Source organism: Salvelinus sp. IW2-2015, linkage group LG30 (assembly GCF_002910315.2).
Source record: "Salvelinus sp. IW2-2015 linkage group LG30, ASM291031v2, whole genome shotgun sequence".
In the NCBI taxonomy this organism is placed as follows: Eukaryota; Metazoa; Chordata; class Actinopteri; order Salmoniformes; family Salmonidae; genus Salvelinus; species Salvelinus sp. IW2-2015.
This window is the reverse complement of record NC_036869.1, coordinates 20407884-20478801: the sequence shown is the minus strand read 5'-3', so window position 1 is coordinate 20478801 and position 70918 is coordinate 20407884. Positions and strand designations below refer to the sequence as shown.

At 43.9% G+C, this 70918-nt stretch overlaps 5 protein-coding genes across 11 annotated transcripts in view; 3 read left to right on the top strand and 2 right to left on the bottom strand.

The window, feature by feature from the left end:
* The window catches only part of LOC111955237 (claspin-like), a 20976-nt gene extending 6017 nt beyond the window's left edge, over positions 1-14959 (top strand). For 2 of the 3 annotated variants that reach the window (XM_070436068.1, XM_023975395.3), the window contains exons 9-23: positions 155-312; positions 544-728; positions 2606-2658; positions 2829-3019; positions 7177-7780; positions 7874-7934; positions 8108-8186; positions 8273-8370; positions 9410-9568; positions 9806-9927; positions 10425-10546; positions 10787-10904; positions 11009-11082; positions 11227-11388; positions 12796-14959. In XM_070436068.1, coding sequence (XP_070292169.1) covers positions 155-312; positions 544-728; positions 2606-2658; positions 2829-3019; positions 7177-7780; positions 7874-7934; positions 8108-8186; positions 8273-8370; positions 9410-9568; positions 9806-9927; positions 10425-10546; positions 10787-10904; positions 11009-11082; positions 11227-11388; positions 12796-12915 — 2306 coding nt within the window. In that variant the 3' untranslated portion in view covers positions 12916-14959. The remainder of the gene's footprint in view (positions 1-154; positions 313-543; positions 729-2605; positions 2659-2828; positions 3020-7176; positions 7781-7873; positions 7935-8107; positions 8187-8272; positions 8371-9409; positions 9569-9805; positions 9928-10424; positions 10547-10786; positions 10905-11008; positions 11083-11226; positions 11389-12795) is intronic. The other variant, XM_023975396.3, reaches the window with a different exon arrangement.
* An 8648-nt stretch (positions 14960-23607) lies between these two features.
* LOC111954746 (UPF0500 protein C1orf216 homolog) lies at positions 23608-29223 on the top strand. 2 transcript variants are annotated; one of them, XM_023974652.2, is made up of 2 exons: positions 23608-23828; positions 27732-29223. In XM_023974652.2, the coding sequence occupies exon 2, from the start codon at positions 27799-27801 to the stop codon at positions 28855-28857; it is 1059 nt and encodes a 352-aa protein (XP_023830420.1). In that variant the 5' UTR covers positions 23608-23828; positions 27732-27798; the 3' UTR covers positions 28858-29223. The 2 variants fall into 2 exon arrangements, with proteins under 2 accessions (XP_023830420.1, XP_023830419.1); XM_023974651.2 differs by lacking the exon at positions 23608-23828 and adding an exon at positions 24452-24849.
* An 8590-nt stretch (positions 29224-37813) lies between these two features.
* LOC111955330 (proteasome subunit beta type-2) lies at positions 37814-46415 on the top strand. The gene is made up of 6 exons (XM_023975535.2): positions 37814-38012; positions 38806-38928; positions 39103-39173; positions 45361-45523; positions 45798-45847; positions 46193-46415. Exons 1-6 carry the CDS (start codon positions 37922-37924, stop codon positions 46319-46321), a joined length of 627 nt encoding a protein of 208 aa, XP_023831303.1. The 5' UTR covers positions 37814-37921; the 3' UTR covers positions 46322-46415.
* Positions 46416-49255: 2840 nt separating this feature from the next.
* On the bottom strand, positions 49256-59461 carry LOC111955308 (transcription factor AP-2-epsilon). 4 transcript variants are annotated; one of them, XM_023975505.2, is made up of 7 exons: positions 59292-59461; positions 56602-57057; positions 54017-54071; positions 51773-52004; positions 51082-51200; positions 50599-50737; positions 49256-50301 (listed from the first exon to the last, which is right to left on the bottom strand). In XM_023975505.2, exons 1-7 carry the CDS (start codon positions 59331-59333, stop codon positions 50040-50042), a joined length of 1305 nt encoding a protein of 434 aa, XP_023831273.1. In that variant the 5' UTR covers positions 59334-59461; the 3' UTR covers positions 49256-50039. The 4 variants fall into 4 exon arrangements, with proteins under 4 accessions (XP_023831273.1, XP_023831274.1, XP_023831275.1 ...); XM_023975506.2 differs by having other exon boundaries at positions 56614-57057; positions 59292-59460; XM_023975507.2 differs by lacking the exon at positions 59292-59461 and adding an exon at positions 58334-58548.
* A 971-nt stretch (positions 59462-60432) lies between these two features.
* ncdn (neurochondrin) lies at positions 60433-69101 on the bottom strand. Its single transcript, XM_023975012.2, has 7 exons — positions 68996-69101; positions 66174-66378; positions 64802-66055; positions 62266-62510; positions 61742-61957; positions 61262-61404; positions 60433-61108 (listed from the first exon to the last, which is right to left on the bottom strand). Coding segments are annotated over exons 1-7 (2487 nt in total). The 5' UTR covers positions 68998-69101; the 3' UTR covers positions 60433-60686.
* Between the last annotated feature and the right edge of the window lie 1817 nt (positions 69102-70918).

Genomic DNA, 70918 nt, shown 5'->3' with positions numbered 1-70918 from the left:
AAACCTCCACACACACTCTAAAGAGGTAACTGCACTGCATCCCATATGATTCATAGTAAGCCAGGTTCCTGAAATATTTCCAACCGTCTTCGCTTCTCTGTCCTCTAGCTACATGAGTCTTTCCTAACCAGTCCTGTGTTCCCTCTGTCCTCAGGTGAGAAGCTGACCAACCTGAAGACCCGTCTGCAGCAAGCCATGGCCGTAAAGAGACAGGAGGATAGAGAACGGAAGGCCGCCCTCTATCGCCTAGACAACGAGGACTGTGGCGAGGAAGAGGAGGAAGAGGAAATGACGGATTCCGAGGGGGAAGAGGTAAGAGTGGATCGTCTGCGTTGACATTCTACAGTCAGTGTGCTTTCCGTAGACTTTTCATGGTGGTGCTCGAAGATGGGAACCGAAACATTCAAGACCAAAACCTTTAAATGTTTCGCTTAACTAGGGTTAATGGACCAGGAGAGGGGATTCATGTCCAATGAATTGTAAAGGAAACATGAAGTAGGTGTGGTTCAGAGTTTGTCAAAACCTCTTTTTGTCACTCCATAGGGTGTAGATGAGCTACTAGGGGGTGGCGAGGAAGAGGATCAGGATGAAGATGAGGGCAGTGTGGCCACGAGGAGTGTAAGGAGCRGCTCGCCGTCAAGGTTAAAGGGTCCCTCTCCCCCACCAGATCTGCTCAACACAGACGGAACCCTCATGCTGTTTGCCAACAGCTCCTGCTCGCGCACCGGGTATGTGTGTGCTGCTGATATTAGTGAGTCTGAACCATGTACATGGGCTGACAGTACGCGGCCTTCAGATTGCAGGCCTGCATAAGACAAAGGCAAAGTAGCTAGCGACGTACTGCTCTGTTTCAGCGGTCYTGGGGAGCCTTGCTGTGCAAGGTACCAGATATCGGAATCCTTCTCAAACGTGATTGGTGGATTCAAATAATGTAAATGTGTGTAAGCCCGTGTTAAATTTGTCAGCTAAAATGTGACACATTCGTCAAACGCCTATTTTTCTGTGGCAATTGACTAGATTTTTCATTTATTTTCACGAAAACGAGATAAAATTATCTCTGACATCTGCGTAGTAAATGGACTGGWTAAGAGTCTTTAGAGTTTGAGAGCTTTTCAGTGATGAACACAATATTAGCTGCACAGATGCGCAGTTCTGTTCAGCAGTGGGAAGGACGTGCCACACCTGGCACAAACAGCCTACATCAGCTGGTTGGCTGCAAACGATGCGCATGGGCAGACAGGCTCCACCTCCGATTATACACATCGTGCAGGCGACTTTCTTCTAGTTATCTACCCTTTGCCTGGTTAAGAAACACAAGCTGCTTTACGAAATTATTTACAATTTGCAGCGTAGAGTTTAACAGTAAAACAACATTCTAGCTATGCTTTTCTCTCCAAGGAGTGTCTGGGTTCATACTGTCCTGGAATTTTAAAATGGTATTTTCCAGGCCTGGGGGGGAAAAAATAGAAAAAGATACAATCCAAAACGTTTTAGAAAAGTCATGGAAATGTAATTACATTTCTGTTAATGTAATTTATTAAGGCACAGTTTTTAAAATAATTTATCAATAAAATAAAAATCAATGTATCATCACTGATCGGACTGCCTCTTGAGCACACAGGTGTCTAACTCTACGGKGGGCTCAATGTCTGCGGGTTTTCGCTCCTCCCTTGTACTTGATTGATGAAGTGGAACTCCCCTCACCTGGTAGTCTAGGACTCAATTGAAAGGAAAAACCTGGAGACACTTAGGCCSTCCATGGAATGAGTTTGACACCCCTGCTTTAGGGGCTGTCTGTCTGTGCGCATCACCTGCATGTGTGTGAGACGAGTGTGTCGTTCAAGGAGAGGGTCTGAGGCCTAGCCTATAATACGATAGAGAACAGGCTAATAACTCGGTAGCAAGTTCAAAATATATATTGTACCCTCTAGTTAACTGTTTAGCTATTATTAGTATGTATTCATGCAAGCATTTGGTGGCACAGAAAGAAAAAGGGATAGCAAARAATTTATTGATTAAATTCRTCTTGGRGCTACACTGACTGGGTAAAGAACTTTATTTTTAGTTAATGTGGACCCAGTGACTCCGACTTGAGCACTGGGACTCGAACTTCAGCCATAGAGACTTGTGACTCGATTCGGACTCAAGGTTTTGTTTCACTCGGCGAAACAATGTGTGGCTGTTAAACGTTAATAAAAATGGCAATGAGGCAACCGAGTGCTGCTCTTTCACTCTCTGCGCCTGATAATTATTACATGGCCAGATAATTATGATATATTCTTATGTTTGTCATATTTCTGCTGTTGGCAGAGAATAGGATGTTATGCAGGAAAATATTTTAGTAGGACAAGGCTATGTATGTTTACGCACATGTAATTCTGATTTTATGTTTACTGTAGGTTAATGAAACAATACTAGACTAATAACTACACAATCATTATTACAATTACAAATGTGAATAAGACTTATATTGTCGTCAAAATGACTGACTAGACTACATGTAGAAAAAGAGTGCAAAAAATGTACACTGGTGTAAATGTATGTGCTCAATAAGTTAGTATCGGTGTTATCTGTCCCAAGTTGTTGACGTTTTAGTCTCTCACAGAGATAGTGTGAAGAGGACAGAGCCTGGTGGTCAAGACAGTTACACAAAGATGGGTGAGTAGAGACTGAACATCTTTCAAGTGAATTGTCACAACTATACTACTTCAGAAAATACTCTCATCCTTGATGGAATCTGGTGTCTTTTTTTCCAGTGTAGGTTCAACAATTTTTTTCAACGACATAGTTCAATTTAATTGAGATTCTATGTGTCCGTCCTGCTACAGAGGAGGAAGATTCTCTGTCCCTGGCCAYGGACAACAGTCATAACAGTAGTTTTGAGCTGCAGGGTTCCATGCTGCCGTCCTACCAACCTGTCAACCGCAGCACCACAGGAGGCAGGGGTCTGTCAGCCAGCACCTTCCGCTCCCCCTCACGCTGCTTCTTCCGACCCAGCTTCCTGGGATCTGCCTCCAAGGTAAGACACTGACAGTTTAGAAGGGTTGATGACATGTATGACTAGGACCCAGTGTTTTCCGTACCACTGTATGACAGTATAAAAGTGTCAGGAGAGAGCCAGTCATAACCAAACAGACCCCAGTATGCGTGTCCCAGTAATGCATGCGTTACGTGACAATTCAAGTAGGGGTGACAGAGCGATTTTGACGGGTTGCGGGACCTCCTGTGCGAGTGCATTATATATATATTTTTTTTATGAGCATAATAGTATTGTCGTGTCATTTCACTGTAGAATTGTATTAACCTTTTAATGTGGCATGAACACAACCAGGCGTGCTGATGAACCATGTTTTTGTGAATAAAACCATACCGTATAGAGTTCATACGGTCATGAAAATCCTGGAGAAGTCATGGAATTTTGAAATGATGTTTTCCAGGCCTGGAAAAGTTTTGGGAAACTCCCAAAAGTTTTGTAGATTTAATTTCTGTTAATGTAGATTATTTAGGCACAGTTTAAATATTTTGTCAATCAAATAAAAATCTACATATCAGCCAGGATCAGCATGACACTTAAGCGCGTCTGTTTGCGGCCGTCACCTGCATGTGCAAGACAATTGGGACGTTGCTCAAGGAGAGAGCGACAGTCGGACGTTGCTACAGCAGCAGGTAGGCCTAGCCTATAAAATATGATGGAGGACAGACTAATAACTAGGTAGCCAATTCAAGAACCTCTTGTACCCTCTAGTTAACTGCTTAGCTATTTTTCGCATGTATTAATGTTTGAGTCATGTCCCCATAAACCTTCCACCAACACTTGTGATTAAGGCCATACAAAGTTGATTAGCTTCTTTTCTAACAATTTGCTTTTTTCCTCATTTAAACAATAATTTTTAACGAAACTAGCGATTCACTTCGCCATTGTATTAGTTGTGACTCGTCGTGTAGTAATTTGTGAATCACAAACAGTTTATTTTAGGAAACATATTTGATGTCAGCCTGCAAAGCAAACACTTCTGAGGTAACTAAGATAAATATGACTAAACTCGAAAAGGTACATTTCCTGAAGAAAAWAAAAATATGTGTGGGCTTGCTTCAGCAGATTAAAAACATTTCTAGCTTACCAGAGCCATTTGATCTTTGATATATTGAATGAGCAAATTATTTCAAAAGGCATTAAACGTGTTTGGTTGCCATGTTATACATCAAGGGTGGTCTACCATCCTCCAGGAGAGCTAATGTTTGTGCAGGCTTTTATTCCAGTCCCTCTCGCTAACAAACCACGTAAGAAATTGGCTGCTCAACTGGACCTTGATAAACTCTGTTTTGAGCAGGGCTTGATCAAAAGCCTGCACARCCAGTAGCTCTCCAGACTAAGGGTTGACCACATCTGTTTTAAACTCTTGCCTAACAGGTATTCTACTTTGGGTGGGTTAAGTGCCTTGTACAACGACAGGAGTTGGTACATGGGATCAGAAAGCAGCATCCCGGTGTCCATACCACATTACGTATACTTTTATGTACGTATACAAAGTAAGCGCCAATCGTTGTGGTCATGCCGCCAACCGTTGGTCATGAAAATTTGGTTAAAAGGCATGACAAAGTAATTAAATTCCATTTGTCAAAAATGTGTATGAACCCTGTGTATAAAAAAATCACAACAGCTGTGAATGAAACAGGATGTTTCGGTACGTATAAATGCCAACAGATAATTTGTTTGAGATGTTGGGAATTTTTGTGTCTGTAAAATGCGAGAAATGGAGATAGCAACGCCTTTATGCTCAAATATTGATATAATAACCATCATATCGACGTAAACTTGGGAGTCACACGATATGGTGTGTGTGTGTGGTCCTCCCACTTCAACTCAGGAAACCATGCAGTTTAAGCTACAGATTTAATGTTATGATGAACTTGGCAGAGTGGGGATGATGCACTATGAGCTTGATGCTGCTTTCCAATAAATATCGAGGGTCTTATTCTGGTGAAATGATCGATGCTTGACTGCTGTTTTGACAAATCAAAATCATTATCCATAATAGGCTAATCTCATGTAGACAAGCCTACCCGCACTGTATCTGGGAGAGGTTGGCTAGAGCACACGTGCCAAGACCAGAGTTAACACACCTAGCTATTTAACGCAACAGTTTTTTTGACAACTATCAGTCGAGTTGAAAATGCGCTGGAAACACTTTGAACTATAGATTTTTATTCGGTACATGAGAACTTAAAGCTGCAATATGTCACTTTTTGGGGGGGTGACCTGATCAAATTCACATAGAATTGAGTGACAGATCTGTAATTCTCATTGAAAGCAAGTCTAACTGGTAGATCTGTCCTACGTTTCCCATTCTCAAGTTTAGTTTAGTTTTTGTATCTTACTTTTGTACACCAGCTGAAAATACAATATTTTTGGTTATTAAGAAGATATTTATTAAGAAGATATTTCACAGCGATGATTCTCTACACTATACTTGCTTGTTTTGTCACACAAATTGAAATTAGGCAAACTATTTAGAATTTTAGCAACCAGGAAATGGCAGAGCGATTTCTGCATATAGCACCTTCAAGCAAAAAATAAATTGTGTGCGCTACATGACGCACAGGTTTTTATCTGCAACAAGTCCCTTTGGTGGAAACACCGCTGGTGAGAATGTTAGCATATTTTCTTTATATTATACAAATTGTAGAATATTTGCATGAGAATCTAACGCCAATTGGAATCAAACCTATCTACTGCCAAACAAACCACTTCAAAAAGTAGCCTACCTGCGCACGGTTGATCCACTCTACAATGATTCCAGCATCTAAAACGGTGCCCGGGCCACCATTTGAAGGCGAAGGCTATTAAAACTCCCAACTGTAATGTAGGGCTGGGCYGTATACCATATTTTACGATATACTGGTATTGACGCATGGACTGGTTTGGGTTTTTACTTTACCTTCTATAACGGTATTTGAATGTTTGGTTTGTTGAATGTGATATGCTGTGTGTAATGTCAATTTTTATAGTTTACTTTGCTACTTGAGTCATCACTCTCTCTCTCTCTCTCCATGCTGCTTTCCACACAGACCTAGCCCTGCCCCGCCACTCAAGGAGCTCATTTGTTGGTCTTTGACCACGAGACACTTGCGTTCAGTCTGCATGGTCAATGCAGCACGTCACAACAATGTTGATGACAATGATGCTGTTTTCAGTTTGCTGCTTAATATAAATCCACTAGCGTTCTATAATTACATTATTAGTTTGTTTCTTACATCTGCAAATGGCTAGTTTGTCTTTTCTTAGTAAGTTGGGCGCAAAACGTGTTAGCCGCTAATGCTAATTGTTAGTTAGTTGGCTGAGTCAGAGCAAACATAAATAGCTATACAGCTTGATAATACCAGTGACGGTGTAGACCTAAATCAGCATGTTTGTGCAACTGTCTTTTTAAATCATAGAGGAATACACGGCGCATGAATGTTAGCTACTAAGAGAACATTCAATGTAGCCAAAGATAATAGGATCCCTTTGGAATCACTTATCAACACTGGGTGGGAACCAATCACAACAACCCTTCCCTGGCATTTTCATTCGTTGTCATGTCAAACACTGTATTCAAAGTGGACGTGTAGGGACCGGAGCAAAAATGCAATATCCTAACTCTAAAACAGCAGATGTTTTATTTGCCCCCCCTGCAAAATGTCCAACTGACATCATTAGTTTATAGGAAGTGAAAACTATCCATCATGAATCTAAGATTTCAGTTTGTCTTCGATGCATATATTATGTGGTTGAAATAGCCTATTGTCAGCTGACAGACTGTACGTTTMCACAGTCCCTAACGTGCATACGCATTCTCAAGATGCTGAAATAAATAAATCAGATTTTTCCACTCCTATTCCCAGAGACAAAATTAACATGTGGTGTATCATTTTACAGCAAGAAATGCAATTATTAGGCTACCTGTGAGTTATAGGCCAACAGTCATTGTCTGTATTTCAGTTACTACATTAAGCTAAAACTTCTGTGTCAAAACATAGATTTTTGGTTTAGACTTCCGCAAGTCTCTGAATTCAAGTTGCACAGACATGCTTATCTCCAGTTAGAGTTGAACCCTTGATGAAGAGGAAGAAAGGATGACTCCTTTGCAGAGATTCATCCCCAGCYTCTCATCCGTCTCTCTCTCCATCCCACAGAGTTCAGGCAAACTCTCCGAACCCTCCCTCTCGCTGCCCGTGGAGGACTCCCAGGACCTGTACACTCCCCACTCCCCCGGCGAGTCTTCTGGACCCCTGGGGGCCCCGTCCCAGGGATGCTTCTCTGTGGAGGAGGACTCCCAGCTCCTGGATGCCGACGGCTTCCTCAATGTGGGGCCCCGCACCGGCCCCCCGCGCTCCCACAAGAGACAGCTCCTACTCGACAGCCTGGATGAGAACGCTATGGACGCTAACATGGGGGAGCTGTTAGGAATGTGCTCTGGGGGGTTCGGGACGGCCAGAGAGGGCAGCGTGGGGGGGCTTGGGGCCTCGCAGGAATTGTTAGGGCTATGTTCGGGAGTGTTCCCTACCACACAGAAGGGGGGAGCGAAGGAGAGGAAGCGAGAGGGAGGGCTAGGGGCAACACAAGAGGATGAGCTGCTGGGGCTCTGTTCGGGAGTGTTCCCTACCACACAGGCAGAAAGGGAGAAGGAAGGAGCGGAAGGGAGGAAGAGGGAGGAGGAGAAGATGGAGTTGGAAATGGACCGAGACAATGACATGGATCAGCTGCTCGGCCTCTGCTCTGGGAAGTTTACTACTCAAGGTAAGCGTGTGTGTCTGGGTGATTGGGTACATAAGGGGGTAGTATACAGGTGTGATGTTTTGGTTCCATTTCTTAATCTTTCTCTCCATATAGGTGTCTCCCCCTTGCGATCCAACTCGAGCGCCACCCCACACTCTTCAACCGCTGAAGACAGGTAAAAAGCGCAAGTCTAACATCTGATAAATAATTTCCCCTCTGCGTGTCAGTTTATTCAATTCAGTAACTGAGTACCATCTTACACTTCTACTAACCACTATGATATTCTCAGTCTGTAGATTCAAATATTGATCCCAGGAAAGGCTAAATGCAATTTATGTGGTGTTTCAGTAGTAAGAAGCGGGTGGAGGAGGACGAAGAGGATTGCGAGTTTCGACTTCTGTCAGACGTGGAGAGCCAGAGTGAGCAAGTAAGACACTTGAAGGTGTGCATTCACTTGCGTCAACGACATATAGCCRGAACAGGTGAACTAACTCCTCCTTCCTTTCCTTCCAGGAGGACGATGAGGGGGATGGAGGAGAGGATGGAGAGAACGAGGTAGAAGAGGAGGAGAGGGAGGCTGTGTTTGCACCCCGTCAAGGAAAGAAGAAAATGTAAGTAGAGGCAGAACTGTTCCTGAATCATGAACTTACCAACACAGCTGTTGGGTTTCTTTGATGATAGAGCCTATTAAAGGATGTGAGCTCAGTCAACAAAGGCAGCATTGCCCAGAGAAGGCATTAAAGCCCACGCTGCATACAACAGTCATTTAGGACTGTTTGCTTTGGTGATGAGGGTACGGCATTGATTCTCTTTTAAACGGAGAAGGCAGTAAACGCCAAGCTGCATACACCATCTGTCATTTTGTCTCTACATTCACCTATACCTTAGTCCATTCACCTATACCTTAGTCAGTCGGGGTCGACGAATAGCATTGGGGTCACCCCATTTTTTAGAGTAGAGAACACTTAATTTTTTTAAACAGAAATTAAGACTACAGATGGGGCAATATACAAACTGACAAATTACATTTTATTGGTTAAATGTATTGGTTTCTTTTCATTTTCGTAAGAAATTGAAATGTAATTGTGTTTTTGTTGATGTAAAAGTCGAAATTCACAGATAAAAAAAATAAAACAAGTTTACTATTCGATTCGGGGTGGGTGTTGCGAGAAATTCTGCCCACTGAAAAAGTTTCAGTACTCTACTGTCTTAGTCTGTCTATAGTTTTTAGGTCTTTGAGTAGGTGTCCATACCTTATCAGGGATGCACGCTCGTCACTATTAACCATTTTGAATTCAAAATGGGGCATCCACGTGAATCGTGTAGATCCCAAGGGAAAAGAGTTTGGGGTCGGGACYTATGTTTCTAATATGGAAATGATTGACTGATCCCAGAATGCATCCCTCGGCGTCCTACAATGAGAATATTAGAGTTCCGAGCGTGGTGTCATATCAGAATYACTGCTCCGTCCAATATCACGTGAGAACTGTTATCAGCCAGCCCGCATCCCCTAACCAGCCATTAGCTTTAGGCATACTTTTAGCCTACTGTCCGTCCACTCTCCATCAGTTTAAAATGTCATTTCCAGGAGGATAGTTTAAGCCGACTTTGGATTCATGGTCGGTTGTGTGTGTGTGTGTCCCTCTCCAGGCGCATGGCAGAGTTTGTAGACTCTGAGGCTGAGCTCTCGGGTAGTGACGTGGGCAGTGAGGATGAGGATGACGGTGAGAATGAATATGAGGAAGAGGAGCTGCTGGACGAACTGCCTTCTGATGAAGAGCTGCAGGACCAGGTCAACAAGATCCACATGTAAGTGCTAACAGAACATTCTAAATACCTCAACAAAACAATCAGTAACTTCTATAGTCACTACTATTACTGCTATTTGGTTAAGAAAAGCAATGCACAATGTGCGTTACCTTTTATAGGTAGTGTTTAGTAGTAAAGGGGTTTCATTTATTTTATTTTGGGGGGGGAGTAATCCAATCATAGGATATCTGTGTGAAATGTTTACCCTAAAGCTTGCTTGAATCCGCTCGTCTACAGGAAACAGGTCCTTGACGACGACAAGCGGCGACTGCGGCTGTACCAGGAGCGTTACCTCGCCGACGGGGACCTGCACTCAGACGGCCCGGGCCGAGCTCGCCGCTTCCGCTGGAAGAACATCGGTGAGTGAGTGTGTGCCAATAGCTGTTCTTCTAAGACTGATTAGAATACTTTTCTATTCCACAAGCTTTAATCAACGGTCGGGTTATAGCCCAGTGCAGACTTTGTCAACAAAGTCAGTTGGATGCGGTTCATCATCATTATTACAAGCGATAGGTTCAGTACTCTCAACTGCATTCTGTCAGAAATTAATCAAATGTATTTTTAAAGCAAATTTTACATCAGTTGATGTCACAAAATGCTGTACAGAAATCTAGCCTAAAACGGCAAGCAATGCAGAGGAGAAAGTAGGCTGGATCTCTTTGAAGTCTTGTAGATCGATGCATTGCACTGCTATTTTAAAAAACATTTTATAAAGCCCTCCTGCATGAACTTCCTCAGTACCTTACTTAAACGGGGCTCATCTGGAAACGAGACCTTGGTAACAACATTGACTCTGTCAAAATAAAGGTTAAGTACTTTTTTTTGAGATTGTGTGTGTGGTGCTTTTCTTCCGTAGACGATGGCTTTGACATGGAGGGCATGGGGGGGGAGGAAGAGGAGGAGGAGGAAGAGCTGGACCAGGCAGAGTTGCAGAGGAGGAAAGAGAGGCTGGAAAGGGAGCAGTGGCTACGAGAACAGGTATGTATAGCATATGGGAGTGTATCGAACACTTGGTGTGTGTCATTCTATTCTGTCAGGGGAAACGGGCGTATTCACTAGGAACCAAACGAGGAGGAACCTAGCTGAATTTGTCCAATAAACTGTCATATTCGTTGCAAAACTTTTTCAGTTTGCTAAGGTTTGTACTGACCCCTGGTCTGTCTTCTATGTAGTTTGTGTGGTGTATCATATGTGTCCAACTCCCCTCTTTCCTTCTAGTCCGACGCTAAGGCCAAGAAAGAGGAGGACGAGGAAGAGGGGGACCAAATTGGAGAGGAGGACAGCCAGTTCATGAAGCTCGCCAAGAAACTGACTGCCAAGAAACTACAGAAGAAAGGTGAGCTGATATGGAATGAGAGAATGATGGCAAATTTCTCCATTTTGAAGTACTCCTCTTTTTAACATTTCTTCATCACAATCTCTCCATCTCTTGTTTTCCAGAGCTTCCTCTTGCACCCCAGGTGGAGGAAACCCCAGTTCAGAACCCCTTCCAGAGACCCTCTCAACACACCATGGTCACTACCTTCCTCATACTAGTAATCACCCTCTCTAGTGTGACACTTGTGATTTTCACTGTTGTGTAATCTGCTCCTCCTAAGAATCTTTACTAGATGACTCTGACCGTTTGACCTCTATTCAACCTTTGACCCCGACCTTAGGTGAAGAGGGGCTCGTTGCTCAGCCAGCCCCGCTCCGTGCTGCAGAAGCTGGCCTGCATCTCTGAGGGGAACCCTCTAGCCCCCCGCAACACCCGAGGGTTCGTCTTCCAAAGCCTGTCGCCAGAGAAAGAAGCCTCTGCTGCGGAGGCCCCTAGAAAACAGGCAGGTCCAACCATAGAGATACAACATAATGGTGTTTTATATGTAATRCTGTGGGCCCAACACGCATAGGAGGATGAGGGTGCTTGTTGGTCAGTGTTGTAAACAAATTATAATTTATCTTTAGAAAGCCTCCCTATCCATTCCCATCCATTCCACATTTTTAAGAACACATGGTTTCTTCTGTAGAACTTGTGCCAGTTTAGTCATTGCTGTGCTAGTTTTGCTAGTTGTCATGTTGGAGCCTGTAGTGTAGTACTGATATTAGACCATAGGGTGGCGACAAAGGCCATAGCTGTCAATGTTTCACCGCTTGCTCTTATCCATACATTTCCAAAATGTTTGCATGTACTTCAACTCAACTTTTAGCTGAATGTGTACAACGTTACATAATCCAACCTAGATCTGTATGGAATATGTATTTCTATATGATTGTATACAGTGAGTGTCCATGAGACTGACCAGGTGAATCCAGGTGAAGGCTATGATCCCTTATTTGTTAAATSTACTTCAGTCAGTGTAGATGAAGGGGAGGAGACGAGTAAAAAATMGATTGTGTCTGTGTGCCATTCAGAGGGTGAATGGGCAAGACAAAATATTTAAGTGCCGTTGAACAGGGTATGGTAGTAGATGCCAGGTGCACCGGTGTGAGTGTGTCAAGAACTGCAACGCTSCTGGGTTTTTCTTGCTCAGCAGTTTTCTGTCTATACCAAGAATGGTCCACCATCCAAAGGACATCCAGCCAACTTGACKCAACTGTGAGAAGCYRTGGAGTCAACATAGGCCAGCATCCCTYTGGAACACTTTCAACACCTTGTAAAGTCCATGCCCTGACGAATTGAGGCTGTTCTCAGGGCAAAAGGGAGTGAAACTTAATATTAGGAATTGTGTTCCTAATGTTTTGTACATTTCTATGTATGTCATCTCTGAACCGATCAGGGAAGCAGCGTGAAACATGAAATTCCAATTTGTCTCAGGACATTGTCTTTTTTTTTTCAATTGGCTCTAATTTTTATTAGTCATAATGACATTTAATGATAATTACAGRAAAATGTGACAGATCCTGCTAACCGTGTTAAGACTCTGTTGGGGAGTTCTGTTTTAAACTGAGGCCTAATTGATCTTTAAATAGCTGTAGTACTTCTGAGCCGTATGGTAGATCTACAGACCTCAACAAACACAGCTGGGCGTGTAGAATTGTAATGGGACTCCATGCCGAGAACAAAATAATTACATTCTAGTAAGAAATTAAGAGTCCCTAAAAGGAAATGTAATCGTAATGGGACATTTGCTGCTAACGTGGTGGAGAGTTTGTTGACAAGCTTGGTGTATCTCTGCCCGGTTCTGGTCTATTATTTTAGCAACAGGAGTCATTTCTCATATTTCACTCTGAATGTCTTTATTTTGCAGATGAAGAAGCGGGGACAAATAGAGGTTTTGGCCCCGGCTGCTAAGCGGCCGTGTCGGGAAACGGACACACCAGCAGCGAAAGGACCCCAAAGAAGTATCTTCAGTTACCTGGAGAACTGAGGTGCCCAACATTGAGCCTGTTGTGCCAATCACACTCACAACATCCGGAGTGTGTGCTGCCACAACATCCTCACTTTCTCCCAGGGCCACATTGGCTCTTTTGGACAGCACTTGACTTCATTTGTGTCCCGAATTATTATTATTATTATTATTATTATTATTATTATTTTAATATCATGTAAATAGAATGGGTTAGATGTTTTATTTTTTATTTTTTTTGGGGGGGGTCATTCAATTTATTTTAAGTTTGTAAATTAAATCATATTTTAACACATGCTTTTGTTTTTTTGTTTTTTCCCCTCTTTTACTCAGACAGGCAGGTTTCTTGTAGGTGAATAGAAGTACAATGCCTTCAGAAAGTATTCACACCCCTTGACTTATTCCACATTTTGTTTTTAGTCTGAAATCAAAATGAAGGGGAGAAAAATCTCACCCATCTACACACAATACCCCATAATGACAAAGTGAAAACAGTGTTTGCTAATTTATTAGGAAATGAAATACAGTTCTCATTTACATACGTTTTCACACCCCTGAGTCAATACATGTTAGAAWCACTTTGGCAGCAATTATACTGTAACTGTCTTTCTGGGTATGTGTTTAAGAGCTTTCTACAACTGGATTATACAATATTTTCCTATTATTTTTCAAAATTCTTCAAGCTCTGTCAAATTGGTTGTTGATCATAACTAGGCAACTGTTTTCATGTCTTGCCCAAGATTTTCATGCAGATTTAAGTCAAAACTGTATATCGGCCCATCGGGAACATTCACGGCCTTCATGGTCAGCAATTCCAGTGTAGATTTGGCCTTTTGTTTTAGGTTATTGTACTACTGAAAGGTGAATTCATCTCCCAGTGTCTGGTGTAAGCAGACTGAACCGGGTTTTGCATTAGGATTTTTCCTGTACTTAGTGCTATTATTCCTGAAAAACACCTTTCCTTTTCACTCTGTCATTTAGGTTAATGTTGTGGATGAACTACAATGTTGATCCATCCTTAGTTTTCTCATCACAGCCATTAATTGTTTTAAAGTCACCATTGGCCTCATGTTGAAATCCGTAAACGTTATCCTTCCTCTCCGACAACTGAGTTAGGAAGGACGCATGTATCTTTATATTGACTGGGTGTATCGATACACCATCCAAAGTGTAATTAATAACTTCACCATGCTCAAACGGCTATTCAGTGTCTGTTTTTTWAAATGTTTTTATCAATATGTTCCCTTTTTTGCAAGTCATTGGAAAACCACCCTGGTCTTTGTGGTTGAATCTTTTTTAAATCCACTGGGGTACAGMGATGAGGTCATTCAACAARCATGTTAAACACTGCCTGCACACYGTGAGTCCACGGAGCTTATGTGACTAAAGAATGTTTACTTCTGAATGCGAGGCTTGCCGTGACCTAGGGGTTGAAGCAGACTGAACCGGGTTTTTTTTTTTTTGGCTCAAGACATTTCAGCTTTACATTTTTTTTAAATTAACAATTCCTTGCTGACATTGGGGTACAGTGGTGTAAAAGTAAAGATACCTTTTAATACACTGAACAAAAATATAAATGCAATAATTTTGATGATTTGACTGAGTTACAGTTCATATAAGGAAATCAGTCAATTGAAATAAATTCGTCAGGCCCTAATCTATAGATTTTTACATGACTGGGAATACAAATATGCATATGTTGGTCACAGATACCTTTTTAAAAATATATATATATATTAAAAGGGGTGTGGATCAGAACCATTCAGTGTCTGGTATGCCTGGCTGCATCACTGACTGGTATGACAATAGCACCGCCCTCGTCGCATGGCACTACAGAGGGTTGTGCAGATAGCCCAGTACATCACTGGGCCGAGCTCCCTGCCATCCAGAACCTATATCATGCGAAAAGAAGGCCCGGGAAAATCGTCCAAGACACCCACCCAAGCCATAGACTATTTTCTCTGCTGCCGCACGGGAAGAGGTACTGCTGCATCAAGTGTGACACCAACGGGCTCTTGAACAGCTTCTATCCCCAAGCAACACAACTTATAAATAGCTACACGGACTGAGTTTACCTTCTATCGTTATTGACCTTTTATTTCTTTGCACACTCACAGGTCCCTCTAACACACGCACACAAACACAATCATTTGCTCACTCAAACAAAATGTGCACATTTTGTGCAGGTGTGTAGTCAGTATAAATGTATGTAGTTCTGTCCTTGAGCTGTTCTTGTCTATTGATGTTCTGTATTGTCATTCTGTATTATGTTTCATGTTTTGTGTGAACCCCAGGAAGAGTAGCTGCWMCTTTTGCAACAGCTAATGGTGGTCCTAATATAATCCCAAAATACCACTCGCATACAATCTGCTGCTACTCTTATATCCTGTTGCCTAGTCACCTTTCCCCTACACATGTATCTCTGCACATGTAAATATGGTATTGGACCTGACTTTATAAATATTTCCTGTATATAGTATGCTTACTTTACTGTGTATTTCTTATTCTTATTTCTCGTGTGCTTTTTTTCTGGTATTACATTGTTATTGATATTTGTGTTCTTGGGTTTGCAATTTTGCATTTTACTGTACTTGTGCATGTGACATTAAAACTTAACTTGATCCACATCTGCCTCATGCAGCGTGACATCTCCTTCGCATAGAGTTGTTCAATCAGGCTGCTGATTGTGGCCTGTGGAATTTTGTCCCACTCTTCAATGGCRGTGCGAAGTTCCTGGATATTGGTGGGAACTGGAACACGCTGTGGTACGCCAGAGCACCCCAAACCGGCTCAATGGGTGACGTCTGGTGACTATGCAGGCTATGGAAGAACTGGGACATTTTCAGCTTCCAGGAATTGTTTACAGATCCTTGTGGCATGGGGCTGTGCGTTATCATGCTGAATCATGAGGTGATGGCGGCAGATGAATAGCACGCCAACGGGCCTCAGGATCTCGTCACGGGTTCTATGCGCATTCAAATAGCCATCAATAAAATGCTATTGTGTTCGTTGTCCGTAGCTTATGCCTGCCCATACCATAACCCCACTGTCACCATTGGGCACTCTGWTCACAACTATGACATCATGCAACCGCTCGTCCATACACTATCTGCCATCTGCCCGGTACAGTTGAAACCGGGATTCATCCGTGAAGAGCACACTTCTCCAGCGTGCCAGTYGCCATCAAAGGTGAGCATTTGCTCACTGAAGTTGGTTACGACGCCAAACTGCAGTCAGGTCACYACCCTGGTGAGGACGATGAGTACTAAAATGAGCTTCCCTGAGATGATTTCTGACAGTTTGTGCAGAAATTCTTCGGTTGTGCAAACGCACATTTCATCAGCTGTCCGGGTGGCTGGTTGGACGTATTACATTATAACAACGTTGGAGGCGGTTTATGGTAAAGAAAAACAACATTAAATTCTCTGGCAACAGCTCTGTTGGACAATCCTGCAGTCAGCATGCCAATTGCCCGATCCCTCAAAACTTGAGACATTTATGGTGTTGTGTAACAAAACTGAACATTTTAGAGTGGCCTTTTTATTGTCCCCAGCACCTGTGTAATTATCATGCTGTTAAATGTATTTTTATTTTATTTCACCTTTATTTATTTAACCAACGCTCAAACCACTAGGCTACCTGCCGCCCCTAAGCTTCTTGATATTCCACACCTGTCAGGTGGATGGATTATCTTGGCAAAGGAGAAATGTTCACTAACACCGAATACAACAGGTGTAGGCCTTACAGTGAAATGCTTACTTACAAGCCCTTAACCAYCAATGCCATTTCAAGAAAAAATATTMAAATAAAAATAAGAAATAAAAGTAACAATTGAAGAGCAGCAGTAAAATAAAAATAGCGAGGCTATATACAGGGGGTACCGGTACAGAGTCAATGTGCGGGGGCATCGGGTAGATGAGGTAATTGAGGTAATATGTACACGTAGGTAGAGTTATTAATGTGACTATGTATAGATAATAACAGAGAGTAGCAGCAGCTTAGAGGGAGGGGGGGGGGGGGGTGAAAATAGTCTGGATAGACATTTTATTAGATGTTCAGCAGTCCTTTGGCTTGGGGGTAGAAGCTGTTTAGAAGCCTCTTGGACCTAGACTTGGCGTTCCGGTAACGCTTGCCGTATGGTAGCAGAGAGAACAGTCTATGACTAGGGTGGCTGGTCTCTTTGACAATTTTTCGGGCCTTCCTCTGACACTGCCTGGTATGGAGGTCCTGGATGACAGGAAGCTTGGCCCCAGTGATGTACTGGGCCATACGCACTACCATCGCCTTACGGTCGCATGCAGAGCAGTTGCCATACCAGGCAGTGATGCAACCCATCAGGATGCTCTCGATGGTGCAGCTGTAGAACCTTTTGAGGATCTGAGGATCCATGTGAAATCTCCTGGGGGGGTTTAGGTTTTGCTAGCCCTCTTCACGACTGTCTTGGTGTGCTTGGATGATGTTTAGTTTGTTGGTGATGTGGACACCAAGGAACTTGAAGCTCTCAACCTGCTCCACTATAGCCCCGTCGATGAAAATGGGGGCGTGCTTGGTCCTCCTTTTCCTGTAGTCCACAATCATCTCCTTTGTCTTGATCACGTTGAGAGAGAGGTTGTTGTCCTGGCACCACACGGCCAGGTCTCTGACCTCCTCCCAATAGGCTGTCTCGTCGTTGTCGGTGATCAGGCCTACCACTGTAATGATGGTTTTGGAGTCGTGCCTGGCCATGCAGTCATGAGTGAACAGGGAGTACAGGAGGGGACTGACCTGAGCCGTGTTGAGGATCAGCGTGGCGGATGTGTTGTTGCCTACCCTTACAACCTGGGGGCTGCCCGTCAGGAAGTCCAGGATCCAGTTGCAGAGGGAGGTGTTAAGTCCCAGGGTCCTTAGCTTTTGATGAGCTTTGAGAGCACTATGGTGTTGAACTCTGAGCTGTAGTCAATGAACGGCATTCTCACATCAGTGTTCCTTTTGTCCAGGTGGGAAAGGGCAGTGTGGAGTGCGATAGAGATTGCATCATCTGTGGATCTGTTGGGGCTGTATGCAAATTMGAGTGGGTCTAGGGTTTCTGGGAAATGGTGTTGATGTGAGCCATGACCAGCCTTTCAAAGCACTTCATGGCTACAGACGTGAGTGCTATGGGTCGYTAGTCATTTAGGCAGGATTCCTTAGTGTTTTTGTGCACAGGGACTATGTTGGTTTTACAGACTCAAATAGGGAGAGGTTGAAAATATCAGTGAAGWCACTTGCCAGTTGGTCAGCGCATGCTCGGAGCACACGTTCTGGTAATCCATCTGGCCCTYCGGCCTTGTGAATGTTGACCTGTTTACGGAGAGCGTGATCACACAGTCGTCCGGAACAGCTGATGCTCTCATGCATGTTTCAGTGTTACTTSCCTCGAAGCGAGCTTAGAAGTAATTTAGCTTGTCTGGTATGCTCGTGTCACTGGGCAGCTCGCGGCTGTGTTTCCCTTTGTAGTCTGTAATAGTTTGCYAGCCCTGCCACATCTGACGAGCGTCGGAGCCGGTGTAGTGCGATTCAATCTTAATCCTGTATTGACTATTTTGCCTGTTTGATGGTTCGTCGGAGGACATAGCAGGATTTCTTATAAGCTTCCGGGTTAGAGTCCCGCTCCTTGAAAGCGGCAGCTCTACCCTTTAGCTCAGTGCGGTTGTTGCCTGTAATCCATGTCAACTGGTTGGGGTATGTACATACGGTCACTGTGGGGACGACGTCATCGATGCACTTATTGATGAAGCCAATGACTGATGTGGTGTACTCCTCAATGCCATCGGAAGAATGCCGGAACATATTCCAGCCTGTGCTAGCAAAACAGTCCTGAAGCTTAGCATCTGCTTCATCTGACCACTTTTTTATTGACCAGACTCAAGCTCCTAAAATGATAGACTTTACCAACTCAAAACCTGCTAGATATTTGGCAAACACAGGACTCACACAGTTCGACGACCAGCCTGAGAGCTTTAGGGCATGGCAGTCCTCATTCAACAATGCTACCAAGGGCCTGGACCTCTACCGCTAGTGAGGAGCTGGATCTGCTCACAAAATGGCTGGGTAAGGAGTCGTCACAAAATGTAAAGGGGGTCGGCTCAGTGAACGTCAACGACCCAAGTGCAGCCCTGAAAAAGCCCTGGGATAGACTGAAGCAGTGTTACGGCTCATCAGTAGTAATAGAAACAGCACTCTTCAAGAAGTTGGACAACTTCCTCAGAATCTCTAGCAAAGACTATTCCAAGCTACTGGAACTTGGAAGTCTCCTGGTGGAAGTGAAGCCTGTAAAAGAAGATGGAGACTTACCTGCTTTAACTTACCTGGACACTGCCKGTGGTATCAGCCCCATAGTGGAACAACTCTCCCACAGCCTTCAGGAAAMATGGATTTCCCATGGTTCAAGGTACAAAAACGAAAACAACCAGTGCTTTCCTTCATTCTCCTTCTTCACAAAGTTCATATGCGATGAAGCAAGAACTAGAAACGACCCGAGCTTTGCCCTTTCTAATAGTGGCGGCAGTGGACGGGAATATGGGGAATATGCTTCAAGTGCTGTACTTCATCCTTCCACCTGGCWAAAGACTGCACCATAGCATTGAAATGTAAAGAGTGTGAAATGAACGGCACAGCCCTGTACCCTACAGTCCTCTGGCTCTCTGTCAGAGATCGGCGGGGAGGAGGAAGGAAACCCAACCACTGCACCCGCAATCAGCTCCCAAAGCTCCCGTTCATGCTCAAAGATTTGCCTAGTGAGAGTATACCCCAAGGGGCAGCGTGAAAGCCCTGTCAAGCTGTATGCTATACTAGARGACCAGAGCAACCGCTCATTGACAAGATCAGACTTCTTCAATCGGTTCAGTATTCTGGGCAACCCATCTTCCTACTCTCTGAAGACCTGCGCTGGAGTCATGGAAACGGCAGGAAGAAAGGCGGACGGCTTCCTGATCGAGGCAGTGAATGGAGGGGTAAGCCTAGCCCTTCCTTCAATCATCGAGTGCAATGAGATCCTCAATAACAGATCAGAAATACCAACCCTAGAGATGGCCCATCACCACGCCCACCTCAAGTATGTGGCCACACACATTCCAGAGCTCTATCAAAGTGCCCAGATCCTTCTGTTGCTTGGGAGAGACATTGTCAACGTGCATAAAGTGAGGCAACAAATCAATGGACCACACAATGCCCCCTTTGCTCAGAGACTCGACTTAGATTCGGTCCTTGTGTGTAAAGTATGCCTGGGAAACACACACAAGCCAGTCAAGAACAGCATCAAAACGAATGTGACACTCCGTGTCAGAGCTGCATTCATCTGAAAGAAAAGGTGAGCTAAGGCGGGGAGCAACAGGATGGTTTCTCCCATACATTCAAGGAAAGCCCTATTCACAAAGCAGTTGAAGATGAACTTGGACACACATTGTTTGACAGGCCAGAGAACGACAACAAGACAGCTCTCTCCATTGAGAACACAGTCTTTTTAAAGACTATGGACAAAGAGATCTACAAAGACAAGACACACAGATGGGTAGCTCCTCTCCCCTTCAGAGTACCCAGGCCACCTCTCCCGAACAACAGTGCACAGGCGCTCACCCGTCTCACCTGTCTAAGCCTTAGATGAAAGAGCAGTTTGTCACCTTCATGGAGAAGATATTCGTAAACAACCATGCAGAGCCAGCACCCTCCCTCAACAACATACTGCTCACAGGCCCAGACCTAAACAAGTCTTCTGGGAGTTCTTATCCYCTTCAGGAAAGCACCTGTAGCAATAACGGCAGGTATCCAACAGATGTTTCGTTMTGAGAGAAGYTCACAGAAACTACCTGAGATGATTATGGTACAGAGTCATTGACATCACAAAAGACATCATCGAGTARATGATGTAGGGCCATGTCTCCGGCTACAGCCCATCTCCTGCTGTCGCCATCTACGGGCTCAGGCGAACCGTTCAGAAGGTGAGCAAGACCGCGGAGCAGACACTCGACAGTTAGTGGAGAGACATTTACTATCCATGCAGCACAGTCTTGGTTTATGGGTAAAAGCAGCAAACACCTTCACCTGCGGAGTATCAGTCAGCAGTAAACCATTCACACGACGTGGAGTCCTGTCAACGATAAACAGCCTCGTCGACCCTCTCGGCCTGGTAGCTCAAGTAACCATACAGGGCAGAGCCATACTGAGGTAACTCTCCTCAGACAATTGTGATTGGGTTTTACCACTCTCCCTCACTAACACTAAGAACACCCTCTCAAAGGCAAAACGCACAGAGCTAAACTCAGCKAAAAAAGAAACGTCCTCTCACTGTCAGCTGCGTTTATTTTCAGCAAACTTAACATGTGTAAATATTTGTATGAACATAACAAGATTCAACAACTGAGACATAAACTGTACAAGTTCCACAGACATGTGACTAACAGAAATTGAATAACGTGTCCTTGAACAAAGGGGAGGTCAAAATCAAAAGTAACAGTCAGTATCTGGTGTGGCCACCAGCTGCATTAAGTACTGCAATGCATCTCCTCCTCATGGACTGCACCGGATTTGCCGGTTCTTGCTGTGAGATGTTACCCCACTCTTCCACCAAGGCACCTGCAAGTTCCCGGACATTTCTGGGGGGAACGGCCCTAGCCCTCACCCTCCGATCCAACAGGTCCCAGACTTGCTCAATGGGATTGAGATCCGGGCTCTTCGCTGGCCATGGCAGAACACTGACATTCCTGTCTTGCAGGAAGTCACGCACAGAACGAGCAGTATGGCTGATGGCATTGTCATGCTGGAGGGTCATGTCAGGATTAACCCTGTCTCTTATACACATCTAGATGTGTATAAGAGACAGGACAGGTGTAACGCTCATTCCTTCGACGATAATAGCAAATCCGACCATCACCCCTGTTGCCYGTGATGTCTGGTGAGGACCTGTCTTACAATAGGCCTACAAGCCCTCAGTCCAGCCTCTCTCAGCCTATTGCYGACAGTCTGAGCACTGATGGAGCGATTGTGCGTTCCTGGTGTAACTCTGGCAGTTGTTGCCGTCCTGTACCTGTCCCGCAGGTGCGATGTTCGGATGTACCGATCCTGTGCAGGTGTTGTTACACGTGGTCTGCCACTGCGAGGATGATCAGCTGTCCGTCCTGTCTCCTTGTAGCGCTGTCTTAGGCGTCTCACAGTATGGACATTGCAATTTATTGCCCTGGCCACATCTGCAGTCCTCATACCTCCTTGCAGCATGCCTAAGACATGTTCACACAGATGAACAGGGACCCTGGGCATATTTATTTTTTGTGTTTTTCAGAGTCAGTAGAAAGGCCTCTTTAATGTCCTAAGTTTTCATAACTGTGACCTTAATTGCTTACGTCTGTAAACTCTTAGTGTCTTAACGACCGTTCCACAGGTGCATGTTCATTAATTGTTTATGGTTCATTGGACAAGCATGGGAAACAGTGTTTAAACCCTTTACAATGAAGATCTGTGAAGTTATTTGGATTTTTACGAATTATCTTTTTATTTCACCTTCATTTTTGAAAGACAGGGTCCTGAAAACGGGATGTTTCTTTTTTTGCTGAGTTTTTGTGGGTTTGCAGATGCTTCCAACAAAGCCATTGGTGCATTGACATACATCAGAGCCACTGATGAAGATGAACAAAGTGGAGTGGGCTTTGTTTTGCAAAAAGCCAAGTTAACCCTTCAATCTGAGCCTGCCATACCCCGCCTTGAACTATGTGGAGCAGTGTTGGCAGTAGAATACTATAGGGTATTGTGTTTTGGTCAGTGACAAAAAAAATCTCWATTTAATCTATTTTAAATTCAGGCTGTAACACAACAAAATCTGGAAAAAGTAAAGGGGTGTGAATACTTTCTGAAGGCACTATATCTGACTTTGAAGGGCTGAATCCTAGTTGGGGAAGTGTCCACTCAGCACTAAGTTTTGTGCAAATTTTGCATTGATGTCAATAGAATTGTGTGAAAATGTAAGTAACATACTTATCACATACTTAAATGTGTCCTTAATGTCACTGTCTCTCCCTCTCTCTCTCTCTCTGCACCTTCATTTTGATCAGTCTTACCTTAGCTTCAGAATACAAACAATAGAATATCAGTTGACTCTGACCTCAACCTGACTGAACCAAGACTGTTACCTATGCCTACAGACCGCAGTCCCTTAGAAGTTCCATCCATCCTCCGTTGACCTCTCTAGGCTCAGAGAGGACCACTCTRGGTCCAGAGTTAAGATAATTGCAGTTTATAACCTAATGATTATGATAAGTGGCTAATAATAAGGCCCCATTAGGAGTACTTTTAATGATGGCTTTTATCTCTCCATCTCATTAGTCCATGGTGATTTAGCAGCAGGTCTCGGGGTTAGGGGCTGCAGGAAAGCTCATTACACACCATTAGGAGCAGGCACAGGGGCTGGAGTGAACCCCATGGATGCCGTCTTAGCTTTAGGCTGAGACTTAATCCATGGTTTTGTTTATTCAATCATAACATTTGAAAGACGGGGAAGGTTATGTGAATTATATTAATCGGGCCTGACCGACCACAATATCTAGAGGACAAAGCCGTTTTATTTTACTGCCAACCGAGAAGAGGCTAGAAAAATTGACCAGAAATATGCACTCTTTCACTCTACGTGATGCATTCCAAGGGGTGGAACATCTAACTAAATGTAAGGGGGTTCGTTTTATTTGGCGTGTCTTGGTCGATTTGACTATCTCTGTTAGAGAAGAGAAAGCTGCAGGTCCTCTCAACTCTAGTTCTCTGTACAGTATCTGCCGTTATGCATTGTGGTGTTGTGAGCTGACAGTATAGCCATTGGTCGCTCCCCTCGGCCACTGTCACAGTAAGGACTGGTGTTGCTGAAGATGAAGCTGAACTGAGGGAAGTGGGTCATTACTTGGGGCTGTGTAAAAATCTAACAAGGTCTTATTCGCTAGGTAAGTCATGCTCTTTTTATTAAARGCTGGCGTGTGAGATGGGTGGTTATGAGTTGCCTCGGTTGCTCTGTAACSGAAGCACAATATTTATTTACCGCCCCAAGGGACCTCGCGGATGACCATGCGTCTGAACATTTGGTTCACATGCACCGCAGCACGCGCTCTCATTGTTTCTTTTTGTATGTCTCGCAATGTTTCTATTTTCCAGCCTTGTAGCTATCTGTTTCTCTATATCGGTGTCCTGCTCCACGGTTCTTTGGAAGATAGAGATGATTTTGCATGTGACGAGGCCGCGGGCGGCCGATGTGTTTGATGTATTTTTCATGTGCTTAGGCTACTATTGAACGATGGGGAGGAGGGGGACAGCCTGGAGGTGCGACACTTGAATGGGGATGTTGTTGAAGTGGAAAGGGTTTGAGGGGGGAGATGGGGTGAAGGGGGGCGAGGGGGACTTTCGCTCTTCTGCCGCCAGCGACTGCATGTCAGGGAATGGGGAGGGAGAATACTTGCTAAGTCTGTCTGATGTACCATACCTCCCACCCGAAAACACACTTACACTCAACACAGGCGTTCTCTGTGATCTAATACCGACATATACGCAGTCGTCAGTTTAAAGCGACGCAATGCAACAAATAGCAGTCTGTCTCACTTGACAACAGTGTGAGCATTTATTGTAGGTAACATTTGAGTAGCCTATAAACAATTGTTCGTTTGTGGCATATACTTTTCTGGCCGTACCTTCCCTTTAAAAAACAAGGATATGATGAGACATTCCAATGTCATTTCTGCAGCACTCTTTCTGAAGTTTCCTTTCTACCTTCCCTGCCCAGTTTAAGAAGTGAGTCATTGGGTAGGCTAGCAGTCCATTCTATCAGAGCGCTAGAGAGAGTGGATGGGATGGATAGAGATTCTGGATAGAGCGGAGGTAGTCACTGAAAACATTACATAGGAGGGTCGACCGGAGGTGAAATACGGAGGGCGCCGAATCTAGTTCCTCTACGAAGCACTTGTCTACCACACGGTAAGACAAGGCCCTCCTATGAATCAATTCACACATTTGTCAATCAGAATTATTATGTAACTGGTGAATGAAATAAGAAATGGTAAGGTCGTTTTGTATGAGTGGGAGAGAGGTTATCGCTACGGCCGAGAGAGGAGAACTCGGATATGGGGTGAGCTGATGGCGCTGCTGCTATAGGGCTATGCTATTACGCTATAGGGCTATGCTATTACATAACGCACAATGGAGATTCATTCATCTTTATATTAACTTCATAAAACCGCGTTTTTTGACGACATCTGTTTTTGTCAAACCATATTATGTGGTCTATGTAGGATAATATTACATCTCAACGCTTAATGTCGTGAGATCTGTAGCCTATAATAGTCTATATGCTTTCATCGAGCATCGTCGTTTGTTCATAACATTTCAAATCTATTTCAGAACGAATTAATACAAATGAATGTTCAAGCATTATGCTGTTTAGCTTCAAAGCAGGTGGTGTATTGAGAACAAACAACCGCATTAGACTAATGGTGCATCCCGTAGTTGACAGCGTTTATACTGTGTAGTTTAACATAAACTAAAAAAAAAAAGGATGGAAATGCGTTTTATTGTTGGGCTATTGCAGGAACCACAAAGGAATAGAAAACATAGATTAACATGTTATATCTCATCACCTAAATGTCGATTTTACTTGATAACTTAATGCTCACTAATCGAGCGTCAATATTTACATAGATGCCAGTGGCGCGCGCGACCCTGGAACGTTAGTTGCTGTCCTTCAGCACAACGTGCCTGCGCATCATGGGACAGAGAATGAGTGACAGTACCCCGAAGTCAGGATTAGAGAAATTTCCATTCAGAGGAGACATGTAAATATTTGATGGTAATATAAATGGAGTGAAATTGGACGCACTGAGCAGCTCCTCTTTACCATATTAGAAAAATAAGGAATAGGAGTGATACATATTGAAACATATTATGAGTGAAACATATTGTGAGTTATTCAGCAGCATACAGGACTGAATCAGGAAATGAGGCGGGAGTTAACAAATTATTGCATGCAGATTTATCTAAATTGTAGGCTAACTCAGGGATTAGCCTTGAAACAATTGCTTTAACTAACTTTCACCAGAGTAGCTAAATGCCTTTTATGCTTGCTTCGAGGCAAGCAACACTGAAGCATGCATGAGAGCATCAGCTGTTCCGCTCTCCATAGCCAATGTGAGAAAGACCTTTAAACAGGCCAACATTCACAAGGCCATGGGGCTAGACGGATTACCAGGACGTGTACTCAGCATGCCCAGATCAACCGGCAAGTGTCTTCACTGACATTTTCAACCTCTCCCTGACCGAGTCTGTAATACCTACCTGTTTCAAGCAGACCACCATAGTCCCTGTGCCCAAGAACACGAAGGTAACCTGCCTAAATGACTATCGCCCAGTAGCACTCACGTCTGTAGTCATAAAGTGCTTTGAAAGGCTGGTTATGACTCACGTCAACACCATCATCCCGGAAACCCTAGACCCACTCCAATTCGCATACTGCCCCAACAGATCCACATATGACGCAATCTTATTCGCACGCCACACTGCCCTTTGTTACCTGGACAAAAGGAACACCTATATCAGAATGCTGTTCATTCACTACAGCTCAGCGTTCAACACCATAGTGCCCACAAAGCTCATCACTAAGCTAAGGACCCTGGGACTAAACACCTCCCTCTGCAACTGGATCCTGGACTTTCTGACGGGCAGCGCTCAGGTTGTAAGGGTAGGCAACAACACATCTGCCACGCTGATCCTCAACGCTGGGGTCCCTCAGGGGTGTGTGCTCAGTCCCCTCCTGTACTCCCTGTTCACCCACGACTGCGTAGCCATGCATGACTCCAACACCATCATTAAGTTTGCTGACGACACAACAGTGGTAGGCCTGATCACCGACAATGATGAGACAGCCTACAGGGAGGAGGTCAGAGAACTGGCAGTGTGGTGCCAGGACAACAACCTCTCCCTCAATGTGAGCAAGACAAAGGAGATGATTGTGGACTACAGGAAAAGGAGTGCCGAACAGGCCCCAATTAACATTGACGGGGGTGTAGTGGATAGGGTTGAGAGTTTCAAGTTCCTTTGTGTCCACATCACCAACAAACTATCATGGTCCAAACATATCCAGACAGTCGTGAAGAGGGCATGAACACACCTTTTCCCACTCAGGAGAATGAAAAGATTTGGCATGGGTCCCCAGATCCTCAAAAAGTTCTACAGCCGCACCATTGAGAGCATCCTGGCCTGTTGCATCACCGCCTGGTATGGCAACTGCTCGGCATCCGACCGTAAGGCGCTGCAGAGGGTAGTGTGTACGAGCTGTACATCACTGGGACCAAGTTTCCTGCCATCCAGGACCTATATACTAGGCGGTGTCAAAGGAAGGCCCTAAAAATTGTCAAAGACTCCAGTCACCCAAGTCATAGACTGTTCTCTCTGCAACCACACGGCAAGCGGTACCGGAGCGCCAAGTCTAGGTCCAAAGGGCTCCTTAACAGCTTCTACCCCCAAGCCATAAGTCTGCTGAACAATTAATCAAATGGCCACCTGGACTATTTTTATTGACACCCCCCCCCCCCCACCACCACCACCACCACCACCCACCCTTTGTTTTTACACTGCTGCTACTCGCTGTTTATTATCTATGCGTAGTCACTTTACCCCTACCTACATGTACAAATTACCTCGACTAACCTGTACCCCGCACATTGACTCGGTACCGGTACCCCCTCGTTATTTTATTAAATTTTTTGCATTTTATTTACATTTTCTTAACTATTTTTTGTTGGTTAAGGGCTTGTAACATGTGACAAATAAAATATTATCTCTTCTGTCTCTCCTTTTCTAAACAGTGAATCTCAGTCAAGGTCAAGAATAATTGATTCTCGGTCAAGAAGAAGTGAGTTTCAGCAAAGGAAAATGCTTCACCAGAACCGACCCGTGAATCCCCAGTACGGAGGCCAGGGAGGCGGCTCCTCCTCACTTCGGATACTCAGCAACAACAGCCAGCCTCAGGAGGGCAACAGGAAGCAAGGCAAGAAGGACGGCAACTTCAACTTCCTGGGTCAAGACGATGACATCATGATGGGAGGGGACGAAAACCGCAACCAGGTACGTCCTTGTAACCTGAGCTTGTTGGGCCGCGATCAGCCCCACCCTCCCTCCTCCTCATCCTCTTTCAACCACTACGGTCCGGGGCCCCTGTCCCCACTCTCCCGCCTTCCCTGCTGGAGCCCCCTGGAGCCCCTGCCTGAGATTGAGAGTGGAGACAATGGGTACAGAAGAGTCCCCCCGGACGGCGCAGAGGAGGGCAAGATGCAGGAGGAGATGGGGAGGATGAGCGATGACGAGAAGGAGAAACAAGAGCTGAGGGGAGGCAGCATGAAACAGGGAGTGGTGGTGGAAGAGGAGGAGGTGGAAGTGGAGGATCCAGAGGAATGGGGCAACAGCGATTCAGAGTTTGAGTTCAGGTCCAGCGGCAGCCTGTCCTCTCTCAATATGGAGAGTGGAGGCGAGGGTGCTGGGATGGGGGGGTGGGATCACATTGGAGTGGGGGAGCCCATGGCCAACCACCACCAGGGGAGCGACCAGCTTACCCCCTCTTTGACCAGGAAGTGGGACGACAAGACGGCGAGGACAAGGAGCGGCAAGCCTCTGAGAATGGGGAACAGCCTGCTTGACGGGGGAACGTTGTCGGACTCGGACACGGACTGCGGTGAGCTGCCTGAGCTGGAGGAAGCCGTGTGGACCCTGAGGGAACGCGAGCGCTTTAAGGCCCAGGAGATGGAGAAGCACCAGGTCCAGCTGACCATGTACCGCAGGCTGGCTCTGATCCGCTGGGTTCGCACCCTGCAGGGCCGCGTCCAGGAGCAGCAGAACCGCCTACAGTCCAGCTTTGACGTCATCCTCGACCACAGGAAGGAGCTGCTGCGCATGGGTGCTGGCACCACTGCAACTGCCACCGCCAGCCAATCGTAGAGCAAGAAGGAAGAGCGGAGGCCATAASAGGAAGTGGTCACTAGCAGAGACAGGACAATCTTTGAAGGGGAATTCAAAGGCATTGTTGCCACTGGCGATGGTTATTGTGCTTATTTTGTCCCAGGCTTAACTTTCCCTGAACTAGACAATCTCCAAGCCTCCTCTGAGATTTTACTCTGTTGTGGTGTTTTAATAAGTGGATAATGCAGTTTGTTTTTTATTTATTGGCGTCCTACCCTGTGTCACTTTCCAAATATATCCAAGTCTCCTTTCTTCTTGAGAGCCAGGATACCTTTTTTCACCCTAATTCCGCCAATCTATCGAAATATATAAGAGTTGAATAAATGCTTGTATCTTAAAATGTTCTATATACGTCTAGACTGCTATTTTGTTTGTTTCTATAACTGTGATATAATCCATGCKAAAAAATATTCAAAGTACAACATATGAGGTGAAATGTTTCTTCTCCAGTGGCCTAATACAATTGTTTTCGAGTTATTTGTGTATCGATAGTTGATCACTTATAAGGTTAGGAAGATGTTGGGATTTTACTAGTCTATTTGCYCTCTTCGCACAGTATAAACCCCACATCAATGTTAGGTCAGCATACAAAGAAAAGTGTGGATTAGCAGCAAATGAGAACAAGTAGGCTATGTCAGATAGCTTATATTGAACACATGCTAAACCTAAGCTATAGGCCGTTCGTTTGACATACACTACATCACAAAAGTATGTGGACTGGTCCCCCCTTTGCTGCTATAACAGCCTCCACTCTTCTGTGAAGATGTTGCAGGGACGTGTGTCCATTCAGCCACAAGAGCATTAGTGAGATCGGGCACTGATGTTGGGCCTGGCTCGCAGTCGACCGTTCTATTTCATCCCAAAAGGTGTTCGATTGGGTTGAGGTCAGGGCTCTGTTGCAGGCCAGTCAAGTTCTTCCACACCGATCTCGACAAACCATTTCTGTATGGACCTCGCTTTGTGCACGGGGGCATTGTCATGCAGAAACAGAAACAGGCCTTCCCCAAACTGTTGCCACAAAGTTGGAAACAGAGAATTGTCTAAAATGTCATATGCTGTAGCATTAAGATTTCCCTTCACTGGAACCAAAGGACCTAGCCCAAACCATGATAAACAGCCACAGACCATTATTCCTCCTCCACCAAACTTTACAGTTGGCACTATGCATTGGGGCAGGTAGCATTCTCCTGGCATCTGCCAAACTCAGATTTGTCCATCGGACTGCCAGGTGGTAAAGCGTGATTTATCACTCTAGAGAACACTTTTCCTCTGCTCCAGAGTCCAATGGCGGTGCACTTTACACCACTCCAGCCGATGCTTGGCATTGCGCATGTTGATCTTAGGCTTTTGTGCAGCTGCTCGGCCATGGAAACCCATTTCATTAAGCTCCCGACGAACAGTTATTGTGCTGACGTGGCTTCCAGATGCAGTTTAGAACTCGGTAGTGTGTGTTGCAACCGAAGACAGACGATTTTTAGGCCCTACGTGCTTCAGCACTCGTTAGTCCCGTTCGGTGAGCTTGTGTGGCCTACCACTTCGCGGCTGAGCCGTTGTTGCCCCTTGACATTTCCACTTCACAATAACATCACTTAAAGTTGACTTGAGCAGCTCTAGCAGGGCAGACATTTGAGGAAAGGTTGGAAAGTTGGCATCCTATGACAGTGCCACGTTGAAAGTCACTGAGCTCTTCAGTAAGACCATTCTACTGCTAATGTTTGTCTATGGAGATTGCATGGCGGTGTGCTCTATTTTATACATAAAGCACTAATAGAACAGTTAAAGCCTCTTTGTATTCGTTGTTGAAATATATAAATTGCAGCCTCTGGTCCATGACCTTTCAGTACAATCTTCTATTTATCAGCAGCACAAAGTTCGTTTGTATCGCCTCATCATGACTGTGTTCTGTTGGTGGTGTGATAGCCCTGTGAGGACCAAGCATCAATCTTTATAGCCATGGTTACTGCGTCTCTCGTCGCTGCGGGCAGGGAACGTCTAGCAGGGCTGTGTGTGTCTGTGTGAGTGCTTCCAGAGATACCAGCCTTCGCCAACTAATCTGCGGTCTGAGTTGAGCTGGTTCTGCAGGTTACGGTCCCCCGGGGAATCTGTCAGTTTGCGCCCCGGGGCCAGGCGGTCCTATCCGGCCGGGTGAGCAGCCGCCGGTCCAATCCCGCAATATGAGCCAAACCCCGGGGCAAGTTTGGGATAATCCTCGGTTATACCTCCGAACTCCGGGCGCTCAGGCTTATGTTCTAAAGCTTATCGCCCCTCCTGGACGCAGGCATGACAGTGAACATGTGAGAGAATTAACATATTTATCTGTTGTTTATTGGTTTTTAAGATGTGTGTATTTAGGGCATCAAAAGGGGAAGCGGCTGGGATAACACGTTTGTTCTGTTATTGTCCTGCCTGTGTACAAATACCGTATCCAAAAATCGCAGAGAAACAAAACATCTTGAGGACATAAAATCCCCCATGATGTAGTTAGGCAGGCAGTGAAGTTAAAATGCAAAGGGACATTTTACCTATAGGCCTGTAGCCTATAAAATTAGATGGGATGGAGTTGTTATTCTGTCTTGTTAGCTATTGGCCTCAACTCCACAAAGGGCCAATTCTTGCAAATGTCTCTTTTGTTTCTGTAAGGAAAAAAGTGTTATTGGATGCACATTGTATCTCAATTTGGGATTCTGCGCTGTGTCTAACGTTAAACACCGTGACCTCACCCTGAACACATCTCTTCGTCTCAGCGACACTGTATAATAGGTTCGCCACATAGCGGGACACGAGGCATGTGTGATGGAGGTCCTGCTGGGCGCGAACAGCGGCACAGGCGAAAGAGCACCCCGCCCGGGGAGAAGCACACGCACGGGAGAGCTGCGGGACGCGCCACCGTCTCTCTCCTTGAGCAGAACTGCTAAAAACGAGCGAAGATAACGTTAGCAACGCAGTTTGAGGCGTTTTCTCCCAAATTATTGCGAAGGAGAGAGAGGTGCACACAGCTGTGCCTGGTGTCATCCAAGTCGGTGTCAAGTGTTTCCAAGTATGTGTGAACCTGCGATATTCGCGAAATAACGATCCACCTGCTCATTACACTCCAACAATTGAATGTATGGAATTTACGTTTCAGACTGTTGTGGCCATTGTGTAGAGACATTCTATCTGGCAACTTTGCGCGCATTCGGGCATAACTTGGATTTCGATAGCAGTGGTGTTCTGCCTAAAACGCGAACTATTCTCATGAATTAGGCTATATTTTATATCAATGATATTGCCTTCATTTAGCCTACCCCCTGTATTTCTGAAAATCATGAATTGATCATCATAGTCAAGGTCAGGCTAGTCCATCCCATGCGTAATGGTGCCATAACGCATGATGGTCATTTTCAATGATTTGCCTATTGTTGACGTGTTTTCTTTCCCATCACTCGGTCATGTCTTTTTCACACGACAATGACAACAAGCTGAACCCACCATGACACAGTATCCTACAGTTGGCCTATAAAGGGGAGTGAAATAAGAACTATATTTTAGTCCAGCAGAGGGCGACTCTTCATCACATAGCTCCTTTTGTCGCTTACATTTTTTWAAAATCCAATTGCGTGTTAAGAACACAAGGGGGCACTCTTCTGCATGATCCAATGAAGTAGCCTCAGTTCAGCCCGTGTTTTGTGAGTTGGACATTTAGGCCCGTACTACCCAGTGCTGTCTGATGAGTCCATAGAGCAGACTCTCTCTCTCCCCTTTTCTTTCTCTCCCTGTCTTCCCTCTGCCTGATGTAGTGTGACAGTGTGCTTGCCCCCAGCACTCTGTTGGCGTGGAAACAATCAGCTTTGACAGAAAGGGGGTGGTGGGGGATTGTGGGGGTGGAGGGCAGGGGGGCTGCGGCCTGCGGCCTGTGTATGATGAACTGGATAGAAAGACCTGTCGCCAAAAGAGAAAGAGCAAACATACAGCAGGATAGATAGATAGATGTAGTTAAGTATCTCTTCACTTTTTACCAATGATCTACATAACAAATTGAAAATGAACTAATATTTGCCATGAGCCATTCAGACAGTATATATGTCCTTCTTGAGTATGACATTGTGTTTTTTTTTTGTGAGTTATGTGCTCTCTTTTTTTTCACGCTGAAAAAAAATATATATATATATTTTATTGGTTCATTTCCAGCCAGGCTTTGAATCATTTAATTTTTTTATATCAGTATCCACAGCAATGAATTATAATTAAATTAATGAATGGAAAATATCCTCATAGAAATACCAGGCACATTTTAATTCATGAACGGAATTTCAAACCACTTCCTGAATTGCCTGAATTGGAAATGGTTAGCAAATGCTCAAACTACCTTCGGTACAACTGGAGGGCTGTAATTTACAACAGAAAGCACGACTAGGCTATATCATCATAACCTTTACAGTGCTGTGAGGATAGAAATTGTGCACAGAGCCTTAACAAAAGTGTTGATGGAGTGCTTTATAAATGCCACGGAGAGTCAGGGATGGGCAAGATATGTCCTTATATAAAAAAAATGGGAATTGCTCTTTGCGTCACATGACAATTCATTCATCCACATATTTTTGTTAATGTAATTTTAATATGATGTTGAAAATGTTTCGAGGTCCAACGTATCAGAGGTCAAAAAGGCATACCTATTGTAAAGTTATTATTGAAATYTAGGTTAGGCCTAATAATAATACTAATCTCCATAAAGTAAACCACAATCCAGAGGGCTTATTGACATATAACCTCATGGATTCATAGAGGCCTGTATTTGTTTTTATTTTGAACATAAAATGGACTAATTCAATTAAGTCATCATTCACCCTGAGTAATGCGTCGTCGGCTTGTTAATGCACGTCATTGTAGGCCTATCTGAATTGATAAGATTTAAGAAACCTGTTGGCTGACATAAAAGGATGACCCTGAATATGACCACACCAAGTTAGCCTAGGCCTATACAGTGCGCCCATAGGCCTATATTTCAATTCGCTGTCATGGTTGTGGAAATATTAGGCCTTCTGAAGTCCTGTATCACTGATCATTTGCCTGCCTGCCTGTCCAAGTCTGAGGGTTCTCTGGGGGTTCCCCGGGACTTTCTGAATGTGGGGYTCTTGAGAGCCTGTTGGTGGGGTCTGGGGTATAAGGTTCAGCTGCCTCGGCTGCTTTAACCAGCTAATAAATATGAAAACAGCGGGTTAAAACTTGTATTCGTTCTCTGCTTGAAAGGATTATACCCTTCTATAGAGTCCCATGTAAATCCCGAAACCTCATAATGCCCAATGTTGTCCCATAAAACTGTGTTGGACAATAGAGAGAGAAAGGGGGCTTTTTCACGCATAAGGGGGTTTCACAAGAGCACATTGAGAGAAGCCCCTCCGCGACACGCCCATGGATTATGTGGCTGTTGGTGAAAGCGCTTCTGGGAGCGGCAGGTGCGTGTGCCAGACACGGGGGTCGTGCGGTCGGCGACCATATAGGGGAGCTGACTATGTCGAATGCGCGCAGCTGCCAGCAGGAATTTTTTCAGATTGTCACTTCCATTTAACTTGCTCTTTTTCACCCCCTTGAGATGAAGTGGTCTCTCGTGCCCAGGTTCCCTCGACGTCCTCTCCCGGTTTGGAGACGAAAGGGACCGCTAAACGGTGACATCCCATCCCGCCTCAGCACCGTGAAATTGTGGATTAAACCGATAAGCGGTGCCACTGATATCGACCTCGCATTTCTTCAGGACGTATAATTGAATGCCAAAATCTAAGAAGGCAAGGTTAAACAAAGTCTTAACACAATAACTCTGTCTATTCCCTCGACACTTCTATTCAAGGCCCATATTTCTAAATCATGATCCACCACATCATAGGCCAGTCTGTTGGTTAGTGTGAAATTGGTCTTGCAATATTGCAGTAACTTATCAAATAAAACAGGTTACAGTCTTGCCTACTCAGTCAATTAGGATAGCGCACAAATCTATTCTGATGTTGCCTACATTCACAAAGGAAAGTCTGTGTGTGAAGGTCAAGATTCTTATCTCTGTAAATTGAACCATGTCAAAATGCTTGAGCCTCACAACCACAYCCTCATTTTCCAGGCTGTTTTTTAATCTTTTTAGTGTTTAGAAAAAGACAAGCATATTTTTTTGTTGTAAATTGAAACGGGGGGCTTTAGCCCGTGTAGGATATATTCCCTCAAATTGTTTACACCATGCACATTGATTGCTAATCTCTGTCGTTCAAGCCATGTCCCATTCCAGCAGCTCTCCCTTTAGGGCAAGTTGGGTCCATACATAATCCTCCCAAACCCCGTCACGTATCCCACTGGGGTTTGGCTAAAATGCTATGTCTGTCAAAGCACAACATTGTCTGCTTTTCACACCATTTCTGGCAAAAACGATTAATTCCCCCTATAGATACAAACAATAAGACTAAATGACAGCAACATGTATCATCAAACACACGTGTGTGTGTGTTTGTGTCTGTGTGTTAGAAGGTTCGATTTAGTGGTTTGTGAAGATACATATTTAAAAAAATACACCTGCTCAGTTCACCAATATAATTCATAATATTCTACTTGCTGTCTCGTGCGGTTTCAACCCGTGAGCCTCTGCTGTATCCACGGCTGCCAAAACGGACAGTGAGTGCTCCAGCAGCAGCCAGTGAATAAAATGAAAGATTAAATAGTGTGATAAACTGGTAGATAATCATCTTTTCATTAAACTTTCATCCCGGGCTAACTTAAATATTCAAGAGCCCAATTACACAGCTTGTATCTTTTTCCTTTAACAAGAGCAGTCAGGGTGAGTGTATCTCGCTTACGGGTTCAGTGAGAGCATCATTACTGAGTGGCCACGGGGGAGTTGACCCATCTCTCATGTGCTGGGCAGGAACCAGACTGAGAGATGGAACAGGCTGGCTGATGGCTGTCTAAATAAAGTATAGAGAGACAGAGAGGTGTATAGATTTTCCGGGCGGATAGTGGAAAGATGTGTGCATTGTGATGTGTGCCATAAACAGTGTGCGTGTGCGCGCCACTCTGATCTAGTCGCTCTCTCCTTCTCTCTCTCTCTCTCTCTCTCTCTCTCTACTCTCTCGCTTTCTGTGAGTGTGTCAGTGTATTAGCAGTCAGAGCACTGAAGCCCAGGGGCGATTCCTGTGTGTGCTTGCGATAAAGGGAAAAGGGAGGAAGTATAGGGGGGAAGGGGTGCGATAGTAGTGTGTGTGTGTGTGTGTGTGTGTGTGTGTGTGTGTGTGGGTGTGTGTGTGTGTGTGTGTGTGTGTGTGTGTGTGTGTGTGTGTGTGTGTGTGTGTGTGTGTGTGTGTGGTGGGATGTGGAGAGGAAAGAAAGAGAGGAGGAAGTTGGGAAGGGGGGGGTGCAGAGAGAAAGGGGGGGTAGAGATATAAAGAAAAAGAGAGTATGAAGAAGGGGATGAACAACCAGAAGAGCTGAGAGAGCTTCCTCTGTGCTGTCAGTGCTCCTGGATCATGTCCCCACTGGGCTCTCTCTCTCTCTCTCTCTCTCTCTCTCTCTCTCTCTCTCTCTCTCTCTCTCTCTCTCTCTCTCTCTCTCTCTCTCTCTCTCTCTCTCTCTCTCTCTCTCTCTCTCTCTCTCTCTCTCTCTCTCTCTCTCTTCTCTCTCTCCCTCCTTCCCCCTTTTTTCACGAAAAGAGGAGAAGCAGTGTTGGGCAGGGTAATTAAGAATGGCCTCTAAACACAGGAGTATGGCAGGAACGCTCCAGATGAAAGTAAATGATTAAAATAATTACAGGCTCAGAGCTGACGAGCCGSAGTGTGGGGTGGCCGCCGGACATTTGTCGGTAATTAGATAATTAATCTGAATGCAAATGATGAGCCCTAACGAAGCAGTCAAGCTGAACCAGCGACAACTGCCGAGAGTGAAATAGGAGAGGAGAGAGAGAAATATGAAAATGAGTATAAAGTATCCAGCTTCCAAAGTCAGCCTGCCAACACACAAAGCCAAAACACATCAGAATTGTAAATCAATAACTCTAGCACCCAGTTTGAGTGTAGCGTGTGCACAAAAAAACTCCTCACATCTCTACATCTATAACTCTCACTCATTGTGACAAGTAGATATGAATAACTTGTTAAAAATACACAAGCCTACAAAGGGTGCCTGACAGTCGGAGCTCGAGCAACTGCATAGCAATTTCTAATGTTACAAAAGGCGCATTTCAGAGAGCTCAAACTGGAGGTTTACAGAGCCCAGAGAGACAACAAAAAAAGACAGAAAACTAATGATGAGTAATGCTGAGATTTCTGCACACAGTTTAAATCCATTTGCAAATTGTGTGTTTATGGCTTTCTAACCTGAGTGTTTATCCTTTTCTAACCTTCCTTCAGCAGGCTACAGAGTTGGGAGAATTTGGAGGGTTGGAAAGAACAAACTGAAAGAGCAATCCCGCTTGAAAAACAGAGCAAACTGATTTCAAACTCAATAAAAAGACAAAAGCAAAAAAGATGCCTTGCATAATCCAAAAATGCATTACAAAAAGGGAATTTTGCTTTTAATCAGTGTGTGTGTGTGTGTGTTAGGCCTAGCAGTATCCTACCGGTTAAGAGCGTTGGGCCAGTAACCGAAAGGTCTCTGGTTCAAATCCCTGGCCGACTAGGTGGAACATTTGTCGATGTGCCCTTGAGTAAGGCACTTAACCATAATGGCTCCTGTAAGTCGCTATGGATAAAAGCGTCTGCTAAATGACTAAAACGTGTTCACATTTTTTTGGTGTTTCTTTGTTTTTGATCTTGCTTTAGGCTATTAAACACCCCACTTCAATTAAAAGAAAGTAGTCTGTATATTCCAGAGATAGACCGTAGTACATTAATCATTTTCAGCAGAAGGGCTCTGATTTGCAGTAGGCTTTCAGTGGCACCAGACCTGGGTCACATGAGAAGGGGAAAAGCTTCATATATCATGACGTCAACATCTTGCGCCAATTATTACAGTTTTGCTGCGTAATCTGAGTGTACGAACGAGTTTGAGTTGTTGCTCAAGAAAAACTTCTTTAAAATTGTTACCCATAAATTACAGTATGGAATATTTGATCGGGATTCAGGGACAAGACTTTGTCCTGGTTGCTGCTGATAATATTGCCGCCAACAGCATCATTCAGATGAAACAGGGTAACGTTATGACTATGACATCGCTCGTTTGCAGTTAGCCAACTAGCTATTTAACCGGCTTTTGTTGGCCATTAACTAATTCATAAAATGTTTAAAATTAGTAGAAGGTCCAACATATTTGTCTCATACATTTCGGTTTTGAGTCATATGTTAACTTACTAGTTAGAATGGTTGTGTAAATTATGCATTCTAGCCTAACTAGCTAACATCTGCTGTTTGAGCTAAATAGCTAACTAGTTAGTTAGCTAACTAGCGAGCTTCCTTTCTCATCGGCTAATGAGTCGAGATCGGAAAAGCACACACTCTTAACTGACTGATGTGGCTTCCAGCAGAAATGATAGAACAGTATCTATGCTTTCAGTTCTCACCTAACGTTAACTATCTGGCTATCTTGCACGATTTTAACTGTTCACGCGACTAAGTGTGTTGGGAACAATCGTGTTGGACTGTCTACCTAGTTTGCTAACTTGCATGTTCACAAACTCAAAACGGTGGGTTACAAACTTGTTAGATAGGTAAAAAGGCTAGCTAGTGTGTTAGCCAGCCAGCTAGGTAGTTTGATTCTTCGAATTGTGAAAGTGGAATTCGGCAAGGAGTGCACACACAAGTAGGCCCAGATTACTATCAAAATGACTTGCAATATTTTCCTGTCAAAAAAATCTGAAAGCTATTTGTAATCAAACACATTTTAGGAAAATGGTGTTTTCTTTTTCTTTAGTATTTCCATGCATCATGTTGAACATGTCACTGGTGTGTGTGATTGAATAACTAACACCGTGTCTATCGCCCTCAGACCAAGACAAGATGTTCAAGCTGAGTGACAAGATTCTATTGCTATGTGTGGGAGAGGCAGGTGACACAGTGCAGTTTGCAGAGTACATCCAGAAGAATATTCAGCTCTACAAAATGAGAAACGGTAAGTTCTCTTTCTTGTGTTTCTCTGGTGTCAAAATAAAGATGGCTTAGTAGCCCTATTATTCATGGCACCACTACGCTTCTAATCTTAAAATGGAAGATTTGAGTTATGGGGTTTCCATGGTTACGTGTGACCTGTAATGMGCATTCCTTTCGTTTGACTCTTGTCTTTCAGGTTATGAACTCAGTCCAAAAGCGGCAGCCAACTTCACACGCAAGAACCTTGCAGACTACCTTCGAAGCAGGGTAATTATTTGCCTAACAAATCAGACACTAGCGAAGATTCCATCCAATTGGCAACAGATTTTTATGCAAATATTCTAAAGTCTGCATAAAACGATATGTACGTTTCCCCACCAGAGATGTTTCCATCAAACAGACTTGTTGTGGATAACAGGCTGTGCGTGATGACGTAGTGCACCAAAAAATACTTTTGGGATTACTTTCCAATGTACAAAATAAAAAATTTAAGTTAAATGTGTTCCCATCGCATTTTCAACTCTTCCAATGTTTTTGTCACAAACTGTTGTGCTATATAGCAAATGTGTCCACTCTGGTTTTGGCATGTGCGCTGTAGTCAACAGCTCGCAGATACAGTGCGTGTAGGATAGCCTACATAACAAGGTTATTATGGATAAAAGCAAGATTATTTTCATTTGTCAAACAACAGCCAAGCATCGATCATCATGTCACCAGAATCAGACCCTGGATATTTATTGGAAAGGAGCATCAAGCTCATRACCYTGCACTTTCACCACGCTGTGAATGTCACCGTAACTTATTTAACCTGCAGCCTAATAAACTGCATGCTATCCCGAGTCAAAGTGGGAGGACCACACAACATACAGTTGAAGTCAGAAGTTTACATACACTTAGGTTGGAGTCATTAAAACTCGTTTTTCAACCACTCCACAAATGTCTTGTTAACAAACTATAGTTTTGGCAAGTCWGTTAGGACATCTACTTTGTGCATGATACAAGTAATTTTTCCAACAATTATTTGCAGACAGATTATTTCACTTATAATTCACTGTATCACAATTCCAGTGGGTCAGAAGTTTACATACACTAAATTGACTGTGCCTTTAAACAGCTTGGAAAAGTCCAGAAAATGATGTCCTGGCTTTAGAAGCTTCTGATAGGCTAATTGACATCATTTGATTCAATTGAAGGTGTACCTGTGGATCTATTTCAAGGCCTACCTTCAAACTCGGGTGTCATCTAAAATAACCCTGATTTATAAGACAGTTCTTATTTGATTAATGGTGGTCGGACCCATCTATGTGAAACTAGCCACAATAAGGATTAGCCACAACAGTGGACTTTGCGGTTAGCCTTCAAAATAAAAGTATGGTATAATTCTACTACTTGTATTCCTTTGCATTATTGTTAATGACATACGTTTATTCTGAAGGCAAACCGCAAATTCCACTATTGTGCCTTATCCTTAGTGTGGCACGCTTCACAACACATACCCCGGTCAGGTCGAGTCAGCCTCACTAGCCAAATGAAGCTAGCTGGCTGCTTATAACGTTAGCTTTGGGCAACAGGGTTAAGTAGCTGGCTAGCTATTTATTTTCATGAAATGAAGTTCAATTTCAATATGCGAACAAGTGGCAACCTAGCTAATACTTACTCACATGGATTCCTAAATCATTGCTAAGAATAATGAAAATGACTGCAGGTTCTACTGGTCATTGTTTTCAGGCTGGTTGTATTGGTGCTAGCTAAGTACCAAGCTAAAGCTAGCTACCCCAGAAGTTGCGGTCGAACAAATTAGGCTTTATTACCAACGCGGTATTGTAAACACATCGTTCGTGGCCTGTGTTTGCTTGTTTGCTGACTTTTTTGTACAGCATTGACAGTGCTACTGTATCTTTTTTGACACGCAAAGACCCAAATGGCATTCCATAATATGTATGTCGTGAAGCTAATAGCAGTAGCGCAACATCTGAAAAATAGCGAACTTGGAAGTGTCTACTGGTGCTCGACCAGTCAGCGAAAGCCAACATCACCGACGACAGAGAACGGCTGAAATTGTCTTACTCTTTCAAATGACTGCTCGACTTGTTGACTGCTCGATCCCCACAGCAGACATTGTGGGCTAGGTTAGGAATGCTATTTTGCACCTGTAGCGCAAAATTTTACGTGGCGTCATTACGTCATGTACCTACATTATATAGGTATGCGCGGTAGTTTTGACATCGGTTTTTAACATCGGCGTTAAACTAGACATCGATACCGTTGTTGGCATTTTTAGCTAATATCGGCCGATTCCGARATGTTCACCGATATATCGTGCATCCCTAGTTTGCACCATTGGTTTTCTAAGAGGAGTATCTACACAATTAACATATTATTTCCCCATTGATCAAAATATGCCTTTTTGATTAGACACCCTACAATATTTCTTTATTTCCATTTCCATTATAGAGGGAATGCTTTTTGTGCCCTTTAAGTCCACCTAAGATAAATCTCAAATTTACGAAAATGGCATCTGGGAATAACAATGCAAGGTTCGTTTAACAGACAAATAAGAGAATGCATTTTAATAATGTAAGCTGAACTTTTAAATGTTTTATTCAAGTTATGTTGCTACTGTGAGACTGTGACATGCAGTCACGACTGCTAGCATGGAAAAACCCATATTTTAAATTGGCAAGAAATGTATTAATGCCCATGAAATATGCTATCATGTGCATCATCAGCATATGAATTGTACATAAAGTATGATCACTTATCTGAGAAAGTACAAAATATATCTGAAGATGTTATCTGAGGGTCCCCTCAACACCAAAGTTTGCTTTGGAGCTTTGATATCGGAAACTTGCACAACTGTCAATAACTTAATAATACAACATCTGATTGGTTTAGATTAAAAACTGTTATGGGTATAACCAGATGAATTGGTTGAAGCATTAAACATCGGGGGTATTTTTGATTAAAAAACAAAAAAAATGTAAGTCCAAAGATGGGAGTGTGTTTAAAAACTAAGCTTACCCTATTTTTTCCCCCCCCTATGTAATTGTGCATGGCTGTGCTGTAAAGTTACAGCAATGCCACAGTGGGACAATGTCATTATTTAATGTGGACCAATGCTTGTATTTTCTCCAATGTAGCGGAGCCTACTATACTATGTTACTACTAAGTTGCTCTGTGCTTTTGCCGCGTAGCCTTTGTCACACATTCAGGTGGGAATCCAGTCTTAACGAGCCTACTACACTGGACACTTAACCTTAGCAGAGCACGAGTCATTCCCATTGTTTCAGATGAAAATTGGGCACAAGCATGTCGCCCGCTTCCAGTGTAGCAACAAACAGAAAAACGACTGCTTTCATGACGTGCTAGGGTAGCACACATGTTCCACCCATTTCTATCTCTGTGTACCTCTACTATATCAGTTTGAGATGTGGGCTGCGAGTTTATTTTGACTGATCCAGAGACATTTGTCAATATGTTGTGAATTGGCGTAAGTGTCGCTCTTGTCTCAACGGTACGCAACACCTGCGGCAGAAACGTAATGCAACCCACCAGGTCCCTGTCCTACCACTCCTTGGAGTGAAGTGTGTGTGTGTGTGTGTGTGTGTGTGTGTGTGTGTGTGTGTGTGTGTGTGTGTGTGTGTGTGTGTGTGTGTGTGTGTGTGAAGAACACAGGAGTCAAGTCTCCTCGTATCCGTCCCTCTAAATCTCATCTGGTTGTGGCGAGGTTAATATGTTAAGAAGAGTGCAGCCGCTGCCTGTCACAATAGCAGAAGGATGAAAATAATTACAAAAAACAATTAGTGAGGCTGAGAAGGGAATGTGGGACACAAGGAGGTGGGAGCCGAGGGAGTGGGATACGGAGGGGAGAGAGGGGGCCAGTCCCGAGGGCTTTGAGCTAGACCCAGAAGTCAACACGGCACAGAAGAGAGTGCGAGCGTCTGTGTTAGTTAGGCTGCTGCTGGTTCAATATGTGCTTTAGATATTGGATAATATTACAAAATATTCAGAAATACATGCCCGCCCAAAGGCAGTAATACCGTATATATATATTTTTATCCTGTGGTAAAAATATCCTTGTTTATGTATATTGAATTTTCATACTCAGTTCTCGCAGGGTTCCCAAAAGTATTGAGATTTCTTTTTTAGTTAAAGCTATTTCTCGTCGACATCCCACACCTTCCTTTAGTTATGCTCCCCAATTCACACCCACCCCAGAATATATGGACATGCAAATATGTTACATAAACATGTTTTCCACTCCTTCCTGAGCATTTTAATGTTTTTTCTCTCTTGTCTACCTGAATGGAGGTGAGCTAAGCTGTTAAGCGAAGAGGATGTCTCTTGTGGTTTGAAACCTCGGGGGATAAGTGGTAGCGATGGAGCTTGGAATTGTGTGAGTGGGGGGGGTGTACCTACCAGGGATCCAGAACAACAACTGGGCCTCTCAATAACCCCAGGAGTAAGCGCCAAGCTTCAGAGAGATGGTGTGAGAGAAGGGAAGATGGAGAACACTGGCAAGCAACTGTAAAGAAACCTGAAATCAACTAACGGCATTATGTATTTCAAAACTGTATTTGTAAAAATGGACCGCAAATTTCAGTGGCAATGGTCTTTTACAGGGTTCGTAAACCATTACCTCAGTCAGATGTAGCCTCTTGGGTTGTATCCAAAAGAACAAGTAAGTCCTCTTGCTTATTTAAAGATTTAGCAAAAAGGCCACGGCAACAGTTTGTGGTGCTAGCGTCACATATGGGGTTTTCTTTTTTTTTAGTACAGCACGGGCACAAATAATTACTAGTGCCATATTGCACACGACTCCCCTGTTCCAGCACAGATGAACAATTAATACAGCACATTGAGGAGAAATGCCAATAAAGAGAACATGTCCTGGGGCACGGTGCACAGAGAGGGGGAGGGAGGGCAGGAAGGAGAGAGGGAGCGAGCGCTGGCACGTGGAAGAGGAGAGGGAGAGGAGTTGGGTTGATTTACTACGGCTCACCTCTTTCATCACCAGAACTAACCGTACATCCTTTTAGTTGAATGAATATTAAACAGCCCATCTCTCTCTGTGTGTTTTACGAGGTTCTTCTGAACATGTGCGTGTTTGTGACTTGGCGTGAGGTCAGGTGCAGGATTTAACGAGCCTGCTGCCCGGTTGTTGGTGCCCTCTGAGGTGACATGGGGAGGAAGGGTTATGTTGATGCCATCTCCTGCGCTGTATTGTTACGTTGTAACCTGTGAGACAGGTGTCGCTCGGGTGGGTGGGGGGTAATGCCACTGGGGTGTTCCGCGGCACACCAATGGGTTCAGGCATGGCCTGGCGAGACAAACACACACACAACCCCTCTCCACAGGGAGCATGGCAAGTCGGCCTTTCTTTCCCCTGGTGCAAGTGTCTAACACACATTGATACTTGGGGCAGGTGTTCAGATTACAGCAGGTTACTGCAGCTCATGTGTATCACTTAGCTGCTGATTATTTATTTTTTTAGCATTCACTTCATAGCATCGGTAGGTTTGACTCCTTTTAAACGGAAACTCTACATTTGTCGAATGACTGGTTTCACACCATGACTGGTTTCTGAAACTTCAATTTGTCCTGATTTTAGAGGGATTATAGCAAAAGGAGGGAGGATGGCGAAAGAAGAGTATTGCGAGCGTGTAGAAGAGCTCATTGAAACGGAGTGGCTAGAAGGATGAAATAAGTAATTTAAGGGAGAGGGAAGGAGAGCGAGACTACAGAAGTTTTTAATGAGCCCTGGCGTTACTCCAGGGTGAAGGCGGGAGTGGYGGGGGGGGGGGGTGATGGAGGGAGCAGCGGGGGTGCCATCTCCCAGCAGATGTCATACTGATGGTGACACCATGACCCCCCCCCAGTCCTCTCCAACACCTAACCCCCCTCCATGTCACGGCAGTTTCACACCCCTCCCCATACTTTTTCGCCACTGTTGTTATTTAATCTCCTATTTTGTTAACTTCCAAATCACAGCCGATAATTAGGAGCGACGACGTTTGAGCGAGCTGGAAAGAAACTACATTTTATTTTCCTTCTGTTGCGGTCTTAATCATACGCTGCTTCTTCAAAGTGTCTGGCACCCAGCTTATGCAATGATCCTTTAATGTGCTGACCATAGAGAGAAATCGTTGGCGTGCAATATTAAATCGATTAGTCTCTATGGTACTGACTATTGGTCGCTGTCGGAGCATCAGCCTTGGACGGTAATAACGAAGGAAAGGAAAACTGGACCTTGTTGTTCGGATGTGGGCGAAGAACTGTATTGTGTGTGTGTGTGTGATCATTTAGTTCATCGTCCTTCCTTACATCTCCATCGTGAGAACATTGTCATCACACGATAATGTCTTCATATCGCGATAATACCATAATGCCGCGTTAATACTCAGAATTGCTTTCCACATCTTCGCTGACCAATGCCTCTCTCCTCTCTCACCAGACTCCTTACCATGTGAACCTGTTGCTGGCTGGGTTTGATGAGACGGACGGCCCAGGGCTCTACTACATGGACCACCTCTCTGCTCTGGCAAAGGCCCCCTTCGCTGCCCACGGCTACGGAGCCTACCTCACCCTGTCTATCCTCGACCGCTACTACAGACCAGGTGGGATCTCTCGTTCTCCATCCGTCTTTTTACTATTCCTCTATTTTATCGCCCTCCATCTCCTCTTTCTGCCTCCTTCTGTTCTTAACCTCTTGTCTGTTTCCCCTGTTCCTTTCGCCGTGTTCTTGGCGCTCTCGCAACACTCAACAGAATTTAAATAATAAATGATTGAAGAGTTCTTGTATTGAAGTTAAACTTCATCAGGATGTGCAGTGAGTCATATTGCTCTCTTTTTATTCCCGTCTCCCGCTCTCGAATCACTCTCGTGCTTCAGATCTGACTCGCGATGAAGCCGTGGACCTACTGAAGAAGTGCGTTGAGGAGGTGAGCTCTTTTTTCCCTTCTCTGTTTTAGAGCGAGCTGAATGACGGCGGTGTGTTTCATGACCGCCTCGTTAGTTGGTTTAAAGTTCATCACGTTTGGAGATATTGCTGTGACGCACGTTGCAGTTGAATCATTTCCCACGCGGCAGTCGGGTGCGAATTACTTGAATATATCAAATTGAGACGTCTCTAATTTAGGGAAACTACATTTAGCGAGAACTGTTCAATGAACTGAAACTATCACCTATAACAGGAACATAGCTTTGTTTTCTCCTATATTCTAGTGCCGCCCTGTGCATTGGCATGAAAAGACTCATGACCGAACTCTCCTCTCTCTCTCCTCCAGCTGAACAAGCGCTTCATCCTCAACCTGCCCTCCTTCAGCGTCCGTTTGATTGACACGGAAGGCATCCATGACTTGGAGAAGATTATGCCCGTGGGTGCCAAGTCCCTTGCTCGGGCGCCAAGTTCCTAAGCTCACTGCTTACCCCCTAATGCCCACATTTTTTGTTGTTGTACCCTAGACCTTTGCTCTTTTTGTTCCAATAAAACGTGACACACCGTTGAGATATCTTTGTCCTCGTGGTGCTTTCCTCTGTGTCCCCTATAAAGAGAACAGCCTTCTGGCTGTGTACACCATAGTCTGTCTGTGTACCTCCGTATGTGTACGTGCATAGTCAACCATGAGTGAAAGTGAAAAGCCATATACAGTGGGGCAAAAAAGTATTTAGTCAGCCACCAATTGTGCAAGTTCTCCCACTTAAAAAGATGAGAGAGGCCTGTAATTTTCATCATAGGTACACTTCAACTATGACAGACAAAATGAGAAAAAAATATCCAGAAAATCACATTGTAGGATTTTTAATGAATTTATTTGAAATGATGGTGGAAAATAAGTATTTGGTCACCTACAAACAAGCAAGATTTCTGGCTCTCACAGACCTGTAACTTCTTCTTTAAGAGGCTCCTCTGTCCTCCACTCGTTACCTGTATTAATGGCACCTGTTTGAACTTGTTATCAGTATAAAAGACACCGTCCACAACCTCAAACAGTCACACTCCAAACTCCACTATGGCCAAGACCAAAGAGCTGTCAAAGGACACCAGAAACAAAATTGTAGACCTGCACCAGGTGGGAAGACTGAATCTGCAATAGGTAAGCAGCTTGGTTTGAAGAAATCAACTGTGGGAGCAATTATTAGGAAATGGAAGACATACAAGACCATTGATAATCTCCCTCGATCTGGGGCTCCACGCAAGATCTCACCCCGTGGGGTCAAAATGATCACAAGAACGGTGAGCAAAAATCCCAGAACCACACGGGGGACCTAGTGAATGACCTGCAGAGAGCTGGGACCAAAAGTAACAAAGCCTACCATCAGTAACACACTACGCTGCCAGGGACTCAAATCCTGCAGTGCCAGACGTGTCCCCCTGCTTAAGCCAGTACATGTCCAGGCCGTCTGAAGTTTGCTAAGAGCATTTGGATGATCCAGAAGAAGATTGGGAGAATGTCATATGGTCAGATGAAACCAAAATAGAACTTTTTGGTAAAAACTCAACTCGTCGTGTTTGGAGGACAAAGAATGCTGAGTTGCATCCAAAGAACACCATACCTACTGTGAAGCATGGGGTGGAAACATCATGCTTTGGGGCTGTTTTTCTGCAAAGGGACCAGGACGACTGATCCGTGTAAAGGAAAGAATGAATGGGGCCATGTATCGTGAGATTTGAGTGAAAACCTCCTTCCATCAGCAAGGGCATTGAAGATGAAACGTGGCTGGGCTTTCAGCATGACAATGATCCCAAACACACCGCCCGGGCAACGAAGGAGTGGCTTCGTAAGAAGCATTTCAAGGTCCTGGAGTGGCCTAGCCAGTCTCCAAATCTCAACCCCATAGAAAATCTTTGGAGGGAGTTGAAAGTCCGTGTTGCCCAGCACAGCCCCAAAACATCACTGCTCTAGAGGAGATCTGCATGGAGGAATGGGCCAAAATACCAGCAACAGTGTGTGAAAACCTTGTGAAGACTTACAGAAAACGTTTGACCTCTGTCATTGCCAACAAAAGGTAATATAACAAAGTATTGAGATAAACTTTTGTTATTGACCAAATACTTATTTTCCACCATAATTTGCAAATAAATTCATTAAAAATCCTACAATGTGATTTTCTGGATTTTTTTTTCTCATTTTGTCTGTCATAGTTGAAGTGTACCTATGATGAAAATTACAGGCCTCTCTCATCTTTTTAAGTGGGAGAACTTGCACAATTGGTGGCTGACTAAATACTTTTTTGCCCCACTGTAATATGGCTTTTTGTTTACTGCTATTTAAGTGATGTACCTCAGTAAAATGTGGGTCGTTTCAAAAGACTTGGAACTCCAATTTAAGTACCACATATTATGCTTGTATTACGCACACTATATTTAAGTGTTATGTTTGATAAATACATAGCATATAAACTCCTATTACCTAGCTGTCACAACACTTAGTCCCAATTTTCCTCTACATTCAGGAAAAATGAAACCGCTATGCAGCCGGATGTGAAAACAGCCAGAATAGTGAACATCAAGCCAGTGTGTCTCCAACTCCTCTCTCTTCCTATACCGCAGACAGGTGATTAATAAACATTAAACAATCCCTCCTCTCCCAAACACACCGGAATCTGACGGGAACAGCAGCATATGTTTGCCTGGAGGCACAGAGAGATGGAGAACAACCCTGCTGAGTGTCAGATATAGGAAAGGAGGGGGAGGGGTAGGTCACAAGGAGATAGGATGGGGGAATTGACACTTGGGGTAATGTGGAGGGAGGGGGCAGGTAAGGAGATGGAGAGAACAAGCAGATAAGAGAGGTAGTTTAACAGATGGGGGAGAGGGACGGAAGCTGAGGTGCGGTGTTGTGCACTGGTGTCGCGGTGGTCTCCCAGGTAACGGTGGGGCTGGCGACTGCCTGGCACGGTGACAGTTACCGCTGTGATGGTGAGGGATCGTTTTCACTTCATCGCTCTGCCGTAAATGGGCTCTCTGAATTTTTTGTGGCCCCTGGGGTGCACGTTCGCATCAGTAATTATTAATTTGTGTATGTGAGAAAGGGAGGTGGGTAGTGTGTCTATGGTTAATCATAAGTGGTGAATTGCTTATTTTTTAGAATATTCCATTTTTTTACTTGGCAACAAATTTTCTCTATCAAAAACGTTTTAGTAAATATTTTTAATTGTATATCTTAAGAAATTATTTTTGAGATAAAAACATTTTAAAAATTCACACGAAATTGTACTTTAACCATTCATATTTTGAAGGGTTTATTTCATGGCCAGTGGTTTGTAGGTATTAACGTATTAGAATAAAGCTTGAAAAGCAACCTTCCACCATTATCGACAGTGAATGATAAAACATCAGACAGACATTCCGCATCAGTTATTCTTTAATAATATATTACATTTATGCCGTAATACAATAATAACAGTAATAACATTAATATTAAACATACACAGTAAGTACAAAATGATGTGTTTTTTTTTCTTAATTTACCCACACATACCCTCCCATTCACCACAAAAAAAATCCCATAGCTGCCTGTGACACCATGCCCCCCCCCCCCCAAGAACTCAATTACCCAGCAGCACCCACATAAAATCGTAGTACACAAACTGCCCATCCTATGGGGTGGAGTTGGACGGTATCCAATGTCCAGATGAGGAATGAGCAAAACTAAGAAAGTTGGCTGTCCTGGATATGGCTCATCTCTTGTGACGAGATGTTTTCAAAGTGGGTCCAAGTCCAGAGAGTCAAACAGATTTTGAATGGAAGAAGCATAGAGATAAATAGTTGTATCTCTATGGGAAGTAGAGGGCYTTCCAATMAATGCAGGTTGGGGTATCATCTTGACAGTCAGACAGACATACAGGGACGTGAGGTCAGAACGCATTCAGACAATGTCATTGGCAGTTAGGAATGGACACTGCCCAGAAAACCAGCAGCCCAGAAGAAGTCCATGCGTCTGTCTTTGAGTGAAGTGGCCGACACATATACAGCACAAACATCACCATGCCCTTCCCTGTGAGGGATTGGGCCGCAGTAAGAATTTGGGGAAGAAATATGTCTTTGTCCTCTTAAAGGAGGCTAAGAAAGGATGGAATATGGAAATCAGTCAGTCCGTCAAATCTCCAATCTCGTCAGAAGGCGTCCACCTATTTGCGGTGCTTCATCTCCTTCTCGTGGTGGCCCTTYCCACCKCCGTGGTCCTTGTCCAGCATTTTGATGGCCTCCACCAGGTAGCTCTGGAAGGCGGAGAGGGCGGCGCAGATAGCGGGGGTACCGAAGCCGTGGGTGAGCAGGCTAAAGTGGGTGAGGTTGCTCTGGACCCCGTGCTCCAGACAGGGGTTGGGACGACTCGCCCCCAGAGGAGAGCGGTCTTGGGACAACAGGTCTACAAACTCCTTGCAGATCTCCCTGAGGAGAAAAAGTAGGAGAAGGGTTCGAATTTTTCAATGCCAACGTCAACATTTTCAGGTCAACATTTAACAATGTAATGGGACGATAATCACACTCATTAAAACTATACACACATTTCCTAATTAGCTTCGCCTGCTTCAGTTAAGCCGAAAATATTTTGTAGTTGGCGTCTGCCCTTCACGCAAACTATGTATATCTGTATGTATATGCAACACTTGAGATGGTTACGTATTAGTGAGACTGTATCTACTGTAAGATTGTATTAGGCCCAGACATGGATCACGAGACACTCACTTGGTGGCCAGCAGCATACTGCGTCGTGTGGGAAGCTGCTCAGGATCACTCTGCCTACACAAATACTCTGCTGTCGCTCTGGCAGGGAACTCCGTCTCACACACGTACCCAAAGTCACGGGCCAGGTGGACCGCCTCACCTGGGAAGAGATAGAAAAGACTAGTGAATGGCCGGATGTCAATGTGAAGGTTCGGCAGGAAATAAGGAAAAGCTCTGGGTTTTTTTTACGTGATGCTCTTGTTTGGATTTACCATTGGTTTATGGTACTGCAGGGTCTTTTATGTTATTATTAATTTATTACCAATTTTCATTCAATTTAATTGTGCAATACATTTTGGTTGAACAGTTAATTACAGTGGCAGTAGATTTTAATCGAGATTTGACTAAGCGATAATTGGGGAATATGTCCTCTACCTAGAGAGTTGTGTTCACTCACCCAGGAGTGTCTGTCAGTATGTGTACAAGTTACTGTGGGCCTCTTACCCTCCACTAGAGCCGTCAGGAGGGTGACGTTGGCTGCCTTGCGTCGCCCAGCGGGGAGATTGAGCCCAATCTTCTCCAGACGCTCTCTCAGACAGCGCCCACCATTCTTTGACTTTGCCCTGAGGGAGGAGAGAGGAGCCAGAGAGAGCAGCTTAAGACCTGTCTGTGTGGCCACGTAACAAACTACTGAGCCTAGTCCCTGGCTCTGGCTGCCCACTCCTAGGTCTGTTTGTCTGTCTGGGCTGCTTTCACACAAAACTCCCCATGGCCATAGTCTAGTACTGCTGCCACTTGATGGTTTCATTTGGTCCTTTGCTTTTGCGTTCCGTTTTTGTTAGACATGGTGCCAAAGKACTTCATAGAAGGACAATGATTTGAAACATGCACAACTGTAATCTAATGTATGAACACTGAACAGGAAATGTGGTACGTTACTTTTTTTTTTTTTAGGAATTGAAAATGTCTTAAAATATATATGCATTATTACATTCTCTGTGGAGGAGCGGACCTTTTGCCACTGGATACATTAAGCAATCAAGGGGTGACACATATTGTATTCTATTGTCCAGAATACCTGAATAGATCTGTTGTTCAGAATTTTCTTATTTGATTTATTATCATGTGTGAAGCCTTGAAGCTGTGTGTCTCTCCACTGTTTCTCTCTCCCCACCCCTTACTCCAACCCTCTCACCTGCGCAGGACTCCGCCCAACAGGGAAGCATTGAGGCACTCGGGCGGGGCCAGCCGTCGCTGCACCTCCCCCACGGTGACCTTGTACTTGGAGGTGGAGCTGAGGAGGGAGAGACGGCCGGGGACAGAGCAGAACACCTCCCCTGGGTTGGACACGGAACCCATCCCTAGACCATCCTTACTGAGGTGGAGGGCTGACAGGGCTGAGCCGTTCAGCTTGGAGGGGATGGGAACTGTTGAGAGAGAGCGAGAGAGAGAGCGAGAGAGAGAGAGCGAGAGAGAGAGGGTGGAAAAGGAGGGGGGGGGTAGCAAGATAGGAAGAGAGATGATAGAGAAAGATGGGTATTGAGGAAGGGAGAAAAAGAGTTAAGGGAAATAAAAATCATATTTCCACGATCCTTTCTAATATACAAGTAACGTAAGTAATGTGTTTATTGCATGGATAATACATTCAGTGGCACGTATTCCCATGTGTTGACAGCTCTAATTCTGGCACCACTATTGCTGTTGTTGTTTTGGTCACAGCAGGTGGGTTCCCTGTTTCTGTAAGTAACACATCTCATTTAGATCTTGTTCACGCCTCACTACTTTCACAGTCACTTTTCTCTGACTGCTAAGCTTAAAGACCTTCCTTCTCAAGTATTGAATGTTGCTAGGACTGAAGGTGCCTCTTTATAGGTTTAAAAACTGGGAGAAACTGGGGACAAAGCAGAACTACCCTATGAATGCCAATCACAGCATTGTGGCTGAGAAAGCAGTTGAGCCGTTAAAATCTAAGCATCGTGGTAATATTCGCAGTTACTTGAGAGGAGTATGCGAAAAAATGATTACAATTTAAACGGCCATTCAGTTCCTAATAACGATTTATGTTGACGTACAAATAAAAATAAATGTTACATCATCTTTTAAACCGTTCATTTGTTTTCTTGAAATTAGCTGATGTAGCCCACTAATCACACGTTTTCTCATGCCAGGACTGTGGGCTGGGATCTAAAGGCTGTGTGGCTCCTATAGGCTGAATTGAGAGGATTGAATTAACCCTTTCCCTAGGTGAGCGTGTGTGTGTGTTATTATGTGTGCATTACTGTGTTTCTATGGTATCTTAGTATCCTCTTCTGTCCCTGTGTGTGTGTGTGTATGTGCGCATGTGGGTTTCTGCATCTCTTCCCCCCTTATCCCTTTGGCTCAGTGCATACTCCCAGTGACTAGCTATACTGTTCCGGAGTTATTATCTATGTGCCTACTGTCAGCTGTGCTAGTGCTGCTGCTGTGATGTTCTCTCTCCACTCCCTCTCCGTGGGCGGCGTGCGTCTCTTTGCGACGCCCCACTGTGCGGCACAGATTCCCGGACAGAAGGGAGCTCTCTCTATCCCCCATTCAGAGCCAGCCAGGCCCAGCCGCGGAGCAGTGTAGAGGTCTTTAAGGTCTCTCTGTGTGTGTGTCTCTCTCTCTGTGTTCTGTTTCGCTCTCTCTCTCGGATCCGCTTATTCATGTGGGCTTTGAGTTTGTTCTATGCTCTTAAATCCGTGGCCATGAGTACGCGCTGTAATTGATACATTCTCAACCTCGGCAAATCCCTGGAATGATAGTCATTCCTCTTGAAAATGAGTGTTGGTTGCAAAATGTTAAGCATCGCTCATGCATAGATGTCATGTCTCCGGTGTAGTCACAAAAGCGGCTTTGGATTTTAAGTATTTCAAGCTGTTTGGAATTCAACTTGAATTGGTTAATCGTGCCCCTGTGTCTTGTGAAAAATCCTAGTTCTTACTATTGGTAATATTAGAGTGATCATACGGCTGTGAATTTCTACAGAACTCCTCTTTTATCACTTCTTTCCCCTCCCTTTTCCTTGCCCCACTTCTCTTCTCCTTGCTCTAATCCTGCTCGCTCTCTCTCTCCCTCGTCCTCTCATATGACCATGAACAGTTCATTAAGAATGACTGCCTTTAGGGTGAAGTCTGCAGCCGATTAGTAGAGAACTTTTTGACTTCAAATGAAATAGCAAAACAGAATTATTTTATAGGTGTGTGTGTGTGTGTGTGTATGCTGGAGGGGTGGTTGGTGTTTATAGGGAAGGGTGGCCGCACACACACACACACACACACACACACACACACACACACACACACACACACACACCACACACACACACACACACACACACACACACACACACACACACACACACACACACACACACACACACACACACACACACACACACACAGAGCTCTGCTTCCCTTACCTTTCTTAATGACGGAGTGGTCCAGGATGCCCAAGGCTGATCCCTCCTCCATTCCCTGTGTTGGGTAGATACAGTGGGCAGTCAGGATCATTTATTCACTACCCCCACCAGCCAATTCAAAACCAGTCTGGGCCAAGTGCAATCTATAATTTAGCTCTTGTCACAGTGTAAGAAAATTATAACAGTTGATTGGCAGATTTGCTAGAGTATTGTGGTTTGTTAGGGCATCAGTGTTGGAAACTAGACCCAAAAGAGGGCAGTTTAATGAGAAGCCGGCGTTAATTCTATGTTGAGGCGGTTACTGTGGGGCCCTTATCATAATACAGTGTATGAGACTTAGCAGACGCTTTTATTCAAGGCCAAGTTTATACATTTACAGTGTATGTGATCTCTATGAACGGGGTGGAAGAAAAAGCAGTAAACAGAATTGCACTATTTCTTGAAATTGGCTGTGAACACAATGTTGTGTGGTCAGAGAACAAAGAAGAAGACAAAAGTTGGCCCTGCTTAACATTGTCTTCACTCTATGATAACCTAGACAAAGAACTGACATTTTGTGTTTGTGAGTTGAGGGCGGGTCTTGTGGGAGGGCTATTGGCATGATAATCACTTTGTCAATTCCATGTCTCTTTTACACATTTTATTTTACATTAAAAATTGCAAATAAAAAACTATGGCCTAAGTAGGGTATGTTTTTCAAGGGGCTAATCGATTAGCCTTCATGAGATAAACCCTGCGTTCGCACTCCTTTTCGATGTGAATTCATGGACATCGGACATTTTCAAAAATGTCATCTTAGTGCCCAATTTTCAAGTTACTAAATCTTTATGTAATTATCTATCTTAAACCTACATATTTTTATATGGATGGATCAGGCCTACTTGTCTATTCAGCAAATAAACTTTATTGAAAACATGTTTGAGGGGGAGGGGGGATATCATTGAACTGCGAAAATAAATTGACCAATTTAATTCGCTATAACAAATTCAACAAACATTTCAACATTTTAAACTTCGAAGTGTTTGACATTTGTGGGGTATTACTATGTTATTCTCCATGTGTCATGAGGAGTGATAAAAAAAAATATCTGCAGAGAGAGATGCTCTTGGTCTCGGGATTTATATGGGGCTCAAATTTGCGAATTTAATCCATTAATCAAATAAAGGTTCTGTCAAGAGAGAGCGTTTAACACAAACATGCTCTGGATAACTCCATGCCTTCCGCTTGAGTAAGTGTTTCTTTGTATTAATGACCACGGGAATCAATTGGTTGCGCCGAATTGTGTCAGAGATGCAGGATGCTTTGAACAAATGCATCTGAATCTGCACCTGCTTGTGTGTGGTTGACTACTCAATAAATCCATAGCAACGTTTAAACTATTATTCTTGCTAAATTGCATGCGTACCATAATATGTTCAACACTTCTCCCTATGACTTCAATGGATGGCGGCTAAAGCCACCAACGAAATGTTGACTTGCTTCCTGTGTTAGAGGATAGCCTATTGGCCTAATAAGTCAGCCTTGAATTTAGACACACAAAGAACAACAAAACTATTCAGGAAGGAAATAATTGCAACATATAATATTTAATATTATTATGTACATTTTTTCAGGAGACTAACATAAATTTTGTTAATTTTCCCGCTGCAATTAATACATTGTCAATATGTCATTGAAATCAGAAACAAATTAGTTATATATGAGGTAATAGTATAAATACGCCTATTATCTTATTGATATCGTACTGTTTTGTTGATATTTCCAATATCCATGTCTATTTCAATTTACCTGAAAGAAATGGCTTTTCCAAATAATCTATTTAAAAACTGCGTCCACAAAATAGGCTAATATAGTTAAACATATCACGAAAATATTTTCAAGGTCTAAGAATGTAAATGATAGTTGCTTTCAGATTTATTTGTTTGATCTCTGCCCGCTATATTTAACATAACAACACTTTGGGGATTAGGTTGAACTAATATAATTTTTAAGCTAACGAGACAAGCGAGCCTCTGCAATTAGTGGACCAATTCCGTTTAACATGATTAGGCCTACATGTATCCATCAACGCAATCATCACCACTTAGACAAGTCTCTAGCCTATTTACACTGCCACGGGGAAAAGATGCCATTGGTCTCTAAATAAAGTGTTTAAACTGTGCGTATACTCTTCACAATAAGATCAGGGCGAAGAGCAAGGTCATTTCATTTGACAGGTGGCCACTTCGAGACAAGTATTAGTGGAACAGTTGGTAAATATGCAATATTTGACCAAATGTTATATGAATTGCGTTTACAATTCGGTCTTTTTCTAAGGTGGAGCCTTTGGGAGAAAAAAGCGAGTGTGTAAAATACGCATCAAAAGAAGACGACTGTCACAGTAACAAAAGAAAAGAGAATCCTTGCCATGCACACAATTATTCACCCAGTTCTTATAGATTCTTCCACAAGAAAACAGTAAACGAATGCAGCAATTATCTACGTAATGGGTGCATGGGTTAGGCTATGCGCTGGAAGGTGACTTTTACGCACGACCAATATAGTGTTTGTGAACGGGAGAAGGAATAATAAAAAGGTCCACGCACAAATAAACCCACCTGCATGTCCTCCAGTCCGTGATGTCCAATGTGCATTCCAAGAGGCCCGTCCCCTAGCGCTGCGGCACCCTCCCCAAGTCCGTGGAGAAGCCGGGGTACACCGGGGTACTCCCGACGGTGGTCGAGGCTTAAAGCCCGGTGTGACTGTGACAATAGCCCCCCCTCGTCCGATCGCGACCTCTGCGAGTGCCATGCCGCTTGCTGGTGCTGATGGATGGAGTTGATGGAGGTGTAGGGGTCCGATAAGTGAGAGTATGCAGAGTCCTGGCTCTGTGAGTATGAGAGCGAAGACTGWGGGTATGGAGGGGGGAAGTACGGAGGTTGGAAGTCAGAGGCCGGTGTGTGGCAGAGCGGGGGAGCCGAGGAGTAAGCTGCCTGGTTCAACGAGGAGAGTTGGGACAGTCGCCCGCTGGGCGAGGAGCCGGTCAGTCCGTCCGCCCGGTCCTGTGCATTAAATACAAAAAAGTAACTTAGGCTTCTAAATCAAACTATTTTTTGATTACATGCAAATGCATCGATTTACTGCACCAAATGTCAGGCCTATAATTAAATGTTTTTTTATTTATTCAAATAATCTTTGCAAAACTATAAATAGTAGCCTAAGCACATTACAATTCGTTGTCGATTGTGATTAACTGAACTGCAATGAAATTGAAATACAACATACAAATAAAATGATTTTAAATCAGTTCGATAGCGCATATAGATCTGTACAAAACTTAGTCTGTCTTGACCACAAAAAAATTACAAATGTAGCTTAAAATTCAACTATTTAATTATTAAATGTCCAAATAACTCAAACGAAGTGTTTGATTTGCATGCAGACAGGCAGCAGGTGCCTCTGGCATCGCTGCATGACAGTGTCAAAGGTCATGGCCACTGAGAACCCCAACAGAACAAAGGACAGGTATCTAATGCGCAATAGCATCATGTTGCCCCAGGAAATACAATACCCAATATTATAAAATATGTGAACACATTTATGACTACAGGAGCTTATAAAATATTGCAAATATGTTCAAGTTAAATGTAAAGTAATATAGCCTAAACATAACTTTAGCCATTTTGTCTTAATTAATTTGGGAGACATTATGTAATAACATACTATCATCAATGCAATCATTTTACAATATTCTCCAACTGTCCTGTAGCCTTCACATATGCATGCACTTCCTGGTTAAAATCGATTTTTCTAAAGCTGGGTCCCACCGATCGATTATGTTTTGTTGGAACAATGTCCATTATTAGAAACTAACAATGAGGGATTTAAAAGCAAAGGAAAAAGTTCATTTAAAATATGTATAAAATAATAAATGCCAACATTAAACCAATAACCACTAATATATAGGTTACCATCTGAACATGTATGCCTTGTACATTTCACACCCCTTTAGTAGTTTCAATTGTCACTATGCTCACCACAGCAAAACGCAATGGTACTTTCACAAAAGTATTATCTACCATCTCAAAGTGCCATTCTTGTTTACTCGGCTCTCTTTAAATTCATATTTCTACGGACACTTTGATGCGGTCCGACATTCCGCCGATCTATCCGGACAGCTGACAAGYACAAAAGCTGCGCCGCCAGTGCGAAGTTAACGTCACACATCTGTGCCCACTCGAGTCAAGACAAAGTTGTAGAAATGGAAAATGACAAGACCATATCGGACCTAATCTGGTCTGCAGACTAGCGCGTAGTATTGAATTTATAGGGACTCACCATAGCCGAATATGTGTGGACTAACATCTCGTCTGGTTACCCAAATTCACGGTCTAGGATATGGATGTTTTATCGATGTCACCAAATAGTTATAATCCAAGATACTTTCATGTGTCTACAAGATCCATGCAGGAAATAGCTAAAGCTTTTCTTCTTCTTGCTTTTAGAAATGTCTCAATCCTCAACCACGTGCTGTTACGGATGCTTCTGTCAGAAAGTGTCCTAAATMTTCTCCATGCATGCGCTACTTATAGGTTTTCCGAACGCGCTCCACAGAAGAGGGGGGGGGTGGGGGGGGGGGGGGGGTCCAGTTTTCTTAAAGAGATATTCATTCAGACAATCATACATTTCCCCACATGTATGTTTGATCATTTTCCTACCTTTACTTTCTTTTTAGATTCGAAGTTATTAAACTAACCAAACATCCCATATTACTTGCCTCCTGTTTTAAACGCCAAATGAGAGGTCTCGACCCCAGACAACCCAAAATGATTTTGGCACAGAGTATGCATCAAATAGCCTATTAGTCTATATGAATCAATATCCAGCCTTCTGTTTAAACTGCCGCGTAATCAAAGCATTACGCACGCTATCCACCTCGCTCAACTTTTTGAGATACAGATAACTCAAAACAACTTTTAAAGTGTGTTAAATATATTTACATAATTTTGAATAATTTGATTGTGCTTACCATGACAATGAGTGAATGTTATCTATAGCATTTCAGGCACCCAAATTGGAAAACTGTTAACATTTGCAACATCGATCCGTAAAGCCATTATAACATCAAACAAGTTCTGTCACTAGTTCTTGCCACTTTACAAAAACTATTAAAAAAATATTCATTGTAAGCCCTATCTAGCCCGATCAGTAATAGCGTGAGAGAAAACATTTTTCAAAATTCATTAGCCGTTTTATAAACGTTTATCAATTCAAGCATAGCCAAATAATTTGTTACCTGACAGTAGGGCTCAGTCTTCGTTCGAGATTTCCAAAGCATGATGACGTTGTAAAGGGTGGCCGGGTTGCAGAGATTGGAGTTACGTTTGGACAGGGGGTTATAGCGGGCAACAGGAGGATGGATTAAGACGAGTTGAAGGTAGACTGATGAGTGAGTTGGTTGGAGTAGCGACGCAGGAGTTTTGTATGAGTCACACAGAGACATGGACGGAAGTTTGAGTAGGGGGGTGAGGGCGGGAGGTGAGCGGAATCAAGAGGGCTGCTAAATAAGGGCAAAAAGAGGGTTAGAGTTTTATGCCAAAACGAAACATTTGAATAGATAACACAATCACGTTTATTAAGTCGAATGCATTAAATTGTACTGTAATGTGCAATTATACTATTACGCATGACCAAGAGATTTTAAGCAAACTGTATAGACTAGATTTTTATTAATTACAGGCAAATAATTATATTTAAGCGTTTCCATAGATATATCAATTAAAACGGAATTATAACCGTACACTAGACTTCAGGCTACTGGTGTCTCTACTTGCTACTGTATCATTTGAAAACTATGTCCAGACTTGAGACCCTGCAGGTTCTATCAAAAATGTATCGGAAAATAAACCTCGTCATGCAGTGACTCTTTTAGTAAGAAAGAAATTAAGTAAAATGCAGCGTTGAAATCTAAAGACTTACTTTCTCTGAAATGTAAAGTTAAAACATTTCAGTTTTATGGATTGAGGATATCTGCCAAACAAAGAATTTGTTATTGTTTCACTGATATATTACGGTCTTCAAAATAACTTCCAACGCGTATCCATGCATAATTCTGGAATGTATCCTGACCCAAAATGCCACACTGCTGTCAGAATGCCATCTAGCGGTAGAAAAAGCAACATGCAGAGACATGGAAAGATATTGGTTCACTTTAATAACTACAGTACCACATAGTTACTATACCAATTATATTAGTCTAAAATGTATGATCAGAAACTGCATCACTCCTTTCAGAAAACAAGAACATTGGTTTTATGCATACGTCCTGTAAGTGTTTTGAAATTCAGTAGTAAGCAGGACAGCTTTGAGTGTGGATACCATCTCTCTTCTCTGTTGAAGGAACATTCCGCTTCAAAATGAAAAAACTTAAGATGAAATCTTAAACAAAATAATGATTTTATTCTTAACTTTCATACATGTAACAGACTGCTTATATACAGTCATACCATCTTACAAACAACTGAAATGTTTATCAGGAAGCGTATGACAAAGCAAATATAGCCTGTTACTAAACAATGATATATTCAGCCATTTTGTCTTAGTCTCGAGGCTGAAGTTTTTCATGATCATGTTACGTGTCTGCTCAGGAAAAACCCTTGGCCCTCATCTTCATGATCAATACACAAGTGCTTCAGTTTGTGGTAAGGGATTTCCTCAGACTGCCCATGCTACCCAAGGCTCCCTTGGCACTGCTCTTCAGGAGCACACCGATCTCCTGTCGACAGGACGGGCACTGGAGTGCCACTGCGCAGAGGGCCTCCTCTAGTGCCCCCTGGGTGTGGGGGTCAGGCAGGGTGCTACAGGAGCCCAGCATGGCGAGGGTGTGGTTGAGCCAACCCTCCTCCCTGACCAGGGTGATGATCCAGGGCTGGGCCTTCACACAACCTCCCAGGGCCTGCAGACCCAGCCTCCACAGCTCCCCAGCCTCCTCCCACCACTCCTCCCAGGCAGGGCTCACCCTAACTGGGCCCGGGCCTGAGCTGGAGTCCAGGGCACCACYGAGGAACCGCAGGGCTGCGGAGAAGAACCGCCTCTGGTTTGCTTCAACCGGAGCTGGAACATGGTAGAAGAAATACAAAGACAGGCTTCAATGAATTTAGAGGGAATGTATTAGGCATACATTTATACAATTGCAAAAATAAACAATTCTATTAAGACAGAAATTGTCCCGTTCACTCATCTAAAAACAAAGCCATGTTAACTCACCTTTTGGAGCCAGTTTAAGCCTGCCAATCATGAGCCCCAGAGTACAAAGATTGGCAGCCAGGACCAAGAGGCGGGGTTTGTGCAGGAGAACAGGAAGTGCTTCACTCAACAGTGACTCAAGGCTTCTGAAACAAGGGTCCTTTCTGAGAGACAAGATTGTGCATAAATAACAGATTTTGTCACACATGTTATATTGTAATATTATGCATCCCCAATGTGAATTTGCAGTTAGTGAACTATTTACCATTGAGGGGGAGATTCATTTTCATTTCTTTCATAGTCAACAACACAAAACGACCCCATTTTGCTGTATAAAAATCCATCCCAACTAGTCACCAGTATCTGTAAATTAAACTATGCTATGTGTGTTTTATAGCGTACGTGTGTGCATTTCAGTCTCTACAAAACATTTGTTATACAACACATACGTGTGTATTTGGGTCTCTGCAAGGGCCGCTGTGTGTAGTGTTTATTTTGTACCTGACTCGCTCCGGCTCCGTGACAGCAAAGTTGAGCAGGGCCGAGCAGGCTGTCTCCATACTTGGGTCCCGGGCAAGCGCTGCCCCTCCTTTCCCCCGCAGGTCACCCCATCCCTGGGTTAGGAATGTCACCAGGAGACCTGGGGTGTCCAGGGTGAGTAACACCTTTCTTGGGGCGTCCTCTGCAGAGAGGTGGCACAGAGCTGGGAGGAGATACCTAGAGAGATCTCTTATACACATCTAGATGTGTATAAGAGACAGGTAACACCTTTCTTGGGGCGTCCTCTGCAGAGAGGTGGCACAGAGCTGGGAGGAGATACCTAGAGAGAGAGAGGGGGAGGTGGGGGGGGGGGGGGGCAGGAGAGAGGCTGTGGCTTAAGATCCTGTTTCCCAAATGCGGTCAACTCCTGATAAATGCACACAGCTTGGGACTGTCAGCACAACCTGCACTAAACCCAGCATGCAGTTACCAGGAGCAGTTTTTTTAAAGAATTCAAATTGGGACTGGAATCAGAGTCAACCTACCTTACAGCATCTTTGCCTGTCCAAGCCCCTCCCTGTGAGCAGTCGCCTACAGACATCTCCGACATCCAATTGGAAAGACCCTGGTCCTGACTCTCTCCCTGCATATGGCTTCTGGCGTAGCCCATCAGAAAGGGCAAGAGGGCAGTCACTTCCTCCTTGAGACAGGAAGTCTCTTCGGCGAGCCAGGCGCAGAGGGAACGGAACGTGACGAAAATGAAGGGGTCGCCGTAACGACCCGGATCAACCTGGAGAAAAAGACTTAAAAAGTTAGTTTCAGAATCAGAGTTAGCCTTCTCTTACAGGAGTACTCTTTGAGCAAAGCTGAAAGTGTGATGTAAGTTAAACACTACAGTACTGGGTAAATCCATTTGAATTCAATCACTTTTTGACAGCACCCCTTTTGATTTGAACGAAGCCTTCAATATATTTTCCCATTGTAGGAAGGCTCAGAAAGTGACTTTTTGGACGCGAATGTCAAAATGTAAACGTGTTCAAAGTTAACCCATTTTGCATACCCCACCATACCATGAGACATCCATGTCTTCATCACTGGAAAATATAGCCCTTTGCACTTCTACCCGTAAACAGGTTGAAAATGGACTGATAAGCACCTAAATTGGAACGTAGTGGCTGTACAGTTAAATGCTATACATGAGTATCAGAGCTCAGGGTCTCCGCTCCACAGCTCTGTATGGGTTTTGACTGACAGTCATTCTGAACTTGACCACCGCGTGCAACAAGAAGTTGGCCACAACCCCCCCGCTAATTTGGCAACTTTTGCACATTTTTTGTTGTCCGAGTGAAGGAAATGCTGCAAATGACGAGGACTCGATGTATTGTGAAAAACGAGACGTTGAGGATTCGAACAAATATTTCTTTGAAGTCATACAAGCAAGCCAAACGCCCATGAGTCCAAATGTGCACTTCACATTTCCATCTCATAAAACTCATGTCATATACAGTGTCAACGTTTATGATCACTAAGTTTGATGTGCAGTCACAAGATGACATGGGTTGTCCTGAACAGAATGAGCCTGTTTGTTGTATTGTGAAGAACATTTGCCGCGGACCACGCATCTGAATGCACTCATCTTCCCATTCCATGCGCCCCCAAAATGACCATCTGCTTCGCTGAATTGCCTCGTGAAAGCCTGATACTATAAGATTATAAAATACAATTTAGCTAGTCATGTTGGAAATAGAACAAGCTTTCAAATTATGCCCACCTGACCCAGAATGAGATTTATTGTGGACCGTTTTTTGGATTGTGTAAACAGTATTTGTGTAAAGGCGGGGGGGATGCAATGCTGTGTTCAAAACAACTACAAGTGTACTTGCTCTAGTTCCTCAACGGCACAGCTAGGAGAGCTAAAAAGAAACACTTTATAGTTGAAGACTCTTCGAGTCATATAAACGCATTGAAATTACTTAGGAACTGTGCACACTAAGGTGTGGGGCCACTTGGAAACACCAGTTAGACCTCTCACTCAAACCTTTGTCATGTCTTCGGTTGCACCTATCCCAAATGTTCCAAGAATATTCTTATCACGTTACTGAATGCATTTCCAGATTTTGTTAAAGAAATTAGGTAAAGGACAGTAAAATGCACATAAAATCAACAGTGTAATGTTTGGATTCACTCGTGTCAGGTGAACTGTTGTGTCCCTCACCTTTTGTCTAATACTTTCCCCATAATCTCCAAACTGTTTCCTATTCATTGCTACCATGGGTATGAATATGCTTTCCATATTTCTTCTATAAGAAACATTTCAATTTAGCCCTATCCATATAGTGTAAGAGGTAAAAAATACAAAATACAAAAAATCTAATACAATTTTTTTTTTTTAAGTTACTGTAAAAATGTAAATTATCCCAAAATATATATTCGCATAAACCCTATTTTACATTATCTGAGGTTCTTGTTTTGTGCCCGCCATCAGTTGACACAAATCCTACAATTCTGTAAAGCAGAGTCTAAGCTACAACATGAGTATTAAAAAAATAAATACATAAAATAAATCAAGTTCACCCATATTTTGATAATTAACATTAAAAAGGTTTTTAAAAATGTAAAAGCATTTTCATTAAAACAACATTTCCCAAGATATTTTAGAATAGTTTGACAACTCTTTTTGTGAGCTTTTAAATGACATCAAACTCAACCGTTTAGCTTTTCKAGTGATGAAGACYTGTAATGGTAGGGCGGGAATGCAAAATAGCTCAACATCGAGCACCTCTATCTTCTGAAAGTTTTGGCATTCAGGTCCAAAAAAAGTCACTTCCTGACCACTTCTTCCATGGGCAAAAATGTACTGAAAGTTATGTTTAAATCAAAAGGGATGTTGTCAAAAAGCGCTTGAAATCAAATGGATTTACCCTATTGTGAATTTTGTGTGTCTGTGCTTTGTACTGTCCACACCACAGTTATCTTGAGGGAAACATTATTTGAATTTTACTCCACCTACACTTCCTTACAGACACTCTGGCTGGTGTGTATAATGAGTATGAATGCATCTTCTTTGCCTCGTTCTCTTACCTGCTGCAGGTGATAGATGACTGCCGAGAAGGCCTCCTCCAGAACCCGGAGYACCTGCCTGCTCTGCTGCAGACTGAGCCCAGTGATGGCAGTCTGTGGCTGGGTATCACTCTGCTGGGCAACTCCCTGGCTGCTGCAGGCCTGCTCCATGGCCGCTTCCATGACGCGGTAGCAGGCGGTGAGTGTCTGTTGCAGCTGGGGACTCAGCTCTGTATCGGGGGGCTCCTCCAGRCCCATCCTCACCTCCACACAGGCCCGGTTCACCAGCAGGCAACAGAACTTAGGTGGCCCCACAGGCTCCCAGCCGCACAGGTCCAACAGGCAGGCAGAGAGGACTAACACAGGGCCTAATTGACCTGGGGTCAGCTTAGCCTGCAGCATGGGCCTCAGGGCCGCCCACAGACTGACCATAGTTGGCGTTAGGTCAGTGTCCTTTGGTGTTCCACCTGGCGAGGGGAGGAACTGCGGCACCAGGGCACACATATCGAGCTGGGTGAGGCCAGTGGCTTGGCAGAAGTCTTGGGAGACTTTGGCCAGGAGAGAGAGGAGTTCAGCTGGGTGCTTACTCCAGGCTTTCTCTTTAGTTTTGCCTGAGAGCAGGGCACCAAGAAGGGGTAGTCCTTTTTCATGGCTCAGTGTCTGTTTCTGCCCCAAAGCCCGACAAAGAGCTGGGACAGCACCCCTGGCCAGGAGCTGATCTGGGCCCCGGGGTAAAGCACACACTGTAATCAAAACCTGGTAACAGTCCGTAGCCAAGGCCTCATCCAGTTTGACTGTTGAATGGGAAGTTGGAGCTTCATTTTCTGCAGTACCTTCCTCAGAGCCTGTAGGGCTCGTCGCATCCTGAGATGGTGCTTTGAATCCTGCAGTGTCCTGGACAGGCTCTTTGGTAGTGTTCGTGCTCTGTGATGACTGTTCATCTTCAGCCTGGCTTGGCTGGTCTGGTTCCATCCCTTGTCTAGCCTGGTGCTGGGCTTGTTTCTGCGGGCTCCATTTGGGCCCATCGGCCAGCAGCCCTAGCAGTAGAGGGATGGTGGTAAGGAGCTGTGGGTGGGCGGCCATGTCTGGGTCTGTGCTGAGGGCAGCCAGCAGAGCTGTGCCCAGAGATAGAAGCTCCTCTGGGGGCAAGCCGGAGGCATCACTCCCCCGGACCGCAGTCACCAGCAGGCGAGCTGGAAGACTCAGCCCCACCGCCTCAAAGATGCGCCGCAGCGTCGCACTGTCAAGCTGGCCTGCTGGACACAATCGTGTAATCTACAGAACAGAAAGTGAAGGATGGAGAATATAAGGGTGAAATATTTTGTTACCCACCATACCAGATTAAATAGAATTACTAAGGGTCGGAGATAAGGTAGACTGGTGACACTCTTACCAGAAGAAGTGCAGCGAGTGTGTGGCTGTCGTTTTTGGCGTGGGTGAGTGTGTGTAGACAGCGCTCCAGAACCTCGCGCTGGGCAGCAGACAAGCCATCTATCGCCAGCGGAGCTCCCTCTCCTTCCTCACCGCCTGTGTGTTCYCCACTGGAATCACTCTCAGAGCTCACAATAAATGTACCCTCAGCCATTGCTAATGCCATCCTGTCAACACAATATACATATCAGTGGTGAAAATGAGAGACAGAGATCCAGACAATGCCCCATCTTCACAACAAGTTGAGGTTGGAAGACGTCAGCCTCTACTGCATCCTGTACATTGGATTAGTGAGCAAAAATAAGCCACTCTGCCTTTTTTTGTCAAGAGCTTACCTCAAATGAATCCCWTTGGAAGTTTTTCTTGGTAAGCCATTCTCATGATTTMTGTCCTTGTTGTGGAGCACCACTCCTTTCCTTTGTTTGCTGAAGTGCAAAGGCCCACCTGAACTCTTATATTACGAAATAAGTATTGTTGTGCATTGTATTATGTTCATGTTAGCTGTGTAGCTAGCTAGCTAGCCTAACTATCCCAAGATGTACTCTTAATGGGTAGACCAAACCAGTTTTGGTGATTTCTGGTATTTCATCAAAATAAATCAATACATTTTTGGACTCATTCAAAAGTTAACCGATTAAGTGTTGTGCGTAAGATGACTATGCAAACAACTTGGAATTTCCTACACAATGTTTCTTATCAAACAAGAAGAACCCAGTCAGTCTTTCCTCAACTCTTAACCAAGAGAGACTGGCATGCACATGATTAATATTAGCCATCTGATTACAGTGAAGAGCAAAACGTGCTGCTCTGTTCTGGGACAGCTGCAGCTTAACTAGGTCCTTCTTTGCAGCACTTGACCATGTGACTGGACAATAATCAAGACCAGATGAAACTAGAGGATGCAGTACTTCCTTTGTGGAGTCAAAACCCCATGGAAACTGGAGATATTTTTTACATTACTGGTTAGAGAACAACCTGCAGAAGACAGTCAGGTACATTTTGGAGTGATGAATTTAGATTTTTGAGGGGGTCGCCAAAACAGAAAAGCAACACTTATTTGTAAATTACTCATATCGATATCACGTTGATATCGATTGCTTGAGAGGGGGGAAACGAGGTTGCATGTCCTGATAAAACTAACAGTTCAAAACCCACAGAATTTGGGAATAATGTGTAGAGCATTGGTTGGAGGACAATTTGTAGAACACAGCATTTTAAATCAAGTCGGTCGCCAACGCGGTAAGTGTAACGCAACACTTTGTTTGCTAATCACTTCGATATCACTCTGAAATCAATAGAACAGAGGGAAAACGCTTTGGATGTAGCGCTGTTTACACTAACACTATTCAAAGGCCACACGGAAACTTGGAACAACCTATACAGGGTTGGTTAGATGAGAACTTGTAGAAGGCTTATCTATATTTTGGAATGTCGGATATTGATTTTGGGAGGCTGCCACCACAGAAAAGGAACAGACCACTTTTTCTGTTAGTTAAATTAAACAAATAACGACGCAGCATAGGATAGAAGTGGCAACGGTTGGCTGCTATTTAAGTGATAGCTTGACAGTCGAATTCATGTATTGGTGTGCGGCAAGCGCCTTAACTCTGCGTTCAAATAKCTGCACATCCCAGCGCCTGACAAATCAACAGTACAAAACCAAAGATATGTATCTGTTTTAAGCAATCAATCTCATGTCATCATGATGGCTATACACTTTTATACTAATATCACCAATCTGGGGTATAAAGGATGTGTAATTACACTCAAATTTTACAGGGTGAAAAATGCAAGCTTGTSTAAAGTAGTAACAAACTGTCCACAATAAGAAAATTAGCACAATATAGAATATGGCAAAAATAATTCTACATGTCAATTTAAGGTGATAGTATGTTGCCCACTCAAACTAATGCAACAATGACATATCTCACTCATTTAACCAATTAAGAGTTTWAAAAAACTCTCAAACATTTAGCTCAGCGCTCTAGACCAGTGTTTACCAAATTTGATCCTGGAATCAGCTGTGTAGGGCAAAAACCAAAACGTGCACCAGGACCGAGTTTGGGAAACCCTGCTCTAGACTAAAGCCTCCAGTGTCTGTGCAGCAGCCTGGAAGTTTGACATCCCTACTCTTAAGGAGCCTTGTTATTTGCAGAGGTAGACTGGCTCTAACAGCCAAATACTCCATCTAAACATGAATCGATTCTCAATTACGATACGGTTCCAAAAACAAAGCACTTTTCATATCACACCAAAACAATTTCACAAAAGCAAAATACACAATGTTTTAACCAGCTTTATCAGTTGCAGTGGACAGTATTTTTCAGTGACAACACGTTTCTGGCGACCTTCTACACATAGGTGTTCGGAGCCGCTGTAACATAGAAATATGGCCATGTGGGAACACGAACCTGGCCTAACCCTATAAAAAGATGAGCGCCAATTTAACGTTTTATTTTTAGGAAAATATGTATCGCTGATATTAAAGATAAGGTCCTTATTACTTCCTAAACCGTACCGTATGCGGTTAATGTTCAGACCGAGCGTCGCTCTTATCAAAACTCCTCCGTACAGAAGACACCTTCACCCAATGGCTCTTGTGGAGGAACTGAGAGTCATGCTCAAGGGCTAGGCTAACTCAAATGAGTAAGCTTTCCAAAGTGTTGTGGCTAATGAACTCATATCGTATACGTTCAGCGTACATATATTTTTGCATTTTCTTTGGCATACATTGAAAACTACTGTGAMAAAATAATTAGTGGAAGTAGCTACAAACATACTCACATTTAGGCTAGCTGCGTTCTTTATTTGTTCATTCAACTTTCAGCGCTKCACAAGAGAATGAGATCCACGAAAGTAAGCTGTCAAAAGAAGAGATTGTTACAACAACCAATCAACGTGATCAACAAATTATAATCGGCCAATCATGAGGAGGTTCTTTGACATGTAAGGACGCCATTTTGGTTGGTGGTCCGTTCTGGGAACGTTTATATTTTTTGTTGGCAAAGCAAAATATTGGCACATTATTTCAATGCTCTTTGATAATGTTGTGTTTTGTCATAGTAATAAAAYTTACTCCAAAAGATTGCAATTACTTGGCTGCGTGAGACGGACGTGATTGGATTAATCGTGTTTAGGTTTATATTAAGTCGCAAACTGCGCAAGCAAGACCTCTCAGAAGCCAGTTTTTGTGAACTATATTGAACAAAAATACATACGAAACAATTTCAAAGATTTTACATTGTTACAGTTCATATAAGGAAATCAGTCAATTTAAATAAATAAATTAGGCTCTAGTCTATGGATTTCACATGACTGGGCAGGGGCGCGCGCAGCCATGCGTGTGCCTGGGAGGGCATAGGCCCACCCACTGGGGAGCCAGGCCCAGCCAATCAGAATGAGTTTTTCCCTACAAAAGGGCTTTATTACAGACAAAAATACTCTTTAGAWGGTGAAGAAGCCAAATGTGGAGGTCCTGGGCTGCTGTGGTTACAAGCAGTGTTTCCTCTAAGCTGCACGCACAGTAGCCCGGGACTGCCGCAGAGAGAACCACGAGATTGAACTTCACTCAACTTTCTAGAGCAGTGGTCACCAACCGGTCGATCTCCAAGGCATTCCTAGTCAATCGCCAAACATTTCTGTAAAAACCTCAACGATAAAGCCTTTTATTCCTATTTTGTTTTATTTGTCACAGGCTGTTGGCGGTAGGTGCACCCGATTCAGCTGCCCTGTGCGCCTGGTAGGCGAACTMTTGCCATTTTTAACCATTTCATGTGTCTGAAGGTAAAAACTCTGCCTTCCCGGCTGGCCCAGAGAGCAAATCAAGTGCACTATAGGCCTACCGCTGGCCAATCGTATGGCTCAGATGACCATGTCTGCAGTAACGTAGCAGACATAAAAGCTACAGCAAAGTTGATACTGTGAGATTTCAAAACGTTTAAAACCATGACTAGAAAGAGATGGTCAACGAATACAGCAATTACAGCCTCGGGTCTTCTTGGGTATGATGCTACAAGCTTGGCACACTTGTATTTGGGGAGTTTCTCCCATTCTTCTCTGCAGATCCTCTCAAGCTCTGTCAGGTTGGATGGGGAGCGTCACTGCACAGCTATTTTCAGGTCTCTCCAGAGATGTTGGATCGGGTTCAAGTCCGGGCTCTGGCTGGGTCACTCAAGGACATTCAGAGACTTGTCCCGAAGCCACTCCTGTGTTGTCTTGGCTGTGTGCTTAGGTGAACCTTCACCCCAGTCTAAGGTACTGAGCGTTCTGGAGCAGGTTTTCATTAAGGATCTCTCTGTACTTTGCTCCATTCATATTTCCCTCGATGCTGACTAGTCTCCCAGTCCCTGTCGCTGAAGAAGAACTCTGGAGCTCTGTCAGAGTGACCATCGGGTTCTTGGTCACCTCACTGACCAAGGCCCATCTTCCCCGATTGCCCAGTTTGGCCGAGCGGCCAGCTCTAGGAAGAATCTTGGTGGTTCCAAACGTATTCTATTTAAACTTATTCCACTGTGTTCTTGGTGTAACGTCTGCTTCCAACTCACACTCTCAAACACATAGATCCCCTGAACGCAGCTCAGTTTCCAGCCCACTTTCCAACTCTCACTCTCAAACACGTAGATCCCCTGAACGCAGCTCAGTTTCCAGCCCACTTTCCAGCTCACACTCTCAAACACATAGATCCCCTGAATGCAGCTCACTCTCCAG

Excerpts from the sequence above, each read along its gene's own strand:
- LOC111954746 (XM_023974652.2), top strand. The coding sequence starts at position 27,799 with ATGCTTCACCAGAACCGACCCGTGAATCCCCAGTACGGAGGCCAGGGA.
- LOC111955330 (XM_023975535.2), top strand. The coding sequence starts at position 37,922 with ATGGAATATTTGATCGGGATTCAGGGACAAGACTTTGTCCTGGTTGCT. Across the intron at positions 39,174-45,360 it reads CAGACTACCTTCGAAGCAGG|ACTCCTTACCATGTGAACCT; the intron begins GTAATTATTTGC and ends CTCTCTCACCAG. Across the intron at positions 45,848-46,192 it reads TGAAGAAGTGCGTTGAGGAG|CTGAACAAGCGCTTCATCCT; the intron begins GTGAGCTCTTTT and ends TCTCTCCTCCAG.